The sequence below is a fragment of the Trifolium pratense genome, linkage group LG1 (genome assembly GCF_020283565.1).
Source record: "Trifolium pratense cultivar HEN17-A07 linkage group LG1, ARS_RC_1.1, whole genome shotgun sequence".
Lineage (NCBI taxonomy): Eukaryota > Viridiplantae > Streptophyta > Magnoliopsida > Fabales > Fabaceae > Trifolium > Trifolium pratense.
Window position 1 is genome coordinate 40,624,986 of NC_060059.1, and position 57,688 is coordinate 40,682,673.

General features: G+C 32.7%; 6 protein-coding genes and 1 long non-coding RNA gene across 9 annotated transcripts in view; 5 read left to right on the forward strand and 2 right to left on the reverse strand.

The window, feature by feature from the left end:
• LOC123897513 (probable carbohydrate esterase At4g34215) overlaps positions 1 to 9,151 on the forward strand; it is a 9,625-nt gene extending 474 nt beyond the window's left edge. The window contains exons 1-2 of the mRNA XM_045948192.1: positions 1 to 282; positions 8,738 to 9,151. The exon at positions 1 to 282 is cut by the window's left edge and continues 474 nt beyond it. Of these exons, the coding sequence (XP_045804148.1) occupies positions 1 to 282; positions 8,738 to 8,959 (504 nt within the window). The 3' untranslated portion in view covers positions 8,960 to 9,151. The remainder of the gene's footprint in view (positions 283 to 8,737) is intronic.
• On the forward strand, positions 370 to 2,948 carry LOC123897505. Its single transcript, XM_045948180.1, has 3 exons — positions 370 to 748; positions 1,983 to 2,783; positions 2,891 to 2,948. Exons 1-3 carry the CDS (start codon positions 730 to 732, stop codon positions 2,917 to 2,919), a joined length of 849 nt encoding a protein of 282 aa, XP_045804136.1. The 5' UTR covers positions 370 to 729; the 3' UTR covers positions 2,920 to 2,948.
• A 5,055-nt stretch (positions 9,152 to 14,206) lies between the features above and the next one.
• On the reverse strand, positions 14,207 to 16,869 carry LOC123897521 (probable isoaspartyl peptidase/L-asparaginase 2). The gene is made up of 5 exons (XM_045948199.1): positions 16,599 to 16,869; positions 15,892 to 16,125; positions 15,609 to 15,695; positions 14,487 to 14,989; positions 14,207 to 14,449 (listed from the first exon to the last, which is right to left on the reverse strand). The coding sequence occupies exons 1-4, from the start codon at positions 16,758 to 16,760 to the stop codon at positions 14,492 to 14,494; spliced, it is 981 nt and encodes a 326-aa protein (XP_045804155.1). The 5' UTR covers positions 16,761 to 16,869; the 3' UTR covers positions 14,207 to 14,449; positions 14,487 to 14,491.
• Positions 16,870 to 27,851: 10,982 nt separating this feature from the next.
• LOC123897530 (histone-lysine N-methyltransferase ATX3-like) lies at positions 27,852 to 31,156 on the forward strand. Of its 3 annotated transcripts, XR_006805054.1 has the most exons (7): positions 27,852 to 28,775; positions 29,717 to 29,824; positions 29,920 to 29,988; positions 30,093 to 30,161; positions 30,276 to 30,364; positions 30,883 to 30,965; positions 31,099 to 31,156. XR_006805054.1 is itself a non-coding variant. In XM_045948211.1 (6 exons), the coding sequence occupies exons 1-6, from the start codon at positions 28,749 to 28,751 to the stop codon at positions 30,636 to 30,638; spliced, it is 525 nt and encodes a 174-aa protein (XP_045804167.1). In that variant the 5' UTR covers positions 27,852 to 28,748; the 3' UTR covers positions 30,639 to 30,876. The 3 variants fall into 3 exon arrangements, 2 of the variants coding, with proteins under 2 accessions (XP_045804167.1, XP_045804177.1); XM_045948211.1 differs by lacking the exons at positions 30,883 to 30,965; positions 31,099 to 31,156 and adding an exon at positions 30,476 to 30,876; XM_045948221.1 differs by lacking the exons at positions 30,883 to 30,965; positions 31,099 to 31,156 and adding an exon at positions 30,476 to 30,876 and having other exon boundaries at positions 27,852 to 28,746.
• A 15-nt stretch (positions 31,157 to 31,171) lies between these two features.
• On the forward strand, positions 31,172 to 31,477 carry LOC123894148 (NADPH-dependent oxidoreductase 2-alkenal reductase-like). Its single transcript, XM_045944055.1, has one exon. It carries the CDS (start codon positions 31,172 to 31,174, stop codon positions 31,475 to 31,477), a length of 306 nt encoding a protein of 101 aa, XP_045800011.1.
• A 436-nt stretch (positions 31,478 to 31,913) lies between these two features.
• LOC123897545 lies at positions 31,914 to 32,775 on the reverse strand. The gene is made up of 2 exons (XR_006805056.1): positions 32,387 to 32,775; positions 31,914 to 32,188 (listed from the first exon to the last, which is right to left on the reverse strand). It is a non-coding gene; the product is annotated as an uncharacterized LOC123897545 (long non-coding RNA).
• Positions 32,776 to 53,931: 21,156 nt separating this feature from the next.
• LOC123897550 (F-box protein At1g47056-like) lies at positions 53,932 to 56,695 on the forward strand. The gene has a single exon (XM_045948243.1). It carries the CDS (start codon positions 54,651 to 54,653, stop codon positions 56,292 to 56,294), a length of 1,644 nt encoding a protein of 547 aa, XP_045804199.1. The 5' UTR covers positions 53,932 to 54,650; the 3' UTR covers positions 56,295 to 56,695.
• The last annotated feature ends 993 nt before the right edge of the window (positions 56,696 to 57,688 follow it).

Consider the following 57,688-nt stretch of genomic DNA (forward strand, 5'->3'; position numbering starts at 1 on the left):
AAGAGAGGTAGTGGTGGTAGTGTTGTCGGACTTGTTCCTTCCGCTGTTGGTGGTACGAGGATTGAAGAATGGAGAAATGGGTCATTTTTGTATAATGAATTGGTGAGAAGATCTATTGAATCGGTTAGAAATGGTAGTGGTGTAATAAGAGCAGTTTTATGGTATCAAGGTGAGAGTGATACTGTAAGAGAAGAAGATGCTAATGCATATAAGAGTAGAATGGAGAATTTTATTCAGAATATTCGATCAGAACTTCATCTTCCAGAGCTTCTTGTTATTCAGGTTAGCATTTTTTTTCTCTGGTGCTATGTCTTTTTTATCTTCTTAATGCATAGAAAATTGGCTAGCTTCACCTCTGTGTTAGGATTTTTGGGTCACAATTGTAATGTTACATGTGTTAGGGCCATTATGTAATTAGCCAAAGCATCAGTGGTCTAATTAATAATATATAAGTCTATGGCTAAAAGCATAAATATCATGAAAGACAATTTATTGTGTAGATACCATAAGTCAATATCTAATTTGATGAGGGGCCAAATTAGAAAATTGAAAAATAGGAAATAACCCTAAGGTTATTTATAGGGGTTATGGTCCCCAATTGCAGAATAACGTGAAAACGGCGCTCATACAAAAGTTCTCTCTTCATCCCCATCAGAGGAGGTTTCAGGAGCCAATAAGGAATTCTGCGATTGGAAGATCACACATACCCGTGACCTTTGATCATCACCTATGACGAACTCAAACTCAGGTACGCTTCCGCTTATGGCTAAAGTATTTTCTTGATGATTAACATGATCAACTCTAGGGTTTAAGAGAAAATATATTGAAACTTACAAGTGGTATCAGAGCAATCATGTTTAATCATTTAGAAAATAAGAATTTGTGCCGTTTGGTTTTGATCGGCATGTATTTTGTTCAGTTTTAGTTTCTATATTTTTATTTCGATTACAAATTGAAAGTGTCGGTCTATTGTTTGTCGGCGGATAATCATGATTTTGTTTTAAGGTTTGGTGTATTTTAATTCATCATATAACTGTATGGTTCTATACTGTTTGTTCATCGCCGATAAATAAAAGACCACAATCAATTTGCAAGGTGTGCTACTATGCATCTTTATCTACAGTTTGTGATCAAAATATCAATAAGGGACATATGGTTATTTGCGTTCAATTTTCTTTGAGTTTTGCGGAATGAAACATACCAATTTTTTTTTAGCTAATTAAGGTCTCCCATTTGGTGTTGTTTTTCTATTCTGTTAATGAACAAATTTTGGAAATCAAAGTAAGTACCAATGCCGTAACAGTACAATAAAGTGTATTGGTGTTTTTTGATTTGGATTTTAATTTAATTCCAATTTTCTGGTAACAGTGTACTAATGTTCTTGTTTCAATTTAGTCTCAATTTTTCTTTAAATGTCATACAGAAACCCTGTTCTTTTTTTTAAAGGATAAAAAGAATTGGAACAAGACTTAAGTACTATTATGGAAATCGCAAGTTATACTTGCAACTTTGGTTACATTTTAGTTCAAATAATTGACAGTTAAAGTATATATTTTAAAAGATAAGTTGATTGAAGCATAACGTTGCCAAAGTAACCTCTTTTGTGTAGATTAATTTATTTTGAAATATAAAAGGTTGTGTGCTTCTAACTTATGTGAATATTTAACCGGCCCAAAGGAAGGTAACTATTTTACAGAATTAAAAGTGCACTTGTGATGATAAACGTGTGATAATTATAAGGTTTTACATGTGAATAATAAATCAATCAAAAGAGGGGTCTATTATTCGACATGTTTTTTATTATCAATGTTTGATCGTTACAACAAGAGTACCACTAGCAGTTAATATTAGTGTCAAAAGGCTCAATATTGATGGTGCACTAGGTATCTTGAGATGGGTTATGTCTTTATTTGATCAAATTAATAATTCAGTTTTCACTTTATGTGAGTATAATTAAATGTTTAATTTTTTGTTCTTTTCAGCTACAATTGCTTCAATATCTGCTAATCTGAATTCGGTTCCGGTCCTTAATGGGGCAAATTTCAAGGACTGGAAAGAGGACATGAAAATTGTTCTTGGCTGCATGGATTTCGACCTTGCATTAAGAAAGGAGCAGCCTACTTCTCCTACGGAAACTGCTACCTCTGAACAGAGGGCATATTATGAGAAGTGGGATCGCTCCAACCGCATGTGTCTAATGATCATTAAGCGCGGCATTCCTGAGGTCTTTAGAGGTACTATATCAGAAGATATAACTAATGCTAAAGATTTCCTTGCTGAGATTGAAAAGCGCTTTAAGAAAAGCGATAAGGCGGAAACAAGTACTCTTCTTCAGAACTTGATTTCCATGAAGTATCAAGGCAAAGGAAACATAAGGGAATATATCATGAGCATGTCGAATATCGTTTCAAAACTTAAGGCACTAAAGCTTGAGCTGTCTGAAGACTTACTCATTCATTTAGTATTACTTTCTCTTCCTGCACAGTTTGGTCAGTTTAAGATATCTTATAACTGTCAGAAGGAGAAATGGACTCTTAATGAGCTCATTTCATTTTGTGTGCAAGAAGAGGAAAGGATGAAACGTGATAAAACAGAAAGTGCTCATTTTGCTAGCACCTCTAAAGACCAGGGCAAAAGAAAGAAAACTCATGAGCCCAAGAATGAAGCTGCAAGTGTTCCAGCACAAAAGAAACAAAAACAGGATGAAAATTGTTTCTTTTGCAAAGAATCTGGACATGTGAAGAAGAAATGTTCTAAATATCACGCTTGGCGTGCAAAGAAAGGTACATTTCTTACTTTGGTCTGTTCTGAGGTCAATTTAGCTTCAGTACCTAGAAACACTTGGTGGTTAGACTCAGGTGCAACTACTAACATCAGTGTTTCAATGCAGGGTTGCCTAAACTACCGGAAGCCAAATGATGTTGAAAGATACATCTATGTTGGAGATGACAAGTCGGTGGAGGTGGAAGCTGTGGGGCATTTTAGATTATTATTGTGTACTGGATTTTATTTGGATTTAAAAGACACTTTTGTTGTACCGTCATTTAGACGGAATTTAATTTCAGTTTCTTATTTGGACAAATCAGGTTATTTGTGTTCATTTGGGAATAATATGTTTAAGTTGTCTTTTAATTCAAATATTGTTGGAACTGGTTCACTTATGAGTCATGATAATCTATATTTGCTTGACACAATAGCTACCTATGGCGAATCCTTGAATGTGGAATCACGTGGTACTAAGCGTAAAATTGATAATAATAATTCAGGGACATTATGGCACAAGCGTCTTGGTCACATCTCTAAAAATAGAGTTGAACGACTAATATCTGATGGAATTTTAGATTCCATTGACCTATCGAACTTTGATGTTTGTGTTGAATGCGTTAAAGGTAAACAGACCAAAACAAAGAAATTTGGTGCATATAGAGCTACGGATGTCTTAGAATTGATACATACGGACATTTGTGGACCATTTCCGACACCTTCTTGGAACGGTCAACAATATTTTATATCATTCATTGACGATTATTCTAGATATGCATACATATTTCTTATACATGAAAAGTCTCAATCATTGGATGTGTTCAAATCATTTAAGGCTGAAGTTGAAAATCAACTCAACAAAAGAATTAAGAAAGTCAAATCTGACCGCGGCGGTGAATACTACGGCAGATATGATGGTTCAGGTGAACAACGTCCAGGGCCTTTTGCCAAATACCTAGAGGAATGTGGAATCGTCCCACAGTACACCATGCCAGGATCACCTAGCATGAACGGTGTTGCTGAAAGACGAAACCGGACTCTTAAAGATATGGTAAGGAGTATGATTTGTCATTCTACTTTGCCAGAGTCACTCTGGGGAGAGACACTAAAGACTGCAGCTTACATATTAAATAGAGTACCAACAAAGGCAGCTACCAAAACACCTTATGAGCTTTGGACTGGACGAAAGCCTAGTCTAAAACATTTTCATGTGTGGGGATGTCCAGCTGAGGCAAGGCCTTATAGGCCAAATGAAAAGAAATTGGACTCCCGAACAGTGAGCAGCTACTTTATTGGCTATTCTGAAAGATCTAGGGGCTACAAATTTTATGATCCCAAATTAAATTCAATTTTTGAGACGGGAACGGCTACATTCTTTGAGGATATTGAGTTTGGGGGGAAGAATAAGGTTAGAGACTTTGTCTTAGAGGAAGAATCGGTAACAATTCCAGAACCGATTCATATAGTTGCTTTTGATCAAGCAAATACAGAACCTCCACAAGACATTGTTGAAATTCCTCCAACTCAAGATGATTTGGTAATTCATGAAGAACAAACTCAAGATCCTCAAGAACAAGTGATACAAGAACCAATACAATTGCGGAGATCCACTAGAGAAAGGAAAAATGCTATTCCGGATGATTTTGTAATCTATCTCCAAGAACATGAGGAGAATAATGGTACAATGGAAGATGATCCAATCAACTTTCGTCAAGCCATGCAGGATTCCAACTCGGAAAAGTGGATTGAAGCAATGAAGGAAGAGTATAAGTCCATGCAAGACAATAAAGTCTGGGAACTTGTCCCATTACCAGAAGGTGTTAAACCCATTGGTTGCAAATGGATTTTTAAGACCAAGCGGGATTCTAACGGTAATGTGGAGAGGTATAAAGCTCGTCTTGTGGCTAAAGGTTATACTCAAAAGGAAGGGATTGACTTTAAAGAGACTTTCTCTCCAGTTTCATCGAAAGACTCTTTTAGGACAATCATGGCTCTTGTTGCACATTATGATTTGGAACTCCATCAAATGGATGTCAAGACGGCATTTCTCAATGGTAACATTGATGAAACGATCTATATGGTGCAACCAGAAAACTTTGTGTCAGGAGACTCAAAGAATATGGTTTGCAAATTGACAAAATCCATTTATGGACTAAAACAGGCTTCTCGTCAATGGTACCACAAGTTTCATGAAGTAGTTCTCTCATTTGGTTTTGAGGTAAATATTGTTGAAGATTGTGTGTATCAAAAATTCAGTGGGAGAAAGTGTATTTTCCTGGTCTTGTATGTTGATGACATATTGCTTGCTGCCAATGATATAGGTATATTGCACGAAACCAAGAAATTTCTATCAAGAACATTCGAAATGAAAGATCTTGGTGACGCTTCCTTTGTATTAGGAATTCAGATACATCGAGACCGATCTCGAGGTATTCTGGGATTATCACAAAGGAACTATATCGAAAAGGTACTTAAAAGGTTTGGTATGCAAGAATGTAAACCAGGGGATAATCCAATTGCTAAGGGAGACAAATTTAGTCTCAGTCAGTGCCCAAAAGGAAACTTAGAAATTCAAGAAATGCAAAAGATTCCTTACGCGTCAGCTGTAGGAAGTCTGATGTATGCCCAAGTTTGTACGCGTCCGGATATTGCGTTCATAGTTGGGATGTTAGGCAGATATTTGAGCAATCCAGGAATGGATCATTGGAAAGCAGCCAAAAAGGTTATGAGGTATTTAAAGAGAACAAAAGACTATATGCTCACATACAGGAGGTCAGACCAGTTAGAGATCACTGGATACTCTGACTCAGATTATGCAGGATGCCAAGACAGTAAAAGATCCACTTCGGGCTATATCTACATGTTGGCTGGTGGTGCAGTTTCTTGGCGCAGTGCCAAGCAAACTCTTACGGCTTCATCCACCATGGCAGCAGAGTTCATAGCATGTTATGAGGCATCCAACCATGGGATTTGGCTGAGAAATCTTGTCACTAGGCTGCGAATTGTGGAAGGAATTGAAAGACCACTTAAGTTATACTGTGACAACAAATCAGCCGTCCTGTATTCCAACAATAATAGGAGCTCGGCCAAGTCAAAATACATTGACATCAAGTTCCTAGTTGTCAAGGAAAGGGTACAAAATGGACAGATTTCCATAGAACACTTAGGGACAAACTCCATGATTGCAGATCCTCTCACAAAAGGTCTTCCACCCAAGGTCTTTCACGAGCACACTGCTCGCATGGGTGTTTTACCATTAGAGGAGTCTTTGGTTTAGTGGGAGTTAGTCAATTATGAATTTTATGTTCTATGTTTGGTATTATGTATGCATACTATAACTTTGGATTTTATTTTTGTTTTGATCAATAAAGTTTGTTATTCAGCAGTTTGCATTTTGTACAATAAAGTCATTGAATGATCTTACTGAAGTAAAGTAGGACCAGTTGAAAATTGACATATACAGACCAACTTCATGTAATTTTCATGCTACACATTTCATGATGGATCTATGTCATTTAGTTGTGTCACTATTGGTGATCATTGATGGGTTTAGTTATGATTGATATAACGAAAATCACCTTGGTTCTACATATTGACATGACTAATGGACGAGATAATTTGGATATGCTTAAGGAATATAATGGCAAATTTTTGAGCTCATAAAGTCTAACACATGTATACAATTACATATGTGACCAGTGGGAGACTGTTAGGATTTTTGGGTCACAATTGTAATGTTACATGTGTTAGGGCCATTATGTAATTAGCCAAAGCATCAGTGGTCTAATTAATAATATATAAGTCTATGGCTAAAAGCATAAATATCATGAAAGACAATTTATTGTGTAGATACCATAAGTCAATATCTAATTTGATGAGGGGCCAAATTAGAAAATTGAAAAATAGGAAATAACCCTAAGGTTATTTATAGGGGTTATGGTCCCCAATTGCAGAATAACGTGAAAACGGCGCTCATACAAAAGTTCTCTCTTCATCCCCATCAGAGGAGGTTTCAGGAGCCAATAAGGAATTCTGCGATTGGAAGATCACACATACCCGTGACCTTTGATCATCACCTATGACGAACTCAAACTCAGGTACGCTTCCGCTTATGGCTAAAGTATTTTCTTGATGATTAACATGATCAACTCTAGGGTTTAAGAGAAAATATATTGAAACTTACACTCTGTTTTTTCAAATTCGAATTGTTTGTATTTTAGCGTATTGTTTTTTGTGCATGCTTATAAGTTATAACCTATAGATAGAAGACAGCAAGGGGTGCTTAAAAAAACAAACAGACAGCAAGGGGCACACACCTTTATTTGAATTTCAAATTTCAAATGATTATGAATGTAAATATTTTTGTTTTGTTTTTTTAAGCAAATGGCACGCAGAAAGAAAATCCTTTACAACATATTCCCCCGTCGCATAATATAGGCAAAAAAAGTATTTTCACACTTATTAAGAAAAGTAAAATATGATAATTTCAAGGTTGACTTTTTGTGTGTTTGTTGAAATAAGTTTCATGGGAAGATGTAAAAACAGTTTTTATTGGTTATTGATTATGGGGAAAAGAAGAGAGAGTAAATTAAATAAAAGTTTATCTTGAAAATGATAAAAGTTAGTTTTTTTTTCTTACAATTTGGGACATGAAAAAATAATTTTTTTTGCTTATAATATGGGACGGAGGGAGTAGATATATTAAAACAAAAAATAAATAGTATAAAATATTGAGAGACATAAAGTAATAAAAAAGATACATAAGTAAATGCACACATATACCAAAACCCGCTTACGGACGCGAAATCAGATACCAAAAAAGGTGTCGTGGGAGCATTCACATTTCAAGATGGTGAATGAACTGACAATCAATATGGACCGATTCTTGTACCAATAGCTCACTACACATACCACAGCAAATATTAACGGTACTTTTGCACCAGCAGTCCACGTTCAAAGATGAGGATAAAAGGCAACATAGGCCACAAACACGAACGGATGTAAATAGAGCAAACACCGAACCGGTTAAAATACAACCCCGACCCTATGTGACGGATGAGGACAACCAGAATCCGGCAAAACACAGAAACGCCACCCACCACCCAAAAACTGGATGCAGCACCACCACACATAAGCGCAATTGTAACTGATAGGACTTGTCATGTTTTCGTGATTTAAAATTTCGACCGTTGGCCCATAATCTATCAAAAAAGTAGTAGGTCCAAATAGTTTAATAAATGGGCCAACATACCAACTTGCAACAATTGTTAAAAGAAAAACCATACAATTTCGTTTAAAAATGTATATTTAATTGTTTCTTTTTCATCATGAAATGTGGCGTGAGATTTTTATCAAATAATTTAATAGTTATACTTACAACCTTAAATTTCAAAGAGTGGGACTTTAAACTCAGATATTTGCATAACAACGCTATTATAGCTATCAATTGAATTGTACTTATAGGACAAAGGGTTCGTTTGATCTGCAAAATATAAATACTGAACAGAATAGTACAGGACAGTACAAGACAGAACAACACATGACAAACGTTTAAGGTATTGAACAAACTTTGTGTTGTACGATGTTTGATGATAAAAATGTTATTTTGGTATTTTAGATAACTTGTGCTGAGGACAAAAAGTTGTCCCGTAGTTCTGTGGAGACAAGAATTTCAAGTTTTGTCCTGTTCCTTGACCCCAGTTTGTCCAGTACCAGAAACAGTTTTAAAATCAAACACAGAAGTTGTTCTGTCCAGTCCCTTATTTTTTAGCAGATCAAACGCAATCAAAATGTCAAAATTTAATTCGCTAATATTGAATATTCATATAATGAATAATTCTGTGCATATTCAACTTATTTTTGTTTTCTAATGATTTTATACGGGCATCATCATATATACTTATTATGTAGTTTGACAATGTAGTTTCAAAATAAACCAAACATGGACACTCAAATTATTATTGATATGCTGCAGGTAGCACTTGCATCAGGGGAAGGAAAGTTTATAGAGAAGGTGAGACATGCTCAATTGAGTATCAAACTTCCGAATGTCAAATGTGTCGATGCCAAAGGATTGCGTCTCAAGGCAGATAAACTTCATCTTACCACAATGTCTGAGGTTCATTTGGGCATCCAGTTAGCTCATGCCTATCTCGCTTCAAACAGACATAACTTTACTCGTACACAAGTTAGCTAATTGAAAAGTGATCACACATTTGTTGCAGTCGCGTGATTCAGACTATCAAATTAAAATTGAACGACTCACATTTTGACTTTGTAAATTGAATTCAGTTCCAAGAATGTATGTTATATATTTAATTTGATTATTTATTAAGATTAAGATTGATTACTCTGTGCCTCATTATGTATATTCAATTTTTTTGTTGAAATGACTCGTATACTTAATGTCTTCATGTTTTGAGTAAAGATGGAATGTCAAGTTCGCTTAGTATTGTTAAATTACATGATCAACAATTCAGCTACTTGGTTGGTCAATGGATTCAATGATCCGGCAACTGCAGAAGCCTATCCGACCTACCAAGCTATCATGCTTGCTCATGACTGTGGATTCCGGTAACTGTAGAAGCCTATACCTAGATTATTTTTCTAAGATATCTTTCAGGTGTTGCTCTTCTACCCTCCGATTTGCTTAAAAATTCCCCATCCACCGGAAGATATCTTCTGGTAGATATTTTCTTTGCGAATAATAGGAGGGAGAAAATTTCAACCATATAAGTAGAATTTGTATGGTATTTCCCATAGTTTGGCCCAACATGCCTTTTCCTGGCCCAAATCAGATATGGATGGAAGAAACAACTCCTTATATTGTTATAAACCAATCCTTTTTTAATTCTCTTTAATAATATTCACTATTTTTGTCAACAAAAAAAAACTAAGTGGTTTCCCTTAACTTAATGTAATTATTTGTAAGCTATTTTTTCTGGAATCTTCAAGAATGTGAATAGGAGAAAATTCTGATTAAGTGACATACCACACACCAATGGACAACTACCATCTTAAGGAAAATGTATTAAGGTCTATTGCAGGTCAAGTGCTTAGAAATTAATTAATCAAGTTATCCATAATCTTAGCTTTTAAAGATTATGGTTAAAATTACAGGGGAATTGAGTATCTATGATAACAAGATTTTAGATATGTTCATTCACATATAGAGTGAAAATGACAGGAGACATTGTAGGCCACTTTAGATTTAGACCGTACATGATCATGAAAAACAATTGCATTTTGTAAAGGTATCTATGTATTTTGGATCATAGCAATTTCATGGAATAATCAAGCTCAACATAGTTTGGACTATATAAGAGCTCTATATTATATAATTTCAACTGACAGAGTGTCCTGGATCCCAGTCAGCAAGATCTAAGCCTCCAACCGTATCAATAAAGATAGAATCTTTGCATTTTGTGGTTTTGTGTTATGAAGTTTCAAATTATTTTTCCATGTCATTCTGAACATAGCTTCAGTAATAATACATGTCACATTTCACACTCATTCTCTTTACTATCATAGATATTTATAGCTTCAAAGTGGACCTATATTGACGGCCGAAAATTGATAATGTACAGCATAGAACGACGGTTGAGCTCACTTGGAAGGTGTGTACTTGTAAAACCTCTAACACTCGAGTCAGCTTTTAAAAGACGTGAGTGAGAGGTTTTACGGAATAAAGTGTGTACCTTTTTCTTGATACATGTGTGTATTTGTAGACGGGTCTCAAAAGAAACAGCCGAAAAGCCATTGTGCCCATTGAGAAATTCGACTTTATTATCAACATCGCGTGATCCTAGTCACGTGGTGATGTATTGAATGGATTTGCTTGGGTGTGCTAGTGACACATCCCATTAGCATGTGTCTCTATTGTGGAGTCCGTTGAAGATTTAGGCATAGACCCGGTCCAGAACATTTAACACTATGCAAAATTACGTCAAAATTTAAGTACATGGCAAATGTAGTCCCATTTTTTAAATAAAATCTTAAAACATTTATTATTTGAAGTGGACAGTACTGAAAATCTGTGATAAGAATCAAGGAAGAGAGTAGCATAGATATAAAAGAACAAAAAGAACGTGTCAATGTATTAGATGAAACTTGAAGCTCAAAATCATGGTAGAAGTACTGAAGTAGCCAGACACCTCATACAAGATGTGGCTCTAACTAGCCTTAAAAATAAGGACCTAGCTATCCTATAGATATATACATATATAGGGTCTAAATTTGGAAGCATTGAATCATGCAAAATAATATTTTGGAAATATATGAAATGCATGCAGTTGATGTAACAATGTTCATAATCAGGCTAACTAACAATGTTCATAATCAAGGTGATTAAGATTAAAGTGATACTATAAAAAGGAAAATCTTTGTCGGGAGGATTTGCTATGTATTGTAAGATATACATGTGATTCTCTCTGTTTGATATGTTTTAACTTATTGTTCATTGAAGGGACCTCATAATGCATATGTATAAAAAAACAAGTTGCAAGAGAAATCAAAATATGACAGAAAGATAGTGTGATCGGTGGTGTATGCAGAGTTAGGCAGAGACCCACCAAGTGTAATTTCATGGTGTTGATTTGACACAAAACTAGCTAGAATGCTTCCAACAAAGTATATGGCTGCAATTTAGATTTCTACATTACAATTTTACAACATAGACGTTGTTGTGATCTGTTATTGCAATCACAATTTTAAATCTTTCAACAATTTTTTAGTAATCTGAAAAAGCTCAACTCTTAAGTCTTAACACACTCTTCACCCAGATGATCTTAGATCTTCCTACTAATTTGATGTTATTTTAGAATTTTGAATTGTGTCTAATTCAACCTTATAAAACCTGATTGTAATGTGAAATTTATATTCACTTATAAATTTGTGTTTTGATCATCTTACCTCCAACATGGGACTCTCCATCTTTGTACTTGATCTTACCTGATCTTAAATGGTTGTGGTCGGTGAAACGCCTCTTTAGTACGGTGGTCGTTAGGGGGGGATGTACCTGCAAAACACTCTGATGCTTAAGTCAGTGTATGTGTTAAGTGAGATGTTTGAGAGAATAAGAATGAAATACCTAACCCTTCTGCACGATGCAAAATAAAGACTATTAATGTGAGGACAAATGTTGCGACCTCGGCAGTAATAGTTGTCGGAATAATGGCTAAAAAGCCACGGTTTGCATTAAATATCAATCATTCTGATTTCGACTGTTACATAAGTATCGATGAGCAGAAATGTGTAGCTTTGGGCCAGCGTGCGTATTAGGCCAAACTTAATGTCTAATTGGACCATACTCACCACTAAGCTGGACCTAGACCAAGTCCAGAACCGTACCTAGTAGCTAGTGGTTTGCTTTGTCTTTCTCTTGGGACTTAGGTCCCTCTCTTGCACCAAAAAGAAATTTAGGTTTTTTAATGTCATTTGTTTTGGCTAGAATTTGAAAGTAACGTTAAATGCTCTTCCAAACTCCAAAATATAAGCACGAACTATGATGCCAATTTTTAAATTGTTGAGCATGCAAAAGTTTCTTTGTAAAGACAAACAAAATCAAAAACATGTTTTCAGTAGATTTATAAATAGGATATGATCTTACAAATATCTATTGAGTGGAATAAAAATCACCTTTATAATCATTTCCCTTAATACTGTATACTATATTTTAATCAAATGTTACTTTTATATATGTATAAAATATAATATAAAAAATTATAAAATATACTTTTCTATAAAGATTTCTTTAGTCCAAACCGAAAGCAAAACCCTGACTTTTGTTATTCAAAATTTCAATCACTTATTTTAAAAATAAAAATTGATCAACTAACTTGAGGAGTGTATAAAATTGATCTTCCTAAAAAAATCAATTGCACTTCTCTTGATGTACTAGTAAAAAGACATTGAATAATACTTAAATCAATTGATTAATTTTTTCTAATATCTCTTAAGTTTTTTTTACAGTGTGTAACAAATTTCTGAATAGTATATATGATACTCCACTACTCCCCCCCCCCCAATGTTCTACAATTCATACAACTTTGTGACACGTTGAGTCATGATCAGCTTTTTATTTATCACATCAGTCCTCACTTTCTTGTTTTATTTTGGTTCAACACCAACCACAAATTTATTTGACATGTTATGTAATTTATAAATATTATGAGAGTTTTGAAACTCTGTAAATGCGACTTGTGGTTGTAACGTACCAAGTACTATAACAATTGAATGAATAAATTGTAGCAACAAATTAAGCTAAGAAGAAGAAGAAAAGAAAAAGACTTCCAATATTATTGGTGGGCTCATCAATCTTATTATGTGAATGTTGACAAGGAGATTGGACTAGACAACTAGTGGTAAGTTGCAACCATTTCATAGCCACCTTTCATGCATAGAGAGGTTGCATCTTGTGGGGGCTGTTTCCTATTCCTATATGCATTATATGGGATTATAAGAAAAATGTATATGCACTATACTATGCCTAAAAATTTGATAAAATTGAATCTTCTTTGACTTTAACATAGAAGAATATCGTCAACATAGTAGTTCATATGTGTTTGTTTGCTCGAAATTCAATATGATCTTCGCGTGATTTTATGTGTTTGTTTGCTCGAAATTCAATATGATATTCGCGTGATTTATACTCTCATTAGAACTTACTGTAATAATTGTGTCTTTGAGAATAGTGTTCAAATGACACGCGGGTTCATGTTATGTTTGAAAATTGAGATTACTAATAATAACAATATTAATAAGTCAATTTCATCTTATTCTAACTCAACTTTACCGAATCCTAAAATAGGACGATCTAGATCTACGTTAGGAGAATCTTGGCAAAATAGAGGTTGTTAAAAGTATTTGATGTATTTGATTTTGAAGAGCTAGTCCATCTACTCGTGTTTTGCTAAAATTTTGAAAAGTTCACTTGATATATTTGCTAAAATCCTAAACTCTAGGAATCAAGCGGTAGGTTTGTCTCTATTTTGGCTTTGATTTTCGCTTGTGGATCCAATAGTTGTGTAAATATGTCTATTTCTGTTTGATTTTAGTTTATTTCTGTTTGTAACGTCGGTTCTAAGGGCAAGTAAGGTTGGATGACCGCCACCTAGGTACACTTTTTTAGGGTGCGCACCAAATTTATTATTTTACTAGTTTATATTATAAATAGTACTTTTTAGACAGGTGTTCGTCATTCTTAGTTTTATGAATATTCTAAATTGTATTAAATCAATTGTTGTGAATGAAATGTCATGAAATTGTTTTAACTAAAAAAGTTACACTAACACTAGTATTTTATTACTTAGTCCAACCACTTAAATTCTCATGACCAGTCTCATTGGAATTGGAATTTGAATTTGATTTTGTACTCTGTTTTGAAAAACAGGGGAAATAAAAATTGCATTATTATAAATAAGAAGAGAAAAGGTACACGGGTATATAGGGGGGTGTCACAAGCATTTTTTATTTCCAAAAGAAATAAAAACAATACAAATGCCACTATTATTTCACATTTTCTATCCCTCTTAAACAACTAATAATTACAACACGGGACCTAATGCAAGTTGCAATGAAACAACTAGTCATAAATCATCATATAACTAGTACTAACCCACCCCCTTAAACCCAAATTACAACAAATAAAATAAAGTAAAAAAGATCCAACCAACAATTTCAACTGGCACTAAGTCAGTAACATGATACAATCACAATTGCTTGCAACTTTTTACTCCCAAATTCCAACTTCCATGAAACCATCCTCAGAAGCACATCCCCTAAACATGCCATTGCAATTAAATCCATACGCAACTTCACCCTTATTAGAAACAGCAATGAGTCCAGCATATCCTTCATCCAAACGGTGCTTAATGACGAAATCAACAGCCTCTTGAAGACCAAGACCTTTGTATTCCATAACAGCCGACACCTCACGCGCCAAAGTGCCACGTATGATAGCTTCGCCTTCACCAGTGCATGACACGCCACAAAGGTTACACGCGTAGGTCCCGGCTCCTATGAGAGGTGAGTCACCAATACGACCAATCATTTTGTTCATTAGACCTCCAGTTGATGTGGCTGCTGCACATCTTCCTTCACGGTCAACAACTACGCACCCAACTGTCTCAGGTGCATAGATGCTCATTGGAAGTCCATTCATTTTCATTGGACTTTCAACCCCTTGACCACATGTTTCGTATCCGGATGTTGGGATTCGATAATCAAACTGCATCACACAAACATTAATTAATTAATTAATAATGGTACAATAAAAATTAAATTACTCTTGTAAAGAAACAAAATTAAATCTTAAGATGTGTGGCCAAGGTTGGAAATTAAAGATACTATTGGTTTGACACTGTGTACTATTACTATATATATTGTCAAATAAATAGTTTGAAATTAATTAATAATTGAACCAACACTTTGTCTTTAACTCTCTTTTGAAGGAGTTTGGTAGAGATTCTTTTTAAATCGTAGTACTAAGAGTTTGGTAGAGTTAAAAAAAGAGAGAAAGATTATTTTGAAGAAAATAAATAATAAAGAGAAAGTGTTCTAATTGCTCTAAAACATGTAATTAAACATATATTTCCTTTATTTTGTAAAAGAATCTCAATCCCAATCACACACAAATCTCCTCAATTATTGGAAAAAATAGTGTCATGTTTGTTTAACAGTTGTAGAGAGAGATGCAAAATCATTTTTATACACATGTAACATGTTAACAAAGGAACCATTCAGAAAAACACATGATGGACCCCTTTTAAACCGTACAATTGAATCTAGTAATTGAAATTTGAAACAAGATCCATGTTGAATTTTGATACCACTAATAATTTACGTACCAAGATTGTATTTGCTTCCTTTGCCAGCTTAAGCATACCCACATTGTCAGGCGTGATAAAGTATTCATTGTCCACAACCTCCACACCCTACACAAACCATCAAATATTTTAGTACAATTAACATTAATAAATTATTTATTAACCCAATAGATTCCTACACGTTCACAAATATTATAATCAACATATTCTACAAAACAAAAACAAAGTTCCAACACCAATACAAATGATCTTTATTTTGTATAATTTAAATTTATTAGAAATGTTAACATATGTCCTAATGTACCTGTTGTCTGGCGAAGTTTTCAGCCCCGTCGAAAGCAAGATAGGAATGAGGAGATTTTTCCATGACTAAACGTGCCAATGAAACAGGATTTTTGACGGTGGTTAAGCCGGAAACAGCACCACATCGTCTTTTTGGACCATCCATTATGCTAGCCTCCATTTCCACGGTACCTTTTTCCGTCAGGGCAGATCCACGACCCGAATTGAATAGTGGATCCGTTTCCAATTCCCTCACCTTAATTTCATAAAAAAAAAATACACATCTCAATCTCAAATTCTGATATCAAATGAAAAAAACATTAAAAAAAATAAAATAAATATCCCCTCCAAATGCATGGGAATAATTAAATATTATTATAATCCATGTATTTCATAAATTCAATAAAAAATAAAATATTCAATGTTGAACTGAGGAAATATTACTCTGATCTCAAATATAAGCAAAATTTGATTAAAAAAAAAATACTAAATAAATATTTTTACTTATGTTTGAGAGCAAATATTTTATATTTCATTTTTTGATTAAGTTTTATGAAAAATGATTTTTTTTTTTTGCTTTATGTGTGTGTGGTTGGTTTATTAGAAAGGGGAAATACAATTATGAATGTCACAAATATTGCGGTCATTGTTGTTATGAAACAATAATGGTAAAAAAAAGGGACAGGACAGAACATTATGGGTGTGGGTACGAGGTAGAACATAGTATACCACAAGTTCGACAACATCGATGGCGGAAAGATTGGAACGAAGAGCAGAGATGCCAAGATTGAGAACACGGGTAAGAAGTTGTTTGGCTTCTTCTTGACGTTCAAGAGGAAGATTTGGGTCAACACCGGCGCCACCGTGAACAGCAATAGCCCAACCACCCATGTTTTTTTTCTTGGTGACTGACTCTCTCTGCAATTCTTCACCCTTATGAAGGAAGGAAGAAAGGTTTTTTTCTGAGAAATGTTTGGAGTCTGCAACAAACTATGGTGTCGAAGGACCGTTTTTATAGCCAATTTTTACGGACTTCAAATGCTTATGTGCTGGAATGGAATTTATTTATTTATTTTCTCGTGAGTTGTAGTACAACCGTTTGTTTTATTTAGGCTCTTACGGTGTGTCTCTTCGTAGGCTGGGGCTACTTATTTTAAGACAAAAAATTACAATTTATTGAAAATTTATACTCTTTCCACAGGCATATTAAGAAAAGCATACCGTAATTAATGTGGATTTTTTAGATATTATACTAGTAATTACTAAATTGTTGTCGGTGGTTGATTTGCGTATTTATGGTTATACTTGAAAAAGTAATAATAAATGTGTCAAAAGAATTTGAAAATTAGATTATACTCCCTCCATTTCGTGTTATAAGCAAAAAAAATCATTTTTTCTTATTCCAAATTATAAGCAAACGTTACTTACTTTTATCATTTTCAAGATTTATTTTTACTTACGGTAAAAAAAAAGATTTACTTTTACTTATTCTGATGAAATTTAATACAAATTGTATTTAATTTATCATCTCTCTTCTATTCTCCATAATCAATAATCAATAAAAATTCTTTTTATATCTTCCTATGAAACTTATTTCAAGAAACACGCAAAAAGTCATATTTCAAATTATCATATTTTACTTTTCTTAATAAGTGTCAAAACTTTTTTTTTTCTTATAATATGGGACAGAGGTAGTATTTATTGACAAATTTATCTTTAAAATTGTGCTTATATTTAGGGACGAAGAGAGTATATATATCCGGACAAAACTTACATGCATTGCTTTATGTGCATTTTTTGTTCCACTCACAAAGTGGTGGTTATTTGTGTTTTTTAATTTTAAAAAAATAAATGAAAACTGTTTTTAAATTTGAAAATATGAGTTAGAACTTAGACCATCTCCAATGGTGTAGTACCTATTAGGTACTCATGGTACTTATTAGGTACTACCATTGGAGCACAAAACATTTTAGTACCTAATAGGTACCACTTCTAATATAAGAACTCTCTCTCTCTTCTTTTTATGGGACCCACTTTATTAATATATTCAAAAAAATTTAATTTGGCAATATTATTTTAAATTAAATTTCAAATTTTAATGATGTGGAGTTATTGATGGGACCCATTTTAGAACTTTTTAAGAAATGCTCCATTGGAGGGGTTGAGTACCTATTAGGTACTATTATTAAAAAAATAATAAATTGATGATGTGTCTATGTGGGATCATTTAAGTACTCAAAAATGGAGTGCTCCATTGTGGATGCTCTTAGAAGTCTTCATTAGATGCAAAAATAGGTGTTGATGTTGAATAATATATAAGTGAAAGAGTTAATATATCTAATAGTATATCCTACTATAAATGCATACTTGAGAATGGGTGAGATTTAAGAAGTTGTCTTTTCCGATGCAAATAATCAAGGAAGTTAATGAATGGTTAAAAGTGGAGTCTACGTGTCTGAACCAACAGTTGCATGAAGAGTTGAAAAGATATTAATCAATGATATGATGTCACCGTTTTTTAAGTTATGTTGAGAAGTTCAAAGGACCGACAATTAATGTGTTTCTTTAGGTAGGAAAAACGGTGTTTGAGAAGTGTTTGAATGAGTGAAGATTCCTAACTAATTATCTCTATTAAAGGATAAAATTGTAAAAATAATGTTAATTTTCAACAAATGAGTGAGATGCCAAATACCGCCCTGAAATTTCAAGATTCGTCAAATATCCTTCTGAAATTTGGAAACAGACAAATACCTAATGAAATTGTAAAACGTCAATCAAATTGCTCTCTGCTCCGTTTACTCCGTCTATTTTAAAGAGGAAAAGATGGATGAGACAATAATTGATAAAGAGTACAATGTTAACAACAGACAAATTTATAAAATGATCATGTTAACCGATGCTCCTGAGGCACTGGTTAAGGGAACCAAGAAAAAAAATATTTGAATTGAAAAAAAAAAACTTTTTAAACTTTCAATTAGTTGATTACACAAGTTCCAAATCATATAACTATATTTGCATCCTAAACAATGTCCCGAAATACTTTTTAGCATTTTTCTTTATAAAATAACCTAACGCAGTACTCTTGGTCTGTAAATTTTCTTTTTCAATAACTTTTGTCCACATCTGAAAGATTCACTTGTGAATAAGGAATCACGATTTTTTTTTTGCAGGTAAAGAATCGCAATTTTTTTATAAGAAAAATTAGAATCGCCGTTTTTGAATCTAAAAAAATAGAATCGCCGTTTCAATGTTACTACTCCATGAGTCAAACTCCTCTGCCGCCACGTCATTGATACAGTGATGCGATCTCGTTTATTGTGCTTGTTTGTATCAAAACATTTATTTAATCCTCGAGATTTTCAATTTCAACATTAATAATGTCCTTAATTGGTCCTACCTTAATCTAGCCTTAAAGTATCATTAATTAATTTTCACCAATAACAAAGTATCATTAATTAATATTCTCGGTGACATTTTATATATAAGCAAAAATCTATTTTCTAAATTCATTATATATTTAATAAATCTGGGATATACAATGTATCTAAAAAATAGATTTTTACTTATAAAATATCACCGAGGGAGTCCTAAAAAGATTTTTTTTCTGACGGAAAAGACAATAGAGCCGACATGTTCAATTTGAACTTTTCCTCATCATTTTTGTTTAAAGTATCTTAAAACAATACTCCAATAATTTAATTAAAACAATTTACTGTAATTAAGATACTTTAATTAAAGAAGGATCTAGCAAACTCCAACTATACTCCCTCCCCCGTCCTTTGTTTATAAGTAAAATTGTTTTATTTAATACATATTAAGATTTTTTTTATTTTTACTAAATTATCTATTACATTTGCATCGAGACTATATGGTAATGCAAAAAGTAGAACAATTAACGATGATATTTTTAGAAAAATAACATTAAATAAAGTTGCATTTATTATTTGAGGTCAAATTTTATTGTTAATTTTTACTTATAAATAAGGTTGGAGAAAATAAAAACTAAGGTAAATACTCTTAGCCAAACACAATAATAAATAAGGCCTATTGACCATCATCCCTTCATCATAATTTATTTTTTTTATATTTAGAAAATGAAAGTAGAAAAGATCTAGCCCTATTGACCATCATATGTTTGATGACTTCACGTCATTACTATGTTTTAACCACATTTTAGGGCATTTCTAGATAGCATTTAGTATGTTTTTATGCAAGAATAAAGAGGAAAAGAATCATGACAAGAATGCTCGGAACACAAGGATTTGAGGCCAAAAAGTGAAGGAATAGAAGTGTACTGCGCCTAGACCAAGGAAGCATCACGCGCCGCGCCCAGAAGCTGCTAGAAGTGTCTGTAGATTCTGCCAAGCTGGCGCGCCGCGCAGAAACGATGCTGGAATTGCCTGAAGATTCTGTCAGTATGCGCGGCGCGCAGACGGGCTGGCGCGGGGCGCCGGTACGCAGATTACACCATATATATACTTTTTCTGTTCAGAATTAGGGTTGGACAGTTTTGACGGCGACAGAGGCACTTTTGAGATCAAGATCAGAGCACGAATTTCTTCATTGTTCTTCATTGTAATGAATTCTTTCACTCTAATTATTGTTGTTTCTATGATTATGAGTAACTAAACTCTATGATTGGATCCTAGGGGATTCTAGTTATTATTGTCTTGAACCATGAATTTCATATGATGTTTTAATATAATTACGAAGTTAGTTTCATTATTTTATCTCTTGTTCTTAATGCTTTATACAACGTCGCGAATTGTTTGATGATTATAATTGTTTGTTTACTAAGACATTAGAAACGAATTGATTGACCTAGAGATAATTGTACAATTAACTTATTCTTTAGACATATAGGTTTGTTAATTGTGAATTCAAGGATTAAAGGGAAACAAACCTCAATTGATTATAGGTCATCCTAAGACATTAGGGATTGATAATCAATTGAGAGGACTATGTACCAAGACATTGGACATAGTTATTTATTTTAATCGAATCATGGAACTAAGTTTGTAATTTGTTAATACGCATGAGATATCCGAGACAATAGTGATCAGATGAACCGAAAAGATCCAATCGCCTTCGCATCTTGAAAGAAAACCTTATTTTCTTGTCATTTACTTTCTCAAGTCTGAAATCTGAACACTTCCCCCTATTTTATTTTATTGCAAATTACTTTTATATGATCCAATTTACTCGTATTTGATTCGGAACAATCCCTGTGGATACGATAATTATATACTTACTTTGATACTTCATCAATGTTCAACATGGGATCTAGCAAAACCCAACAATATACACAAGTGATAAAATGATAGATCTAAGATTCGATTCCGTGTTTTTTTTTTAACATCAGTATTTGGTCTATTGAACCATGTATTTTGGTTCGGAGGTCAATTTTGGTATCAAGTGGTTTCAGTCCTCTTCCAATCACAGTTGCGGGGATCGAACTGTGATTCTCCCTACCAAGTCTAGCGATAATTACCACTGAACCAACCAACGACCGATTGAGAGAGACATTCTGTGTTTAAATTCTACTAAACATATGTGAATAACTTAATAAATAAGTGTTTTGTCAAAAAAAAAAACTTAATAAATAAGTGTAATTTGAACTCTAAAATTTTGCCTATTTTAAATTGGGATATTATTCCTCATAGCAACTTTAATTCTTTCGTAATAAAAATAATTAAACACTAGAAAAGATTTTTTAATCACCTACTTTTTCATTTTAAAATAATTCTTTCGAGAATATAAATTTTTCATTTTAAAATATTTTTTAATCACCTACTTTTTTTGATGAATTTTTAATCACGTACTTATTTAGCATATTTGTTGCAATTTCAATTTTGACATAGGTTGTTTTTTTTCAATAGATTTCGACATAGTTTTTTTATCTTTCATACGATGATATTTTGCTCAAAAAATAATTATTTATCATCCAAATTATAAAAATAACAGAAAATCAAGAGCTCGCTTTCAAATTGGGATGACAATTTTTGCGAGTCTGATAATTACTGCTAGAAATTTTGTTTTTAGGGACCAATTTAAAGACCAAAATATTTTGGTCGCATTAGAGATCGAATTAGCGACCAATATATTAAACTTTACCGCAAAAAAAATTGAAACTAATTTTGTCGCTAATTTCATCACAACAGATATCCGTGACCATAGTTTTTGTTACTGATTTAAGTTGGTCTCTAAATCAGTCTCTAAAATTTGATGTTAGAGTGCTAAATTTTGTTATTTTTAATTTATTTTAAATTTTGTTTGACATGGCTGTTTTTCCTCTAGTGCTGGTAAATATGTTAATTTCTAATGTACCGATCCGATACATTATATAATTAAATTAATAGGTAAATGAGTATTAGAAAAACAATTTCCTTATCAATAAAAAAATTATATTAACTAAATATTATTCATCAAAACTTTCAAAAATATAAAATTTGATATTTTTTTAATTTTAATTCATCATAATAGTTGATATTGAATTTTTTTTCTTAAAAATATTAGAAAAGTTATTGTAATACTTATAAACGATGAAATTGTGTTTTTTCTTTTGATATTATTATTTTTAAAATACAATAATCTGCTAATAGTTTCTTAATTCATAAAAATAATTGTTAATTTATTAATTTACTGATTTAATGTATCAGTACATTCAAATTATTCAAATGTCCCGTGGAAACTCCCATAAAATAATTGTCTTGCCGACTGTAATATAGTACTGGTGTAATAAGAGCATGCAACAGTTAGTCACTAAAGTTAAACAACAGATGCATGAATCTGCGGAATACTATTGTTAATTGTATTCCATGGTTGAGGGAAAAGCTTATACATGTGGAGCCAAAAAAAATAAAGAGAAAAAGAGTGAGTGTGGCTTGTTAACCATATTAAAAAAATGGTGAAGGTGGCTCTCTTTCTAGCAGGCTCCTTAAACCAAGGGACCTGGCGGCTAACAATTTGCAAATTTTCAATGGTTCCAAGACTTTCAACTTTCAATACCATCTCACTACCATTACCATCTTTTTTCTTATTATAATAAAAATTTCATCTCACAACCAATACTGGGTGCCCAGAACCATGATTTTGACATTTATTTTTGGCTTATATAAGAAAGTGAGAAGTTTATAATAAAGAGATGTTAAAAAGTGTTTTTAAGACAATGATTTAGGGAAAAAAAATGATAATATAATTTTAAAAGTACATATTGTATTTAATATTTTAAAATTTTAAAAAAATAGTATTTTTTATTTAAAATTTCTGTTTTTATTTCCATTTTTATTATTTTAATCATTGTAGTTTTAGAGGTACTATTTAATATGGCCCTTTATAATAAAGTTCACATAATAAAAAACTATAGAAATATTAAAATATAATAATTGAGCAACAAAATCAGCTATAAGAAATGAAGGAAGATATAAATAATATTGTGAGAAAATTAGAAAAAGATGTCAAAAAGTAGTCCCCATGCATCTTATGTTTTCTTTTCAAAATAGTGAGAAAGAATCCTGGTGAGTCCCACATCATGTTTTCTATTTTCTTTTGGAGATTACTTATTTCTTTGGATTTGAATTCTTTACAATTAAAAATTATATATTCATTTGTATTTAGTTTCTTTTAGTACCACCTACTATATTATTTTTCTTCATTCTTTCTTTTAGTATTTTTACACTAAAAGCAAATGAACATAGATTTTTTAATGTAGATAATTCAAATCCCATTTATTTAAATGATAAAAGAAAGTAGAAGGAACAAAAAAGAATGTTGAAGGAATGAATTTGAATAGAAAGTGTTATGATTTTGATTGAAAAATCACACCAATAATTACTTTGATTTGAGCAAAATTGAGGGCATCCAAAACCAAAAGAACAAAATACAGAAAAATAAAGAAGAAGAAGAAGAAGAAGAAGAAGAAGAAGAAGAAGAAGAATACAAAAAATATTGTTTAGTCTATTCGGATAAATAATTACCTAATAATTAGCCTTCAATCTAATTATATTATTTTTCCAAACCTTTACAAGACTCAATAATTTTAAAGATGGATCCAAAGATCCTTTGTCCGATCCTAAATTATACCAAGAGAATCTCTCTCTAAAATTCATCTTCAAACAAAGAGGTATTAGAAGTACACTCCGCCAGAATCCAACAATGTATAAAGTAAAACAAGAAAACAAACAGAAAAATAAAACTACAAAGAAACAATGAGCTAACACGCCACCAACAAACTTGAACCCTTCAAAAGCACCACAACAAAAAGAATAATATTTATCAGGAAGAGAGAGACAATGATCAACAATAGGTAAGACAAATCAACAAGAGGGCCTCCAATCTCCCGAACCCATCAAGAACTAACACGACACTCAAACAAACTCTACCGATTCTAGCATAAAGTAGAGTGAATATCCTACCCGTAAAAAAAGCGGGGAGAGTACTCATAATTTTTACCTCACTCTTATTTTTATATGTATATAACTATTTCCATTTATAAAATAATATATGCGTTAAAAATAAGAACAAGCATATTTTAAAACAAAACAAAATCTAACCCAAAACCGGTGCATGAAGAACGGGTTCATCCCTCATGTATCGATACATGTGAGCCTCCGATCTTCCATGCATCGGTTCATCCAGCATATGTGTATCGGATCATTTTGAAAAGAAGAGAACAATATATAGCCTCGGACGAGGTGAAATACCAATTACTGGATATAGGTGTTTAATGTCACCCAAACATTTATCTTGCTATTAATTAACTAATTAGTATATTTTAGATTTAGATATATAGCTAGTGATGAAAAATAAGTATTGTAATTGGTTGCAATTGATAACTGATGAAAGCCAATGCTTTTGAGATAAGATATGTTTGCAAGCATTAGCCACAAAAATATAGTTATGATGAAAACAACAAAAGGACACTAGCTTATCAAAGAAAAAACACAAAAATAAAAAGCACCAACTAAGTTATGCTTACTCTTTATTAGCCTGTAATTTGAGGATATGAAAGGAACGTACAACCATGAAAGGTACGTAGACCACTTTGATCCTAGCTTTTGGGACAAACCAATAAGTCATGACACGTCAGTAATATCAATATCTCATTATAAAACAACTTCATGGGGTTTATGGTGTTTCTAATGAGATCCTTGCAAAATTTATACGTAGATAATAATTGGAGCTCAATATTTTCATATACGTATTCTTGAAAATTTACTACATTTTCTACAATTTTGATAGTACTTTAAAAGTGTTGTTTGGGAAAAACTTTATTTGGCTAGTAAATACTTGATATTTAAGTTCTCTATTGTGGCTCACCTCTATTTCCTTCCAACCTACTCAGTGCCCAAGTTGTATAAAATTGCAATGTCAAAATTTTCAATTGCCAGGATTCCAATGAATTTTGACATAGAGAAATTTTTATGAGAGAATCATTTTTGACTTTGTAAAAAATACAAGTCACAAATTTTGATACAATGCGGATTACACAATACACAAAGAAAACATGTTCAACTTTAACAACAAGAAATAGAAGGAGTTAGATTTGAGAGTTGCAAATACAATTAACGTGTTTTGCTAAGAATTAAAAATGTGAATGGCATGTCATATGCCAAGGAGTTTTGGGATATCAAGCAAACCTGGATCGCATCTTAAATTATTTGCTTGGTTCCACTTTTAGAGGAGCTAAATTTTTTTTATTTTTTTTGTGTGTAATAGAATTGTTTCCTTGATCATTTCATTATGCCATAATCAGTATATGTACAACCATATTGAGTCAGTGTTGACTCATCAAAATAATTTCCTAATCAATATAAATTAATATGGCATCTCCTAATATAATGATACAAATAATGATACAATAATGATACAATAACAGTTTTATATTCTAATACACTCCCGTAGTTGAAACTGGAGGTTGACGAATGTTGAGACTATCTCGGAAATCATCAAATAACTGCAGCGGAAGGCCCTTTGTGAAAATGTCAGCTATTTGATAACGAGACGGAACATGTAGAACACGTACTTGACCTTTAGCAACCTTTTCACGAACAAAATGGATATCCATTTCAATATGTTTGGTGCGTTGATGTTGAATAGGATTTCCTGACAAGTAGACAGTACTGACGTTGTCACAGTAGACAATAGTAGCTTTTGTTACCGGACACTGGAGTTCTAAAAGTAAGTTTCGAAGCCAACATGATTCAGCAACAACATTAGCAACTCCACGGTACTCTGCTTCAGCACTAGAACGGGATAAGGTTGGTTGTCGTTTTGCAGACCAAGAGACCAAATTATCCCCAAGATAAACACAGTACCCGGATGTGGATCTTCTAGTATCTGGACACCCTCCCCAGTCAGCATCAGTATATGTGGTGAGTGTATCAACTAGGGAAGGAGAGATATGTAGGCCGTGGGTAATTGTACCCTTAAGGTACCTAATAATCCGCTTCAAGGCAGTCATGTGTTGTGTTCGTGGATCATGCATGAATAAACACACTTGTTGTACGGCATAAGCTATATCAGGCCTTGTGAAAGTTAAATATTGCAATGCACCTGCAAGACTTCGATATTCAGAGGGATCGTGATATGGATTACCTGAGATTCCACTAAGTTTTGCTTTGGTGTCCACTGGTGTGGAAACTGGTTTGCAAGATGACATGGCAGCTCTCTCAATAATCTCTTCAGCGTATTTATGTTGAGATAGAAATATTCCACCTGAATGTCTAATAACAGATATAATAATGATACAATAACGGTTTTATATTCTAATATGTTTGATTCCTTTAGGGTTGAATTCATTTTGTGTTTATAATTAATTCTACTTAAGTTAGAAATTGTAGTTTATCATTCTATAATTAGTTTTAACATTCAAATCTATTAGTTGAACTCACTTTTACATGGCTTTGTTCATACATAAATTATTTTATCTTCAACTCAATTTTGCTAAGTACTTAACCAAACATATGTTACATGCCTACATGCATCTATACAAATATATATAGCGTGTGTTTGGTTCTGCGGCGGAGAGAATTGATTTTGGCATAATTGATTCTGTAAAATTGATTCTGGCCAAAATTGATTTTAAGCTGAAGTGGTTTATGTTTGGATATATTCATGAAAAAGTGAGTTGAACAAAAAATTTGAGTGTAAAAATCAATTCTAGAATCAGAAGCTACGATTTCTAGCTTCAAGTAGAATCAATTCTGGAGGCAGAATCAATTCTACTTTTGAGAAACCAAACAAGTCAGAATCAATTCTACACGTCCAGAATCAATTCTGGATGCTCCAGAATTGAAACCAAACATACACATAGTGGTGTACTACTACTACACAAACACTATAACACGAATTACATGATGAGACCAAAAGTCATATAAAATGAAGGGGGTTTGGGTACATGCAGCTGTATTTTGAATATTGATAGAAAGTGGAAAGAGTAAGCAAAAAAGATGCAGATTCCATCACAAAAATAGGTTTAGCTAGGCTTAGTACTTCCCACGTTAGAAGCTGCTGGACCAAGCAAAGGGCCACTTGCATGAGAAGAGAAACTGCTCGTCGTGAAAGCAATGGCTGCATGTGCTTTGCTCATGTCGCATCAACACGCGCATTGTTGTTACTTTTGTAGTAGAAAATAAATTTTAACCAATGAGTATTTATTTGTTATTTTTACAATCTTATGTAAACTTTATTTTTATTTTATCAAATAGGATTATCTTAGAGGCTATTTCTTACTCCGTCTCTTGTCTTTTATACTTTGGTGAGTGCTAGGTTGCCTTCCCATGTAGGTGTGCTAGTTGCCTTCTGCTGATGTGGCACCACTTAAAATTAACCATGTGGACTTATTAACTATTTTATGCATTAAGTTTTGTTTTACATATTTAAGCTTATAATTTTTGTTATTTGTATAATCTCCCCACTTTCAATTAATAATTAATAGTATCTCATATTTTTAAATAAAACTAAATCTTTTGTCAAAAAAAAATTAAATCTATTTATCTTTGAAAGAAAAACGAAAATCTCTTCAATAATATGAAATTAGGATTCTTCTTCTGCAATTAGGGTTCTTGTTCTTCATTGGATCCCAAAAATGCATCTACTGGATCTCATCTCAGTTCAATCAATACACCAATACATTTACACTGTTTCTCAACACCCCACGCGAATTTCCCAAACCCAAATCCTTCCCGTTCTTCACGAATCCCTTTGACATAATCGAAGAAGATATCATCGTCTTCCCGGTCATCGACGACGACATTTACCATCACCATCGTTTTTCTCTTCACAATCACCCCTTCTTTCTCAGTTCCAATATTCTCCAATACGCAGAAGCCAAAACCCCCAATTTTTTTCATTGACAAAAATCAGAAACGATACACATATCCTATCTGATTATTCAGCTGAAGCTGGGACTAGTGCAAGTGAGAATTTTGATAGTGTTGTTGTTGATTATGTTGATCATAGAGAAGGAGGGTATTCTCCTAAGATAGAGATTGATCCGGTTCTCGGGGTTGCGAGGCCGAACCGGGATGATGAGACTGAACTAGATTTTGCGTCCAAGCATGGAGTTAGAAGGAGTGAGAAAGATAGGTTTTTGAGGTCAAACTATGCCTTGAATGGGATAGTAGGGAACCAAAATCAGAGGAGCAAAAATGGGGTTGAACCTGTTTTGGATTATGGTGATAAAAAAATTGATTTAAGAGGGAATGGTGATACTAATGGAGTGGTGAATACTTGGACTTGGAGTCGCTGCGGTTGCTCCAATGCCAGAGAAAAAGAAGGAAGAGGAAGGTGTAAATAAAGGAGATGTTAAGGTGAATCTGTATGCAGAAGGGGAGGAGCCTGTTGATAAAGAATGGCAGAGACCATCTGGAATGAAGTATGGACTCACAGAAAATCCTGGTCTTGGTTAGTTTAAATTGATTTTACCTGTTTCTCACATTTAACTTGCAAAGCTAGTTTTGGATAGTTATCAAAATAGTATGGTTGGTTTAACTTGTATTTGTATGACAAAATTGATGTCTTAACCTTTGACGCACTTACATAGACACAAACACTGAACTCAACATTGACACTTACTCGTCGACAGAGGTAATAATTTGAGAAAATGGATAATTAAATGGAACTGCATGTATTAGTGTCAGTTCGGTGTCACACAAATAGATGTTAACCTTTATGTTCTGCATGTATCAGTGTCAGTTCGGTGTCACGCAAATAGATGTTAACCGAGACTGTTCTGATATTGACGCATATTTGCAACTTGTCCTGCAAATTGCTACCACCAGAGAAGAAAAAAGTTGTGTTGTGGTAATCTGGTAATGCTGAACGTAACTCACTCACTGATACATTTGAAGTAAAACATTGTAATAGTTGAGAAATTCATTCTACTTGTAATTCTCTAATAATAGTATATCACATGAAATGCTCTTGAGTTCATCAATAAGTGTCTTGATTTTGCAATTTCTTTATCAGTTTGAGAATTCATACAATTAGGCGTTCGTACCCTCTGGCCAATAAAGTTGGTTTCTTATATAGGCATCGTGAAGAATTACATGATAAGTACATCAATGGATGCAACTAACGAATGAAACATCGAGAGTTTAAGTGATGCATGCCATATCATGATGATTTTTTAAAAAATCATGTCTCAGATTGTAAAATCAAACATTATGATCTGTGCATGAGTTTTTGGCCTGCTTTTGATCCTTTTTTGGTGCATGTGTTTTTAATTTGAAGTCTCTCATCTTTTTCAGTATATCTGTATGAGAAACGGCACTAATTTCTAATGAATTTCTCTTTTAAATCATATAGAGTATGGTTAAATCTGTAATTTTATCCAAATTATGCAGGATACAATATCTTGTTATGGCTGTGGTTTGACATTGCCATGCAAAACCATGAAGAAGGTTAAGGATTCAAGCTGTGCTCCTCAGTATTATTGTAAATCTTGTGCAAAGGTTCAGCGAATGACTCATTTAAGATGTCTTTAGTTTCTTGACTAAATATATCTATTGCTGATATTTAATTAACACTCATGGTTCTGATCCTACAGTTACTTAAATCGAAACAATATTGTGGCATTTGCAAAAAGATTTGGCACCATTCAGATGCTGGTGATTGGGTTAGATTTTACTTCTCAATTTGGTGTCTGCTTGATTTAATTTATGCTTATTTCACATAGAATCAAAATTTTGAGATCTTATGGGGATGGACACTTTGAGTCAGGTATGCTGTGATGGTTGTAATGTTTGGGTGCATGCTGAGTGTGACAAAATTTCTAGCAAACTTTTGAAGGTATCATATTATGGTTAACATGGTCCTACATCTCTCTTTTCACTATTCTTTTGCTTGTTTGATGTCCCTGGTCTAAAATATTATGTAAGATGACTAACTGGTTACTTGATGCAGGATCTGGAAAATATAGATTACTATTGCCCAGATTGCAAGGGAAAGTCGGATTGTAAATTATCAGCATCACAAACATACAAATCAATAAAGTATGTAGTAATTATCTATTGCTTCCTTTTCCCATACATCCAACTTGTTTGTAGAGGCATTCAGCATTTGACTTTATTCTTTGAATCTTATGATATTTTTTTTGGGGTCAGATCAGTAGGGAACAACCAAAAACCTGTGTTACCTGAAAAGCTAGCTGTGTCATCTACATTTAATAATTTCTCTGGTCTTGCCATTTTTGCTGTATTATTACATTATATCAAATTCTTCAGGAAAGTAGTAACTTATGGATCCAGCAAAATAATTCTACAGTGAGAAATAGGCAATTTTTCATTCTTATCACGATTAGCTTGACTCTATCATGTACTAACCGATCTATGCATGCAATCACTTTATCCCATTTTTTACATAGTTATGGAGAATTCACTTATATGTCATGCAAATATGTTTTGGGGGTATATTGAAGAGCTTATTTAAAGCTTATTTGTACTTATTTTATGATATAAGAACTTATATTAGTGTTTGGATGAACTTATTTTATGTGTCTTTATGCAACCAGGTGGACCTATTGAAGAATAAATTTGGATACGATGAAGCTATTAACTACAAAGAAGAGCAAGACCTTGATGCAGCATTGAAAAGGTTAGTTTATAACAATTTTGCAGTGGACATATTTTAGTTCAATATGTTTGTTGACGTAAAAAGTATAGTTACTGTGTTTGTAGTAACACGAAATCCACTAGTAACCGGGGGTATATCTATTTATGTAAATCAGGCACTTTCCAGAAGGCATTGACATTTACTTTGAGAATGTTGGAGGCAAGACACTTGATGCTGTACTACTGAATATGAAAATCCACGGTCGCATACCTGTGTGTGGAATGATTTCACAGTATAATCTTACGCAACATGAAGGTGTCACAAATTTGGCGCATCTCATATATAAATGGATCCGTATGCAAGGTTTTGTAGTAGTTGATTACTATCACCTATATGCAAAATTCTTGGAGTTTGTCTTGCCTCATATCAGAGAAGGGAAGGTTGTGTATGTGGAAGACATAGCTGAGGGACTTGATAAAGGCCCTGCAGCATTGGTCGGCATCTTTAAGGGTCAGAATGTTGGCAAACAAGTGCTTGTTATTGCTCGTGAATGAATGGCTGATGCTTTCATTTGATTTATTTTTTGTGTTGAATAACAAGCCCTCTTTGTATGGCCTTCTTCATAATCTTTCTCTACTGTAGTGTTGTTTTTAATTCTGTATTTCAGTGACATCTTATGATAATTAAAGCTATTATATGCTTCTTTGTTACTTCTAGCAGTATAATTTAAGTCAGTTTTCTTCGTTACTTCATATAGTCTCACTGTTAATAATAATAACTTCAGAAAAGCTAACACAAAAATAACAGAAAAGTTAAAGCTCCACAATGACTGATAAAGCTCCTCAATGGCTGATTTAATAACATTCATAAAAATAAGTGACCATATTTGGCTAATAGCAATATAATATCAACTAAAAATCCACACAAAAAAATACCAATAACTTAAATTGTGGTGCAAATATTCAATAATGTCATTATAGAATCTCCAACTAAAATCCATCAAAAAACGTTTACGAACTAAGAAATAACATCATTACAGAATCTCCAACTAAAATCCACCAAAAAAAGCGTTTACGAACTAAGGAATAACATCATTATAGAATCGGCATGAATTACAAATAGTTTCAATTCTTCTCCTCCGGATCATTTTCTTTCACAAAAGCTTGCTTGTGTTCCAAAGATTTTGTTAGCATCAAATCTCTATTTTTGTTGAAAGGATGAAGTGTCAGTTGTAGAGCAATTTTCAGTCTTGATCCTTCATCCACCTATCAACATAATTTTACACAAGTCATTAGTGAAAATTTCACACAATGCAATCAAATTTAAAATTTTATTGTTTTATGTAAAATTTCTCTTTGGATTGCAGGTTAGATTGTTTGTCACTATAAAGTAAACACAAAGTTATAAGAACTTCTTCCATTAATTTGCAATAAGTAAAAAAAGTTCTAAAATTAAACAAGTACCTTTCTGAGATCAAATTTACAAAGGGAATTTCCTTATCTTCAGTGTCCAAATCTTCTCTAACTTCTTTTTTAGTAGACAGTGGAGATGTAATGGATATAGAACCATTCTCATCTTCTTTTCGTTTTCGTTTGCCATTGTTCTCCATTCTGAAGGTGTGGTGTGGTGCTTCTGATTCATTTGCCATTGCTTTATAAGGTGAATAGATGAAGGTGTGGTGATTCTTAAGGTGTGGTGTGGTGCTTCATATTCCTTTGGATTGCAACAGAAGTTGGCATCGGTTGGGTATTGTGCAAATGCATTGGAAACATAAGTTAAGCAGAACTAAGGAATAATGATGCTGTTTAGGGGCTAAAGTCTATTCATTTTATTTTTTTTGGTTGAAGGAAACATAAAAGTCTATTCATATTCCATATTAACGTTAAAAACAAATTTTAAAAATTAAATTAAATCAATTTTAAATACATCGGCTAACTAATGTATCTGAACTATATTATAGACTAGATACATTTTGTTACTCGATGCATCTAAAAAATTAATTTTTCTATAAAATTAAGGATCTAGTCATGTTAAATTATAGTAAAACCAGATTTTTACTAAATTCAATACGAGAGTTTGGTCGAATCGGATACCTAATCATGTCAGATTATAAGTCAGAGTTTTTTTTTTTTTGAAAACTTGGTATCCGGCCTTAGGACCGACTAATCCAAGGGGACCAATCCCACCGCCCACTTGTGGGGGCCCCATTTAAAGCTATAGTTTTTTTTGCTCTGTATGGACTTAGCCCACCGAAATTGGCACCAGTGAGAATCGAACCTGAGACCTTGAGAGGAGCATACTCCAAGGGCCCAAGCCAACACCACTCGACCAACCCCAAGTGGGTTGATTATAAGTCAGAGTTATAGACGGATATGATCGAAACAAGAGCATTCAAATTAGAAGTTAGCATGTGAGACATACTATTGAACTATATTTTTAATAAAGTCAATATGAGAGAGTTTGGTCGAATCAGATACCTAATCATGTCAAATTATAAGTCAGAGTTATCGACAGATATGATCGAAACAGGAGCATTCAAATTATAAGCCAGAATGTGAAACATACTATTGAACTAGATTTTTAATAAAGTCAATATGAGAGAGTTTGGTCGAATGGGATACCTAATCATGTCAGATTATAAGTCAGAGTTATAGACAGATATGATCGAAACAGGAGCATTCAAATTAGAAGTCAGCATGTGAGACATACTATTGAACTATATTTTTAATAAAGTCAATATGAGAGAGTTTGGTCGAATCGGATACCTAATCATGTCAGATTATAAGTCAGAGTTATAGACAGATATGATCGAAACAGAAGCATTCAAATTAGAAGCTAGAATGTGAAACATACTATTGAACTAGATTTTTAATAAAGTCAATATGAGAGAGTTTGGTCGAATCGGATACCTAATCATGTCAGATTATAAGTTAGAGGTATAGACAGATATGATCGAAACAGGAGCATTCAAATTAGAAGCCAGAATGTGAGACATACTATTGAACTAGATTTTTAATAAAGTCAATATGAGAGAGTTTGGTCGAATCGGATACCTAATCATGTCAGATTATAAGTCAGAGTTATAGACAGATATGATCGAAACAGGAGCATTCAAATTAGAAGTCAGCATGTGAGACATACTATTGAACTATATTTTTAATAAAGCCAATTTGCCCCTTGGTGTATAGCAGGACAAGTGACTATGCAAATTTGCTGATGTGGCTTGTATACTTCGAAAAAATTATTTATATTTATTTTTTTAATTCCACATCTGATAATATATTTTTTCAAAAAAAAAAAATTAATTTTTTTTCCTACAAAATTAAAAAAACGATTTTTTTTCCAAAATAAAAAAATCCTACAAAAGAAATAAAAAATTTTTTTCCTACAAAATAAAAAAAAAACGAATTTTCTTATTTATTTTTTTTCAAAAATAAAAAAATCCTACAAATCAAATTTTTTTCCTACAAAATTTTAAAAAAATTTCCTACAAATAAATTTTTTCCGTACAAAATTATTATTTTTTTCCTAAAATAAAAAAACAAATTTTCTTATTTTGCTCCCAAATAAATCTTGGGGAAAAAAATATAAGAACATTGGTTTTTTGATTTATAATTGGTCTGACATACAAATATTGCAAATTGAATATATAGCTCAGTTGGCACATCTTTGAAGCTGTTCCTTATTCTTAGGGAAAGGGTTGTTGTTCGAATCATGCAACTAGCAAAAGTGGTTGCTTTTTTGTTATTTTTGTCTTTTTTTTAAAATTGTTTTGGCATGACTTTTACAGGTCTAACTAAAACATGTTTTGGGAGCAAACGATACAATTCATGTCTAACTAGTGAACGCAGCTTAGAAATTTATTATATTGTGCACTATTATTATTATTATTATTGTGCTCTAATTTAATATAAAAAATCACATTTTTTGTTTTTTTAACTGCAAATGATTTTATTAAGCACTCTATTATGTACAAGAAGTACATAACAGACGAGGGGAATTACAAAAAGCACTCTATTATTTTTTCAACCATATTATAATTCCATCTGAAAAGCATTCCAAATTGTCTAAAGAAAAGACTCCATCTTGTGGATCTAGTTCTGATATCTGCTTTTGTCCTAGCTTTATCTTGCAGCACTTTGATAGCAATTGTGTTGAGATGGAGAAGGCTGAAGAAAGGGGTTCGCCCAACGTCACAGACAGAAATTAAACCCTTTGATCTAAGTTCAGCTGAAACTAAGTTATGTAGTTCATCAAGTCATGAGTTTCAATAAGCTTTCTGAGAGCCCACATGGAAAATCATATATCTATTTACATGTAGTCATCACTCATCAAAGCACTCTTCTTCAAAGAGCATAGTTTGTTCATTCAACAGGGAAATTGTAGGCAATTATGCAGATTTTACTTAATCTTCTTTCCGAGATAATATTTGAAAAGTTACAATAAGAGAGCTTAGAATTCAAACTTAACCACATAAAACATGTATAAGTCATTATTTGCTACAACTTAATTAAGCATTATAATGCCTTTTGGTACAAAAAATCAGCCAACAATAATCATCATTTGGAGGTAGAATTGCTGCAATTTTTTTACAACAATTTGCAGGTATCCAACTGTCAAATAAACTCCAATTCCACTTACCATTACCATCCACCAGATCATGCACTGTCATTCGTTGTAAATGGACAGGAATAATGACATTCTGATCCAAAAACAAACCTTCCTCTATCCATGCTTCACTCCAAGCATCTATACTTCTCTCATCTCCTATACACCAGAAACTACATTTATCTAGCATAGGCTTTAAACCATCTAGCGCTTTACACAAACTGGAGTGTGTAACTCTACTAGTACTAGTGTTGCTGCCCATTGTGGTCTCACTTCCATATTTTCCACGTAAAACCTTACACCAAAGTTCATCACTACCATTTTGAACTTTCCATCCAAGTTTAAGCAAGCAAGCCTTGTTCATAACATCAAGTTTTCTTAGGCCTAAACCTCCCATCCATTTAGGGACTGTAATACGATCCCAACTTATAGCATGAAATCTCCTCTTTTGATCTGTATCACCCCATATAAACCGACGTTGCATCTTATGAATTTCCTCCAAACAAGCTTTTGCATAGTTTTGTAGCCACTAGCCATGTATGTTCTTTCGTCCTGTATTTATTATTTGCAGGGGCCTTATTGATACTAAATTTGTAAGTTTTAATAGCATATTGAAAACCTAACTAAAACACAGTCATTGGTAAAATCTATATACTTATCTACCTTAATGCTTTTCAACAAAACCAGCTATTGCTTATAAGAAAAAAAAAAAAAACCAGCTATTAACATTGATATGGCTGAGAGAACCAATCCAATTTCAATTCTTTGAAGGTATGAACTTTTTTTTTTTTGAAACAACAATAATTTTATTAGATAAACTTCAACAAAACACAAGGAGTGTTTGAAAAAGCAAGGATACAATCCACTATAAAAGTGGTAACCGAACAAGCACAAAACAAGGCACTCACAGTGCAAAATTCGGGAACAAAACAAAGGCAAGAGTTGGGTTTTGTTACAAGCACAAAACTAACCTAAAACTAAAACTAGGTATCAGAAGATAACAATTAAAATCACACAGACAGCTCCCTTAATTAACTATCAAGGTGATTAAACCGTCCCAGAGCAGAACATGAACATGTTAAATGTTGGATAAGCACCAGATAAAAGTTTCAACAAGAAATAAACACAATGTTTCAACAAATAATACCAAAACTTTAGATTTCACGACATGCAATTTTTTATAGAATGAGAGTTCCTCGTGCGATTATAAACGACTGAGTTTGTATGCAATACACAATGACTGAGTTAACAAAGAAATCAAAGCTAACCTCAATTACCCACGGTGCAAAATTCGGTAACAAATCAAAGCACCAAACACAAACAAAACTAACCTAAAACTAAAGGAAGTGAAAAACCCAAAAAATCAAGAGATAGAGTAACTTACTTGTAAATGTTGTGGTAGAGATAGAAAGATTGGTTGATTTGTGTAGGATGCTAATTCGATGAACACAAGTTTGATTCAAGTTTGATTCGTAAGATGATGAAGTGAAATTCAACTTGTACGAAACAAGAAAATGGGTATGGAGAAGAAGAATAGGAAACAAAGAAAAACCAGAGAAAGAAGATGAAGCGTGTTCTCTGTTCTCTAGGTGATAGAAACAATTTTTTTTTTGTGAAAAGAAAAAAAAAAGTGACACTAACAATTTTCTTGAAAAGATTGAGAGTCATTAATGCAATGTGGTCAATTGTGAAAATAATAAAAGTTTATAAACCAAATATGTAAATTAAAAAGAGAAATAAATAATACAGCTGGCTAATTTTAATTGGATCCACATCAGGTGTGCTCTTTACACACCTCTTTGTGAAGGTAACCAAGAAAAAACCTTATACTTTTAGTTTTGTTCCAAATCTTTAATTTGTTTAAGAAATTAATGGACAATTAGTGATACTTTACAATTTGTATTCTTACCAAAACCAAATCATTAATTAAATATATTTTCTCTTTTTTAATAAAGTAAGGGTAAAAATAATTTAACTTATCATTTTTTATCATTTCTTAATTTTCGTGCAAAACTCCAAAAAGATTAATATTTTGGGACGGAGGGAATATAGTTTATTTTAGAAAAAAATTATTTTTTTAAGAAATAATTAATTTTAAAAATATTGCATCTATTTGTTATAAATTTTTTCTTAAAAAAAATAGAATCTAAATTATAATGAGAAGCTGCTAAGAGTAGCTTCTCAAATAATAAATTTTTTAGATAAAAGAGTAAACAAGTGTTAAAAGCCTAAAAGTTATGTAATTAAAATGATTACTTTTACATAACATAATGTATCCAAATAAATTAAAAATTATTTTATTAAAAAAAACTATTTTCATTATAATAAACAAACACAAAATTGTCCCTGTGAAATTAGCTCAGTTGGTTGAGACATTGCACATAAAATGCAATAACAGGGATCGAGGTTCGAACCCCGTTACTTACACTATTTAACCTTAAAAATTGAAATTAAAGTCACTAGCTTATTTGAAAAAAAAACACAAAATTAATTGTACTTTTCTTTAAAAAAATTAAAAAATTAATTCTAAATTTTGGTTTAGAATTTTTGTGATTAAATTAGAGATAGAGAATCTTTTGTGAGATACTTGACCTTACTTTCTCGCCCACCACTAAGAAAAAACATTTTGTTTTCATGTGTTCCAAAGGATTCGTATCACGTGCTTTGTGTCTTTCACTCTGTCTCTCTCCATGTAATTTCTTTTTCCACGCCTAACCCCTCTTGCATCTTCCTTTTCTATTTTAGACTTTTTTTTTTGTACTTTTTCTATAACTAAAACAAATATTTTTATTTCTTCTCAATTTTATTCAAAAAGATTCTTTTATAAATGTTATTGTTTCTGTCAAACTTGTTTGTCAGAGTCCTTCAACAACATCAAGTTGGTGTAGATTCATTCATGTTTCTCCCGATGTGCTCCCAAACAAAGGGAAAATATATGCCAAGACAATAACTTTGTTTTAGGTACAATAGTGTTAGAAGTTCACATTGACTAAAGATATGGTAAAAATAACATTTATAATTGTGGTGCAAATCTCAACTCTCAAGCTAGTTTTTGTGATTGAGTATAAATCTCTCAAATTTTAATATGGTATCAGAGCTTATCCTAGATCCATTTGTTGTTTGCATGGAGGTATGTTAGAAGTCTCACATTGGCTAGAGATATGGTAAAGATAACTTTTATAAGTGTAGTGCAAACCTCAACTCTTAAACTAGCTTTTGTGGTTGAATATAGACCTCTCAAATTCTAATAAATAGAGTGAATGAGATACCAAGTTAAGAGAATGAGAGTAAAAAAAGAAAGAGATGATTCAATTTAAAAGTTAAGGGACACACAATTTGACATTAACATCATACCCTAATTTTATATGTACAAATTTTACTATGTCTTTGGTTCTGTGGGGGAAACGCATAGAGATGGACATATCAGTACATGTCTATGCAGTAAAGAGAAAAGTAGTACTCCTTTCAATTTTTATTTCAAGAGAAAATTTACATTTTAAGTTTATTTATTTTATAATATAGATGAAATATACTCTTTCCGGTCCTTATTATAAGAGAAGTTGTTCTTTTTAGATTCATTGTAAAACTAATGTATCTTAACAATATTATAATCTAGATACATTAGTGAATGCACCTAAAAAATAGTTCTTTTTTATAATAAAAATTAAAAGGAATATTTTTTTATTGATTTCACAACATCATTTTTAAACAAAAACAAAATGGTTAAAATTATTTTTTTTACTACCAACTGATCTATGTTAAGGTACATAAATTTCTTTATTTGTGTGGTTCTTTTCTTAGGGGGCGTTTGTTTCAGAGATTATAAATATATTCCTAGGAATCTTAAGATGGAAATAATAATTCTCATGTTTGTTACAATGGAAATAAAAATTGTTCCTGGGAAATAATTATACCCGGGAAATCATTTTTGTCTATGGTTCCTTGCTTTCTAATCCCCCCTAATTGAGGTGGGAAACTTTTATTCCCAAGTAATTTGAGCGGTTAGTGTAAAAATAGTGGGAACCCCCACTAACTTACACATGATATCATCTTTTAAAAAAATATAACTGTCAAAATATATATTAAAAATAAAATATATTAATTATTTTTAAGAATGTAAAATAAAGATTCCTGGTAACTAACAATTCTACCCAAACACCTTTTAAGAAAATTTATTCCTGAGATAAATATTCCTAGAAAACTTATTCCTGGATTTAATTTTTTGGAAAATGCTAAATAGTGCCCCCGGGGCACTGTTTAAGGAAGCAAATATAGTAATATGACATTGAACTTTGTGCAGTCAACGTCTCGAAAGTCTAAAAAGTATTATTTTCAATTTAAAAATTTTCTTTTTTGGTTTCCTTAACCCGTGCCCCGGGACACCAGTTAGCATAACCCTAATTTTTTATACCGTGAAACAAACGCCCCCTTAAATTTTGTTGGAAATGTGTGGCTCGTGTTTAGATTTCATTTGGGGGTGTCGGGGGGACGAGCTGACAGGTTAACCAATAATAAATTGTCTGGACTCTGGACGCATGGTCCATAGCTTCTCCGTATAGAGGGTCCAATGTCAGTATATTTTTTATTCAACCAATTTTACTTTAGGCCATGATATTTTGTTTTTCATTTTATATTCTCTTGTATATTAAATCACTATCCATTTGTTTAGTTTACCGATGGTTTCCAAAAAAATAATTTATGGTTAAATATGTTTTTGATTTTTATAATTTTATAGAATTTTTATTTTAGTCTTTGAAGATTTTTTTTATACTTTTTAGTTCCTGAAGTTTTTTCCGCCAATGTTTTTAATCCATATTTTTCATTCACTCGTGTATACTTTCACATTTTTGAATAATTTTTGATATTCATGTTTATAATATTATAAGAGCATTTTCGATAAAAAAAAAATAGAATTTTTTAACCTAAAATGAATTATATATGAATTTTTCATTTTATAATGAAAATTATGGACTAAAAACATTGACAGAAAAACTTCAGGGACTAAAAAATGTGGGAAAAAAACTTTATAGATTAAAATGAAAATTCTGAAAAACTATAGGAACCAAAAACATATTTAACCCAATAATTTATTAAAATCACTATTCTTTTGTTTTAATTTAATAAATGAGGATAGCACGTGATTTACATGAGCCATTGAAGTATTGTGTCGTGGTGATTTTTATTTTTTTTTAAGAAACCAAAGAATAACATTAAAGTAGACATAATATATGCCTTAAAATAAATTACAAAGAGTAGAATCCAAACCGGATCACAAGACAAAACAATATACAAACTCAAAGAAAGAAGTAAGATTATAGGATCTATCAGAAATATCTAGTTATGCCACAAAACAACTTGAATTTTGAAGAAAAAGAATACAACAATTTCTTCGCACCAAGATCAAAAGCATGAAAGATAAAAAATCCCCTGAGACCTACCCCCCCTTCTCATTACACTAAAATACACCTAATATACCGAGACACGCAGCTGGATTTGACAACCACCGATAACAGTCAAAACTAATGTCTTCCTTCCAGACTTTAAGCCACCACCAAAAGGCCATTTTAATACTCTCCACCTAATGATCCTTAGACAATTCCTTCATCTTGGAGGACTTGAAGGGTTATGAGTCCGCTTTTTGCTCACTTTATTTGATGATGTTCTTGTTATTTTCCTCTTATATTTTTGTATCTCTTTTATTGGGTTTTTAGTACTTCTTGTACTCCCCCCTCTTTGAATATGTTGTAACCCAAATTTCTATTTTTTATTAATATATATTTTGTCATTAAAAAAAAACTTACATACACCTAATATTAAAAAGTGAGGACTTCAGACTCCAGCACATTAAATGTCTCGATTATTTTTTATCATTTGATTTGTATTTATTGAAATGGAGTGATTATTCTAATTGTTTGCTTTTAGCGAGAGGTATCTAAATTCTATACTAATATAGTAAAACTACTATAAAACTTTTTAAATTTACGTTTTAATTTACGTTTATAAGAATTTGTATATTGAGCTAAAAAGAATAGAAGAGTTTAATTTATTTAAAAAACTAACACAATCTAAACAATTAACCCGTTAGAGGGAAAGGACCCAAATATCAACTTGCAAATAATCTAGAGCCGTCTTAGTTTATTTTATTTGGTATTAACTATTTGGTTATCGGGAGAAGAATGTTTCGGTAATCCAAAATTTGATTGTGGGATAAGTAAAGTCTGATCAATAATTATTTATATCAGGAATCGAACTCGAATTCTCTCAAATGATTTATATTAAAAGAAGTTCATTAACCACTTAATCTCAATGTCTTTGGTTATTAAGTCGTCTTAGTTTAACAATAATAAAATAGTATTTGCATGATATGTTGAAATAACTACGTGTTCTCTTTGTGTTATTTAAAAATGGAAATTTTTCTTAAAAAAAACATGGAAAATGATGTAGAACTAAAACTTCTTTCTCTTCCAAGTTGATATTTCTGTCATTATAATATGATGATTATTTGATTAGGTGGAAGGACAAATTTATTTAGTTAAGATACCAAATCTTATTTTCAATTAGGTCAAATTGATTCATTGGTTCTTTGCATAAAGTCTCATTCGCACACACCCGTGACCAGTTCCAAATAGTTGGATATTTTTCTCTTTAATGAGAACCAAATAGTCAATTTTTTTTTCTTTTTTTTTTTCTTAATAAAATGATACTATATTTTAGTCTTAAATATGAAAAAACTTGCTTAACAAAAAGTAAAAAATTTATGCATTAGATACAAAATTTAGACCAAATATATTAATTTTTTAATCAAATATATCAATTTTATTGACTTAAGTTTTTTTATGAATATATATATATTTATATATATATATGAGTCAGGATCCGTTGACACCAACTAGTTTGACACCAAATGTTACACCTCTCAATAACGTTTTAACCGATATAAATTTTATAAAATTCACCGTTGGATTGAAAGTTTACATCATATAGATCATTTGTGTAAAATTTCAAATAAATCCAAAATCATTTGATATGTTATTGAGATACATCAAAATTAACGGTTTTTGTATTTTTTTAAATGCCGTTAATCTTTATGTGTCTCAATAGCATATCAAATGATTTTGGATTTGTCTGAAATTTTACACAAATGATCTATATGATGTAAACTTTCAATCCAACGGTGGATTTTATAAAATTTATATCGGTTAAAACGTTATTGAGAGGTGTAACATTTGGTGTCAAACTAGTTGGTGTCAATGGATCCTGACTCTATATATATATATATTTTGCTCTGTATAAACTAGTCGACCAAAATTCATATTCGGAAAAATTGAACTATGGCAAAGACAATACAAAGACACACTATAATATATGTATAGAGCACTGTAAAAAAAAAAAATATGTATAGAGTAAATAAAGAATAGAAACAAGTTAGGGTCCGTTTGGTAAAAATAAGCTATAAGCTAGCTGATAGCTGATAAGTTAGCTGATAGCTGATAAGCTAGCTTATAGCTGATAGCTGAAAAGCTAGCTTATTGAAATTAAAGTGTTTGGTAAAATTAGCTTTTAAAGTGGTTATTAAATATAAAATTACATAATTGATAGTGGGTAGTTTATTTTTTAGAGTGGGTAGTTATTAAATTAAAGGGTAAAAATGGAATAAAGTGTAAAAAGCTATAAGCTATAAGCTCAAATGCTACTTGAAATAGCATCTGAAAAAAAGCTATAAGCTAGTACAAAAAGCTTGTTACCAAACACCTCTAATTTTTTGAAACAAGCTTATAAGCTCATATAATAAGCTATAAGCTAGCTTATTTGTGTTACCAAACAGAGCCTTAGTACTACTATCACGCAGTTCTTACTTATCACACTACACAATACACATGATACGAGCATGAGCATGAGCATGAGCATGAGCATGAGCATGAGCATGAGCATGAGCATGAGCATGTGGAGGAAACAAGCCATACACATTTGTTGGACCTAAAAAAGTAGGACTATTCTGAAACAACCAGTAACCAGGTATCTATCTAGGGAAGACAACAAGATTCTGATTCCACACAACCAACGTGATACTGATGGGTTTGGTTGGGGGTTGATTTATGATATGTTTGTTTTATTATTACATTTTTTATAATAAAAAAAATGTTAATGGGTGTTTTAAGAACATAAATTAAAATTGTAAAAAAAAAAAAACACAAATTAAAAAAATTAATACAGTAATTTTTTTTTGAAACGTATATTCAGTTCTTTTAAAGTTTAAAAATTATGTCAATTAGAAGTGAGAAGAGATTGAACATGTACTTGAATCTCATGGTACATGGTTCGATTTTCACCAAAAGCAAAAATTCCGCTAGAAAAAGGGTGAAGAAGATCGTGAGGTGGCAGTGTCAGGACAGGATAAGATGAGGTCCTAGGCTGTTAAATCTTTAACTATTGGCTTTAAGATATTTGTTAACACACTCTTTGATAAATTGAGTGAGTGGCGTAGTGTGCGATATGCATACAATGTTGCGGGACACTATGACAATAATAACAATATACAGTGGCAACCGTCCATGGTAGGTGTGTTAGGATCAATTCAGTATGCAGGCTTAGATTGTGCAGTCACAGCTAGCGTGGCCTGCAAGGCAACTGAGCTGCAAGCTCGTGCGCGCGCGTGTGACTTGGGCTTGGCTTGCAATTTGTATAGTTAGTTAGTTTGTTGTAAAGTTAGTTACTTGTATTGTGTGTTGGCCTATATAAGGGGCTTGTATTGTGGTGAATTAGTAATGAAGCACGATTATTGCTTAACAATTGGTATCAGTATACCGGTTTCGATCCAAAATCCTTTCTTTGTCTAACAACCGTTGTTGGTTACACAAAGAACCAGTTTTTCGTTACACAAGAAGCTTTGATTCAAACCTCCATGGCTGAATCAAGCAACTACATGCAGCCCTCCATCCCAAGATTCGATGGATTTTATGATCATTGGGCCATGCTTATGGAGAACTTGCTACGTTCCAAGGAGTTTTGGGATCTGATTGAGAATGGAGTTACAATTGCACCTGCTAATGCCACACAGGAGCAATTAAAAGCAGCTGAAGATAGCAGATTGAAAGATCTGAAGGCCAAGAACTATCTTTTTCAAGCAATTGACAGAACAATACTTGAAACAATTCTTTCTAAAGATACAGCCAAAGAGATTTGGGATTCTATGCGCCAAAAGTATCAAGGCTCATCTAAGGTGAAGAGAGCACAGTTACAGGCCTTGAGGAAAGAATATGAAACTCTGAACATGAAGATTGGTGAGTCAATTGAAGATTATTTCTGCAGAACATTGACAATTGCCAACAAGATGAAGATGCATGGTGAAGTCATGACACAAGGTAACATAGTTGAGAAAATCTTGCGTTCTTTAACTTCAAGATTCAATTATGTAGCTTGTTCTATAGAAGAATCAAATGATGTAACTTCTTGGACTGTGGACCAACTGCAAAGTAGCTTAATTGTTCATGAACAAAGAATGAAAGGCCAAAAGGAGGAAGAACAAGTCTTGAAAGTAAGCAACAATGGTGGCAGAGGTAGGGGAAGAGGTGCTCCCTATGGAAGAGATGGTGGTAGAGGAAGAGGACGTGGTGGCAGAGGTAAATTCAACAAAGAGAATGTTGAATGTTACAAGTGTCACAAATTAGGTCACTTTCAATCTGAGTGTCCAGATTGGGAAGAAGACAATGTGAACTATGCTGAATTTGATGAAGCAGAAGAATTACTGCTTATGGCTCAAAAGGGTAAAGAAATTAAAGAAATTCAAAGATCTGATGAAAGATTCAATGATAATCATCAGATTTGGTTCTTGGATTCAGGATGCAGCAATCACATGGTAGGCAACAAGGAATGGCTTTTTGACTATGATGACAGTTTCAAAGACTCAGTCAAGCTGGGAGATGATTCAAAGATGGCAGTCATTGGTAAAGGGAATTTGAAACTATACATTCAAGGGTATGTTCAAGTTCTCACTAATGTCTATTACCTCCCTGGATTAAAGAATAATCTGTTGAGTATAGGACAGTTACAGCAGAAGAATCTCACCATTGTATTCAAGAATGATACCTGCAAGGTGTATCATGAAGAGAAAGGTTTGATAATGTTTACTCACATGTCTATGAACAGAATGTATATAATCAAAGCACCAGTCTTAGTTCCAAAATGCTTCAATACATCCCAGTCCAATGATGCTCAACTATGGCATCAGAGATATGGACACTTGAGTTTCAAAGGAATGAATATTTTGGCACAAAAGAAAATGGTACAAGGCCTACCAGCTGTGAAGGAGCCTGAACAAAAATGTGATAGCTGCATGAAGGGTAAACAACAAAGAGATTCTATGCCTAAGAAGAGCTCTTGGAGAGCATTTGAAAGATTGGAATTGATACATTCAGATATATGTGGTCCCATTAGTCCTGAGTCAAATGGCAAAAAGAGATACTTCATCACTTTCATTGATGATCTAAGCAGAAAAACTTGGATCTATTTCTTAAGTGAGAAGTCTGAAGCATTGTCCACCTTCCAGAAGTTTAAAGCAATGGTAGAAAATGAAACAAATCTCAAGATTCAGTGTCTAAGAACTGATAGAGGAGGGGAATACACCTCAACAGTATTCAATGAATATTGTGATTCTCATGGCATAAGAAGACAACTGACAGCTGCATACACACCACAACAAAATGGTGTCTCAGAAAGGAAAAATAGAACAATCATGAATATGGTGAGATGTATGTTGAAAGATAAGAATGTGCCAAAAAGCTTTTGGCCTGAAGCTGTGAACTGGTCAGTACACATCCTCAATAGATGTCCCACATTTGCAGTAAAGGACATCACACCAGAAGAAGCTTGGAGTGCAAGAAAGCCATCTGTAAGTCACTTCAAAATCTTTGGATCTGTTGCTTATGTCCATATACCAGATAATCTGAGAAAGAAGCTAGATGACAAGAGTATAGTATGTATCTACTTGGGAATTAGTGAAGAGTCCAAGGCATATAAATTGTATGATCCTTTGAAAAGAAAGATAGTTATTAGCAAGGATGTGAAGTTTGATGAAACTAAGCAGTGGAATTGGGATACAAATGAAGTTGATAAAGGGAAAATTAATGAAGTAATCATTGATTCAGATGCTTGTTCAACAAGCAAACACAGTGGTGAGGAGAATGATGATGCTCACAGTGATGAATCACTGAGCAATGATGAAATTGGCCAAATAGTACCAGACTCAGAAGATAGTGATGAAGAACACAATGAGTATGTGCAGCCTGACAAGAGAGTGTCAAAGAGACCAGGTTATCTAGATGATTTTGTGACAGATGAGGCAGAATTGCATAATCTACACAATCTAGCAATATTTACACCAAGTGCAGACCCTACCACATATGAAGAAGCTTGCAAAAGTGACATATGGAGAGAGGCCATGGACTCTGAAATTGCAGCTATTGAAAGTAACAATACCTGGGAGTTAACCACTTTACCTTCTGGAGCAAAGAGAATAGGGGTAAAATGGATATACAAAACCAAATACAATGAGCAAGGGAAAATTGAGAAATACAAAGCAAGACTGGTTGCAAAGGGATACTGTCAGCAACATGGAATAGATTATAATGAAGTATTTGCACCTGTTGCTAGATGGGACACAATAAGGTCCATATTGGCAGTTGCTGCAATCAAAGGCTGGTATGTGTTTCAGTTAGATGTGAAAAGTGCCTTTCTACATGGAGAACTCAATGAAGAAGTGTATGCAACCATTGGGTTATCAGAAAGAAAATAGTGAACTTGTGTATAAACTAAAGAAATCCTTGTATGGCTTAAGACAAGCTCCAAGAGCATGGTACAGCAAAATAGAAGCATATTTTTGTCAAGAAGGTTTTGAAAAGTGCCCTCATGAGCATACCCTTTTTGTCAAACATGATGCAGATGGAAAAATCATAGTTGTAAGTTTGTATGTTGATGACTTAATTTTTACTGGTAATGATCAGAAAATGTTTAGTGAGTTCAAAAGGTCCATGGAAAAGAACTTTGCTATGACAGATTTAGGGAAAATGAGGTATTTCCTTGGTGTGGAAGTAAAGCAGGACAACAATGGTATTTTCTTGTATCAGCAAAAGTATGCAATTGAAATACTAAAGAGGTTTGGAATGTATGATTGCAATAGTGTGACAAATCCAATTGTGCCTGGAAATAGATTAATGAAAGATGAAGCTGGACAAGCAAGCAATGCAACAGTGTACAAACAGATGGTTGGTTGTCTGATGTACTTACTAGCTACCAGACCTGATCTTGCTTTCTCTGTGTGCTTGGTGGCTAGATATATGGAAAGACCAACTGAGATTCATGTGGCTGCTGTGAAAAGAATTCTCAGATATCTAAAAGGCACAGTGAGTTGTGGATTATGGTATGAAAGAGGCAAAGGGAGTGAACTAGTTGGATGGTCTGACTCTGACTATGCTGGTGATATTGATGATAGAAGGAGCACATCTGGATATGTGTTCATGATTGGTTCAAAAGCAATTTCATGGTCATCAAAGAAGCAACCAATAGTCACTTTATCCACCACTGAGGCTGAGTTTATTGCTGCAGCTGGCAGTGCTTGTCAAGGGATATGGTTGTCCAGAATTTTGGCTCAAATAGATTCAAGAGAAAGCAGCTGCATTACCATCTATTGTGATAACAGTTCATCAATTAAACTGTCAAAGAACCCTGTGATGCATGGAAGAAGCAAACACATTGATGTTAGGTTCCATTTCTTGAGAGATTTGACTAAGGAAGGAGCTGTTCAGTTAATCCACTGCTCATCCTTTGAGCAAGTAGCAGATATCATGACCAAGGCTTTAAGTTTTGAAAGTTTTAGCAGGAATAGAGACAAGTTGGGTCTGTGTAGCTTGGAGTCTGTAAATTGTTCTTGATGAAGTTCAATTTAGGGGAGTGTTTGTTAGGATCAATTCAGTATGCAGGCTTAGATTGTGCAGTCACAGCTAGCGTGGCCTGCAAGGCAACTGAGCTGCAAGCTCGTGCGCGCGCGTGTGACTTGGGCTTGGCTTGCAATTTGTATAGTTAGTTAGTTTGTTGTAAAGTTAGTTACTTGTATTGTGTGTTGGCCTATATAAGGGGCTTGTATTGTGGTGAATTAGTAATGAAGCACGATTATTGCTTAACAAGGTGTTGACTGTTAAGTATGTCTTGAAATCTTGGTTACAAGAAGTTGAAGTTTTTTTTCAGGTTCAAAAGTCATGGTACATTTGTTAGTGTACATTTGTAACATGGTGAGTATGTAAGGATTATAATGAAGTTATGGTTATTTTACAAAAATTATAGTACATATAATTTTGACAAACACAATGTCTCTCTTTTGTTAATTAATTTACGTTGTGTTTCGTTCCGCGTCTCTTAAAACGTGACAGAAAATCACGACACAGTGAAAAGGTACACTTTGTAGCTTTTGTAAATAGGTGAAAACCCATGTGAACGGATTGAACGCGGGTTAGGTGTAGTGAAAAACGCGAAACCAAACGAAGGTTTAGTCTGCACAAAATTGCTAAAACACAATCGTAACTTTTTTTACAACTTCAATACATTCAAAAACTATTATAACATTGTCTCATAAGATTAATTCTGTTGATAACTACTATAGATATTATTAGAGGATCAAAATTTGTACTTTAAATTTCACACTTCTTCATACAATCTAATCAGTAGCCTACTGGATTAAAAAAATAAATGTATATTACAGCATGAGTATTAAGATAACGTCCATAAAAAAATATCACAATGACGATTTATTAACTAGAAACGCTTATAGCATTGTGAAAATAATCAATGAACTTACTGTTTTTGTAAAATTAAAAAAAGGAACTTATTGTTTCTTGGGGCCCAATATGACCCAACTCATAAGTCCTCAAATCCCTACATAATATGTTATGTACGATATATTCTTTTCGCGCCCTGTAGATTTCCTCTTGCCCCCCCTACTTAACTAGTCGACACTCTTTATATATAAAATGTCAAGATTTTACACATTTACTATTTAAGTAGAAAAATAAAAGTTTGCTACTTAACTAATTGACACCTTATATATACATTAAATTTTCAAGATTTTACATTGTTCTCTACTTAAGTAGAAAACTATGTTAAAAAAAATAGAGTAGAAAACTGTATTAACTACTTAACTAGCTAACACCTCATCTATATGATTTTTTTAGGATTTTTCACGTTCACCTTCTAGAAGGTTGCATGAAACATGTTTTTACTAAAACAATTTTGTATTCTTAAGTTATTTATGTTTTTTTATATATTAATGTTCCTCAAGATTCTAGAGCTAGTGTGAAGGAAGACATTGTCGCAAGTACCTAACAATCAGGGGCGGATTTGTGTGTATTACATTGGGGGCTCAAGCTCCCACAAGGCAATATATTAATATTGGTTTAGAATTTTGATCATTAAGTAGATAGGATATATTAATCCTCGTAAATGCACGACTTGGTGACAATGGAGATCCAAAAAAATAAAAATAAATAATAATAATATGATAGTTGGGCCATATATTGGCCGACTACACTGTAATCACTAATTTTTTATTGTATACAGTCCTAATCCATATTTTTAACTTTATATATTCAAAGGACATTTCAATAGTTATATAAGTTTTAAGGGTGAGAGCACAGTTCTGGGGGCGAAAAATAAATTCTTCACAATATCATATACTTAAACTAAGCAACCCTAGCTTATAGCCCAAGTCCAATAAAGAAGAGTTTCCTAGTTCATCTTAAATTGCTTTTTAGGCCCCTATCATGCTACAGGCCCCCCAAAACACAAAAATACTCTTAAATTTTAACCCAATTTGGTTTGCAACCTAGAATCCAAAATAGATATAGGTTCGGAACGATATAGGTTCGGAACTTACGTTCCAAAATGGGTGATTCTAGTCGTCCTGCCAAACCAGTAAGCCACCACCTCATTTGACCACCACATGACACAAGCTTTATCGCCTTCTTCGGTCTACCCATTTGTTCAAATTAAAAATTTGTCTAAAATAACAATCCATTTAACACGTTCAATGAATTGAAGTTCCTTGACTCAACAAGTTACCAATTTGATAAAAAAAAAAAAAAAAGAGGTTAAGATAATAATATTTTTTTATACTCAATTAATATCAAGGCTAAGATAAAAAAAAAAAAAAAAAACACTAGTATAAACTCAATTAATATCAACTTGAAATTTCATTGAGTTCAAGCAGATAATAATATTTTTTAAAAAAATGTTTTAGAAGAATTCGAGTTTAATTTATAATGGAAATAATTTTTAAGTATATTTTATTTATCTCACTTGATTAATAAAAAGTTATTATTCTATCCGATTCTTTTTATAATGAACATTTTGAAGAAAAAAAATTAGTCATTTTTATAAAAAACACTCTTTAAATTTATTATTTATTAAATGCACAATTTATTTGTATCCTCTTTAAATAAAATTAAATAATTCATTTCAATGCTAGTGCATTGAGTGTTAATTTTGGAATAAAACATAAAATTCTAAAATTATTAATGAGAAAAATTAGTTTTTCCGGTCAGTGTATTTTTATCGAATGGTGTATTTGATAATTATTAGTTCTTTCAATGTTCATCCTATGATACACGAATACTCTATTTAAGGGAGAGTACCAGTATCAGGTATGTACTCGTACTGAGTAAGTATCCGTACCTTAATTTATGCACATATACACATATACGTATATTAATTTTTTTTAAAATATCGTACTCCGTAATCGATGGTACCCGTACCGCACTGCCACACCTAGGCAACGTAGCTCGTCACACAGTCAAGTTTTTTTATTTTTTATTTTAAGGAACAGTCAAGTTGTACGTATATTTTTATTAAATTTCATAAGATTTTTATTACAGTTAGTACATCACAGGTGTACTTTTTAAATAAAGAAGACATTTTAAATGAAGAAGACTCGGCACATATTGTTTTGTTTTCTTATATTACCTTTAGCTTTGCCTTAAACATATTGTTTGTTTTCTATTATAAGAAAATAAAAATTAAGTTTATTAAATAAGTAAGGTATCTTATCTGTATATTATTAGTTAGATATATTAATTATTAAATAAATTGAATTCTATTTCTTCTTATAATAGAGATTGAAGAGAGTATGATATGAATTTAACTTCTTTAAAATGAAAATTCATTTTAGTCTAAAATAAATAATATCAATTTTTTATAAAAAAATCAAATTTATATATTATTAGCGGCCTATGCAGCCGCGACTGCTTGTGTCTAACTTATGTCAAAAAAAAAATATGTCTTATATGTTATGGTCAGTTTGTTAATAAAAAAAATTTGCCGCTAAAAAAAATGTGTCTTATATTATGGTGAGTTTGTTAATAAAAGATTTTTGTTGCTACAAAAAAAACAAAAATATTGTTGGTATTATAAAAAGTCCACATCAAAACTCTTGTATCTTTTTTATATATAGTATAAAAGAATAAATAAGTATGTTATAATAAATTATGGGTAAATTTACATTTGGGATCTTTTATCTTATGCATATTATATTCATCTTTTGTTTTTTTTTTCTCTTTCCCATCAAATTGGTCATTTATCTTTATAAATATTTACACATTAATTTTTTATCTTATTTATTTGTAACATATTTGTCCTTTAACGCTTTATTTTTTTTTTCAAGTTTGGTAAATTTTGAGTTTAATGAAAATTGTGGATTTTAATTTTAGAGTTTAGAAGAACAAAGCAAACATAATACATAGATTCATACATACATGACATACACGATGAATATGAGATTATGAACAAGATGAATGTTCATCATTATTAACCCACTTGAGTTGGTGCATTGGTATTGGCTTAGGACCTGGGAGTGTGCTCATCTTGAGGTCTGAGGTTCGATTCTCTCTGACGCCAATTTGAGTGGGCTAATTTAGCTTCTTCAAAAAAAAGAATGTTCATCATTATTTATGGTTTTCTAAAATGTTTCAATCCATTCACATGTGTCCTTGTTTCAAACCTTTCATCTTATTACGAATAAATAAGAGAAATGATTAACTCGTACATGTCTGTAAAGATAAAGAATCCCCATGAGAAAAAATAAGATACAAAATTAATCATGTACTTTTATGACGATCAAAAACCAATTATAAAAAAAAAGAGATAAATAATATATATTGTAAATAAATAATAAGGTAAGATAAATGACCCATATTATAATTTGGAAAATGCTAAATAGTGTCCCTAAGGGTGTACATAGATTGGGCAAATTCGGTCGATCCGGTCAAACCCACCCAATCCAACTCAAAAAAGTGGGTTGGGTCGGGTAAGTGGGTGGATATGAATTTCAAAAAACCTAAAAACCGGACCCAACCCAAAAAACCTACTAACCCACTAGTGCTATGTTTCTTGAAATTTTTTTATGAAAATACTAAAGATTTTTTCATTTGATTATTAAATATTTTTATATTGAAAATGAGTTATACTATTTTTTACGAAAATAAAAAAGATTGAATAATTTTTATGAACAAATATGATAATTTTTCGCATTATTTTTTTAAAATTTAAAAAAATTGAATAATTTTCATAAACAAATATAGTGATTAATGGTTTAGTCATTTGATATTAAAAAAAAGCAAAAACATCATTTGGATAAGACGCTATCCAACCCGTAAATTAGTAGATTTACACAAAAAAATGGGTGATTATTTTTTATAGTGAAAAAAAGTTAGCATATTTTTCAAGAAAATACATTGATTGAGTTAATTTTTATGAAAAAATATGATGATTCAACATTTAGATATTTAATATAAAAAAATAGAAAAATAATTTGGGTAACCCACAACCCAACTGAATCCAACCCGGAAATTAGTGGATTTGCCCAACCCGGTCCAATGTTATAACGGGTGGTTATTTTACTAAACCCAACCCGGAGTATCATATGTAGTTTGGGTTTTGGTTAAACCCAACCCAATCCGGCCCACGTACACCCCTAAGTGTCCCCACTCCCCATGGCACTCTTAAACATTTTAAATAGTACTCCATTTTTTTAAATTTTTATGAAAATGTGTGAAGTCAACACATTAAAAATTAAAATATTTTACTTTTTTGAATAAATTATTTTTTAAATGAATACTTAAAAAGTGTCCGGAAACCCTGTTTAACAAGACTCTTATAATTTTGCTAAAATTATACTCCCTCCACACCACAATATAAGTCATTTTTGGCTAAATTACACAAATTAAGAAATATAATTAATGTTGTATGGAAAAGAGAAATTTTAAGTTAGTTTACAGAATTGTCCTTCTTTAATGATACAAGAAAGATAAATTGAAGAAATGAAAGAAGAAAGAATAATAAATAGTTAAAGGTATAATAGAAAGAAAAAAAATTAAATGTTTCATTGATAATGTAAAATGATTTATAATTTAGTACAATTTTTTTTTCTAGTGACTTATAATTGGGTACAGAGGGGAGTACTAACAAAAATGTACAGTATTTTTTTTTTGTCAAGTAGCCTAGTGGCTAGAAAATTCACCTTAAAGGTGAATTAGTGGAGTGTCCCGGGTTTGAACCCGGGCTCCTGCACATATAGTGCGATATCCCTACCAACTGAGATAAGCTCACGGGGACACAAAAATGTACAGTATTATGTATGTATGTGTGTATATCGTATATACGGTGCTTGGTGCATGACTTTTCTTTTGTGAGTTTTGTGCGCTGCGTTCCGTTGTATCTTCTTGACTTCTTCTATCTATAAGCCTGCAAGCTCTGTCAAATTCACACGTGTCAGAAAACCAGACGCATCCCCCACGGCAACCCAATGAGGTCAGTCATACCCTATCATTTTGTCCACTATATCGAGTCTCACACCAAACACATCGCTACCAAAAAAACCAAACTCAAAATGAAATGAATTGAATTGAACATTGTTTTCAAATCCGCAATTACCACTTTCTGAAACAACAACGATAGAAAGAAAGAAAGAAAGAAAAAACATGTTCAACCTCAAAGACGTTATTCAGTGACAGAGAGAGTAACCACAACTTTCAATCTCAGCCGTTCGTTTGTTCGTTCTATCTTCTTCATCAACAGTCGTGGATGGGCCAAGCAGCTTCCACGGCCACCGTCGCCGCTAACCGCCGGGAAAGCCTACAAGTTAACCGATCTATAAACTCCACAAAAACTAACAGATCTACTGCTTTGGTTTCGCCGATGGTCGCCGGTGAAGACGACGATGTTTTAGATCCAGTTAACGGTGACGGTGGCGGTGGCAGTGGAGTTGTAAACTCCGATTATATATCAGATCTACCTGACGAATGCTTAGCGATTGTGTTTCAGTCACTTTGTCCCGCTGATCGGAACCAGTGTTCACTCGTTTGCCGGCGGTGGTTTTACGTTGAAGGACAGAGTCGTCAACGACTTTCGTTAAACGCGAAACTCGATCTTCTTCCGGTAATTCCTTCTCTCTTTGATCGATTTGATTCAGTGACGAAATTAGCGCTTAAATGCGATCGTAGATCTGTTAGTATAAGAGATGAAGCTCTTGTTATAATCTCCGAGCGTTGCCCCAATCTCACGCGCCTTAAACTCCGCGCGTGTCGTGAACTTACTGATGCTGGAATGGAAGCTTTTGCTAAGAATTGTAAAGGTTTGAAGAAATTATCGTGTGGATCTTGTACTTTTGGATCTAAAGGTATGAACGCTGTGCTTGATAATTGTGCTGCACTTGAGGAGCTTTCGGTGAAGCGTCTCCGTGGAATTGCGGAGACTGCGGTGGCTGATCCGATTGGGCCGGGTGTTGCTGCGGCGTCGCTTAAGACGATATGTTTGAAAGAGCTTTATAATGGACAGTGTTTTGGTTCTTTGATTCTTGGTGCTAAGAATCTAAAGACTTTGAAGCTTTTTCGATGCTCGGGTGATTGGGATACACTTTTTACGCTAATGGCAGAACGAGTTAGGAGCATGATTGTTGAAGTTCACTTTGAGAGGCTTCAGATCAGTGATATTGGATTGCAAGCTATTTCCAATTGTTCAAATTTGGAGATTTTGCATCTTGTTAAGACACCTGAGTGCACTGATATGGGACTTGTTGCAATTGCAGAACGGTGTAAGTTGTTGAGGAAGCTTCATATTGATGGGTGGAAAGCGAATCGGATTGGTGATGTAGGGTTAATTGCTGTTGCTAAGTTTTGCCCTAATTTACAAGAATTGGTGCTTATTGGTGTTAACCCTACGAAAGCGAGTTTGGAAATGTTGGCAGCTAATTGCCCTAATTTAGAGAGGTTGGCTTTGTGTGCAAGTGATACTGTTGGTGATCCTGAGATATCATGCATTGCTGCAAAGTGTTTAGCTTTGAAGAAACTCTGCATTAAGAGTTGTCCTGTTACTGATCAAGGGATGGAAGCTTTGGCAAATGGGTGTCCCAATTTGGTGAAAGTGAAGGTTAAGAAATGTAAGGGTGTTACAGTTGAGGGTGGTGATTGGTTGAGGCGCTCTAGAGGATCGGTTGCTGTTAATTTGGATACAGTCGAAGCAGAACTTCAAGATGCTAGTGATGGTGGAGCACAAGACAATGGTATAGAATTTCCTCCGATGCCTACAACGGCAAATATTGCATCGAGAAGTACCGTTCGATCGAGTTCATTCAAGCAAAGGTTAGGGCTTTTGTCCGGGAGGAACATAGTTGCTAGTACTTTGAGAAGATGGTCCTCCGGTGGTAGCACTAGTGCCCGCCATGGTTAGAGACAGAGCATAAGGAAGCTTGCTGTCTTTGACCATTTTTCAATATTATTATTGCTGTATTGTATCATTTGATTATCTATATCTTGTATTTTACATTTGAAATTTATGCCGTGTGATGTTATTTGTTGTCTTCTGAATCAAATCTTCACGCGGTTGAAGTGTCGATGGCATTTTCCCCCTCTATGTTGGCATTTTCCCCCTCTATGTTGGTGCTATACTTTGATAAACTCACTCAATGTCCTCTCTTATCCCTTGTTTATCATGTATTGTTTGTTTGATTCTTCTCTTGACTGGATTCCTAGATTTAATGGATTGGAAACAACAATGTGTATAGGAGGATCTCGGAGGTTAAGGATGTTTGGTTTTTGTATGATTTATGATTGTTGTGTCTATTTTTCAAACTATAGCATTGTATCAGATTTTGATAGTGAATGGCAGAAGATATTATTTGTATTTGGGAAATACTAATAAAGATTGATAATTTGTAAGACTCTCGAGAGGATCTATAATCAATAGTGAGGATCTAAGTGGATTGCTTAACTCGATTTTTTATGGACATTAACCCGAAATGTGATGTAGGATTTAAGCAATATGATTAACTTCACCCATTTTTACTTGCCTCACAATTAACCACACATTACATATTTATATACTCTTCCTTTAATTTTTCAACCATCAATCACACACACAACAAGAACGGGTTTTTCACAAACATTAAAATGTTAAGCAACCAACTTTTGAGATTGTCTATATAGATACGGCTCTTAATTTTAAGTTCTTGATGCTCCATGATGAAAAGTTATAAGAAGTTTAATTTTCAACGAAATGGTAAAGGTACATTGGAGATGCTTAGGGAGTGAACAAAATATGGCTTAGTTTTGTTGTGCACAAGTGACACAAGTGTTATGCAATACTATTTTACTTGAATTTATTGTTTTAACGTAGAAAATAATATTTGTGCATAATGCAATACTAGGTACAAAATATCTCTTAAAGTTCAGCTACCTTTGATATTTTCCAAAGGTCACGAAATTACAAATTTGATGAAGTCTCACGATTGTGATCTTGCAAATCTTTGGGGCCAAAGAATCGTGCATTAAATGCAATTACACGATTTGGATTGTTAAATTTAAGATAGGATTGTCCACGTCTTGACTTAATAAATCGTCTAAAATACTTACAAAGTTATGCAAAATTGTCTATAATCTTTGTTTTCTTGCTCCGTCCAAAATATGCTTAACTGAGGTCCACAACTAGCATATCCTTGACTCCTCAATTGTATCCTTTTGATGATGAGGATAGCTATAGATCTGATGGTAGGGCTTTGATATTCCCTCTCTTTGATCACAACAGAATAGTCAAGATGATTTTTGTCAAAAAAAGAGAATGGTCAT

Excerpts from the sequence above, each read along its gene's own strand:
- LOC123897505 (XM_045948180.1), top strand. Across the intron at positions 2,784-2,890 it reads CGCTTGGCGTGCAAAGAAAG|GGTTGCCTAAACTACCGGAA; the intron begins GTACATTTCTTA and ends GTTTCAATGCAG.
- LOC123897521 (XM_045948199.1), bottom strand. The coding sequence starts at position 16,760 with ATGGGTGGTTGGGCTATTGCTGTTCACGGTGGCGCCGGTGTTGACCCA. Across the intron at positions 16,126-16,598 it reads TCGATGTTGTCGAACTTGTG|GTGAGGGAATTGGAAACGGA; the intron begins GTATACTATGTT and ends TATGAAATTAAG. Across the intron at positions 14,990-15,608 it reads AGGAAGCAAATACAATCTTG|TTTGATTATCGAATCCCAAC; the intron begins GTACGTAAATTA and ends TGTGTGATGCAG.
- LOC123897530 (XM_045948211.1), top strand. The coding sequence starts at position 28,749 with ATGGACTCACAGAAAATCCTGGTCTTG. Across the intron at positions 29,989-30,092 it reads ATTCAGATGCTGGTGATTGG|GTATGCTGTGATGGTTGTAA; the intron begins GTTAGATTTTAC and ends ACTTTGAGTCAG. Across the intron at positions 30,365-30,475 it reads CAAACATACAAATCAATAAA|ATCAGTAGGGAACAACCAAA; the intron begins GTATGTAGTAAT and ends TTTTGGGGTCAG.
- LOC123894148 (XM_045944055.1), top strand. The coding sequence starts at position 31,172 with ATGAAAATCCACGGTCGCATACCTGTGTGTGGAATGATTTCACAGTAT.
- LOC123897550 (XM_045948243.1), top strand. The coding sequence starts at position 54,651 with ATGGGCCAAGCAGCTTCCACGGCCACCGTCGCCGCTAACCGCCGGGAA.